General features: G+C 43.2%; 2 protein-coding genes across 8 annotated transcripts in view; one reads left to right on the forward strand and one right to left on the reverse strand.

Moving 5' to 3' along the window:
* Positions 1 to 10,098: 10,098 nt before the first annotated feature.
* On the forward strand, positions 10,099 to 36,552 carry calcoco1a (calcium binding and coiled-coil domain 1a). Of its 2 annotated transcripts, none has more exons than XM_066672041.1 (15): positions 10,099 to 10,268; positions 14,650 to 14,793; positions 16,252 to 16,354; positions 17,584 to 17,786; positions 20,734 to 20,946; positions 21,143 to 21,291; positions 21,508 to 21,577; positions 22,554 to 22,709; positions 23,664 to 23,918; positions 26,140 to 26,265; positions 27,451 to 27,546; positions 27,850 to 27,934; positions 30,131 to 30,375; positions 31,649 to 31,740; positions 34,091 to 36,552. In XM_066672041.1, exons 2-15 carry the CDS (start codon positions 14,662 to 14,664, stop codon positions 34,116 to 34,118), a joined length of 1,953 nt encoding a protein of 650 aa, XP_066528138.1. In that variant the 5' UTR covers positions 10,099 to 10,268; positions 14,650 to 14,661; the 3' UTR covers positions 34,119 to 36,552. The 2 variants fall into 2 exon arrangements, with proteins under 2 accessions (XP_066528138.1, XP_066528136.1); XM_066672039.1 differs by lacking the exon at positions 10,099 to 10,268 and adding an exon at positions 13,920 to 14,022.
* An 11,222-nt stretch (positions 36,553 to 47,774) lies between these two features.
* The window catches only part of rarga (retinoic acid receptor gamma a), an 86,505-nt gene continuing 64,279 nt past the window's right edge, over positions 47,775 to 70,000 (reverse strand). For all 6 annotated transcript variants that reach the window (XM_066670595.1, XM_066670598.1, XM_066670597.1 and 3 more), the window contains 7 exons: positions 60,421 to 60,569; positions 58,029 to 58,170; positions 55,505 to 55,668; positions 54,382 to 54,558; positions 53,937 to 54,141; positions 53,337 to 53,495; positions 47,775 to 51,238 (listed from right to left, as the gene is read on the reverse strand). In XM_066670595.1, the coding sequence (XP_066526692.1) occupies positions 50,886 to 51,238; positions 53,337 to 53,495; positions 53,937 to 54,141; positions 54,382 to 54,558; positions 55,505 to 55,668; positions 58,029 to 58,170; positions 60,421 to 60,569 (1,349 nt within the window). In that variant the 3' untranslated portion in view covers positions 47,775 to 50,885. The remainder of the gene's footprint in view (positions 51,239 to 53,336; positions 53,496 to 53,936; positions 54,142 to 54,381; positions 54,559 to 55,504; positions 55,669 to 58,028; positions 58,171 to 60,420; positions 60,570 to 70,000) is intronic.

Here is a 70,000-nt window from a genome sequence, read left to right on the forward strand (position 1 = left end):
AAATAACAAAAAAAAAAACAAACGGTTTTTCCTGTAAACACAACACCACCTGCAATGGTTTTAGATCAATTTTGTGTGGACGGGAGGCCAAAATGCAAGAAGAACTACTGGCTTTAAAAACATCTGGATAAGTGTAGACAGGTCCTCGGTGACTGTAGGCCTCCAGATCAAATACAGCTCTTAAAAATCAGTCATTGCTGAGGGCGATGTGGTTTCTGTTGCTTCACTGCACCGTGAAAGAATAAATTGTGTGACATTTCAAAACTTTGAATAACTGTGACGAGAAAGACAGAGGTGCTGAATAAAGCAGAGAAGTGGAGCTGATGAATTTATCGATAAATTATTACAGAAATAATTAATGGAAGTTGCTTACTGAGCAGTGTAACGTTGTGGACAAGTTCAGTCAGAGACAGGCTGTGCTCATTTCATTATGGACTATTACTTTCTGCTTTGACAGATGGCTTTCTGGACATTCAAAACAACTGTGCAAAACAAAAGCACTTGTCAGCTTAGCAATCTGCGCTGGCACCATCTTCGTTATGCAGGTGCTTGGCAAAAGGCAGGCTCACTTGATGAACATCCAGAGCTTTAGTCAATTGTGAAATTAATTTTTGCACTATTTCTTCCCTGAGTTGAAATTTTTTCCACTTGAACAAACAATCATAGCCTTAAAAAACGGAGCTGTCTCGCCAAGTCAAGAACACATGCTCACTCTGCAAATGGCAGAGGCAATGAGCCTATGCTAGTGACAATTCCGACTCCCCGTCCTCCCCGAAGTCTCGGCATGTATGCATGCACTGATTGCTCTTTATCACGAGGTTCGAACTGTCCCGTTGATTGTGGTTGGAGTGGTGAGAGCATTAGTGTCCTATAAACCTGCTGAAATGTAGACCGTTAGCATTTGCAGAAGCTCTGCAACCACCATCCCTTCCCCACTCCCCTTTCTGGAACGGTAAGGTGCTAATCCCAAGGCAGTGTGGTGGCTTGTTTATCTACAGAGTTCAGTTTAATTGCTCGGCAGCTCTTTGATTGCCCCGGCATAGCATGGGGAGCCCAGAGGAGCCGTGGTGGAGGTGACAGGTCCTGATCTAGAGCCCAACGTGCCGCTCTGATAAGGCAGGGGCTTCCACTTTACTGTCCCCAGCACGCCGACACACACCAGGCCCGCTAGTAAAAGGAATGCCCCAACTTGCTAGTAAAAGAGGGGGAGGAGAGAACGAGAGAGACAGGGAGCAAAGGAGAGAGAGGCAGTGGGGGATGGGTCCTGGATGGTCTTCTAGGGTGGGGCAAGAGCCAAGGGAGGAGAAGAATGTCACACTCTCAGAAATAAACTCCCAGTATCCTTCTCAGGGATCAATCTCTGCTACTGCAATTCTCTATCCGCTCCTGTATCTCTTTAAAAACGGATGCCCGATTCCAATCACGGCCGCAGTAAAGCAACCCTTGTAAAATACCACAGCGCAACAGCACAACCTCAGGCTTTCCCCCCCGTACGAGATGCCTGTTGGACCACTTTGCTTTGAAATATGGCACGGTCTTGGCTGAGGCAGCATTAAAGCCGAGGATGGCCCCCTTGTCCGCCCAGGAGAGACATTCCGCTGCCATAACAGAGGATTTGTATGGACGCTGGCATGCCTCCGTGCCCTCCCGAGGCCGAGCCTCACTGCCAAGCTTCATTACAGCGCACGGAAAGCTTTCCCCCCAAAACTGCACACATGTTTGTGTTTGCGTGTAAGCGAGACAAGTCCCTGGCAAGAGGATGTACCCTGCCATGCGTCACCACTAGGCTCAGTCCAGGCACAGCGGCCGATCAGATGGACGATCAAACACTAATCATTCCCTCACGGCCCATTCCGAGTAAAGCTGTCATTAATTTTGCGGAATTACATCAAATCGGAGACATTCTTTATGCGGCCCACGGCCTACCGACAGTTATACGACGGGTACTGCTGCGCTAAGCAGATGGGGCAGCTTGGCCCTGCATACTAAATACTCTCGGCCCCCTCTCTGTACCCCTCCTTCCCTCCCTCCCTTTTCCTCCTCTCTTTCCTATCCTCTCTTGTCATTTGCGCCCTCAGCTTTCTTGCCTCACTCTTTGTCTTCTCTCCTTCCAGCGTCTTTCACTTTTTATCTATCCCCGCTCCCCGCCCCTGTCCACCCACCCCCATTCTACCCTCCGCCCCTTGTTCTCTTATCAGGGCTATCTCACTGTTGCAAATGATTCAATATGGCATGTTGTTATAGGAATAACCTGATATGGGAATTTGTCGGCCAATGCAGACATCCGATATTTTTACTCTACATGTTTCTGATACAAAAGCTGATCCATAAACAATTCTGGAGAAAATAACATCTTTACTTTATACTATAGAATTGTGTTATAGATGCTGGATTATTTCTGTGAGGATTTGATGGCAATCAGCCACAAGGACTCAACTGATATCAGGAACTGATGTTGGACGATTAGTTCTGGATCACATCATCCGCTCCAGCTCACCACAAAGGTATTGGATGGTGCTCCATTAGTTCTGAAAACTCACTTCCACTGTTCCACAGCCCATTGCTTAGAAGCTTTCACTTTGCCTTGAGCATGCTTGGTGCCCCTAAGCTCATGTGCACCTGCTCAAAAGTGTCCCATTTCATGCTTAGCTGTTTCATACAGATAATACAATATGCAAGTCTACACAGTTAAATGGAATTAATAAATGGAATAAATGCCCCACTGAATACTGGTTTAAAGCATTGGCCAAATTTCAGCATCTGTCATATGCCAGAAATTTAAGCAAAAATCTGCCAATAACAATATGATTCCGATCAGACGAGTCTTCAGTGAGAGCTGCATTGCAGAGTACTCTGGACTGTATGATTTTTTATGGGTGAAAATTAGCATAATATGCGCTATATTTAGCTTGTTTTAGCAAGAAGCACCACAACACTTGCAACTGACATCAGATCACTTTCTAAAAAGTGAACTAAAAGATAACTCAAATTTTATGTATTTGATAAAATCTGCACAATATTCAGTGGGTTGTTAAAACTGATTAGTTGTTTGTTAGCTCTTCATTTTAGAACTATTTTTATTTTCAATATTGGAATTGAATATTCATCCATCCATTATCTGTAACCCTTTTCCAGTTCAGGGTCACGGTGGGTCCAGAGCCTACCTGGAATTATTGGGCACAAGGCAGGAATACACACTGGAGGGAGTGCCAGTCCTTCACAGGGCAACACACACACACATTCACTCACACACTTTTGAGTCGCCAATCCACCTACCAACGTGTGTTTTTGGACTGTGGGAGGAAACCGGAGCCCCCGGAGGAAACCCACGCAGACACAGGGAGAACACACCACACTCCTCACAGACAGTCACCCGGAGGAAACCCACGCAGACACAGGGAGAACACACCACACTCCTCACAGACAGTCACCCGGAGGAAACCCACGCAGACACAGGAAGAACACACCACACTCCTCACAGACAGTCACCCGGAGGAAACCCACGCAGACACAGGGAGAACACACCACACTCCTCACAGACAGTCACCCGGAGGAAACCCACGTAGACACAGGCAGAACACACCACACTCCTCACAGACAGTCACCCAGAGGAAACCCACGCAGACACATGGAGAACACACAGCACTCCTCACAGACAGTCACCCGGAGGAAACCCATGCAGACACAGGGAGAACACACCACACTCCTCACAGACAGTCACCCGGAGGAAACCCATGCAGACACAGGGAGAACACACCAAACTCCTCACAGACAGTCACCCAGAGCAGGACTCGAACCCACAACCTCCAGGCCCCTGGAGCTGTGTGACTGCAACACTACCTGCTGCACCACTGTGCTGCCCAATGGAATTGGATATCCCCCATTAATTAGGGGATCTAAAGTCTACCAGCCTACAAACTTAATAACAAAATATCCAAGATAGTCAGTTGTTTGTGAGCTGCCTAAGTCAGAAAACAAAACAGGATCTAAACAAACAATACTGACTTTGGTCTGAGACTTTAGAATTGTCCCACCTCCACATCTGAATATCTGCAATCACAGCCCTGGACCCATGTTTATGTGAGGGTATAATATGAGTGTGATGATGTTTAATAGAGTAAACAAACACAGCGAGTGTGGAGAAAGTATTTATTAAATATGGTCAGATTAAGTGTAGATAAAAGAAAACAAAGCAAGAATAGCTAAAAGTGACAGCTTCTGCTCATCAGTCCTGAGCACTTATGCTGAAACGAGCTGTGGCTTGTTCTGATTTAAAGGAACAGGTGCTGAAACCTGGTCTTTCCAAATTGGGCTGTTTACACATTGTGATAAATGCTGCTGTGGTGTTTGATCCTTGGGGTATTTTGTCTGAAGCATGTCGGACGAGAAGAGAGAACTGCATTTACCCACAATTACAGATGTTCCCTTTAAACCCTGTATCGGAAAACATAACAATAAGAAGGACATGATGTCACCTGCCAAGCTTAAGCTCCTATGCTGGTGTGGAAATTCTTTTTTTATGTGGAGACACATTTTACACCTCCTTTTTTCTGTTTAGCCACAGAGCATCAAGCAGAGGCTCAGTAAACAAAGACATCGTCGTACCTTCAAACAGTGGGACAGCCAAGATGACTCAGTCTTGGCCACTCTTTCATCTTGTCTTGCACGATATACTTAAATCATGTTTGACATGCCACACTGACAAATATATAGAGCATGTACTCAACCCACACATCACTTAGGTGTCCTGACAGTTTCTGTGCATCAGTCATCAATCAGCCATATGAAATCAATACCAGAGATTGGCAATGTTATCATGGATCGTGCTTTTTCACCTACTGTAGACAGATGTTCAGTTGCACAGATCCAGCTTGTATAACCTCCATCGATAAACAGGAAATGAAAGGATGCTTTGGGGCAGCTGCCCATGAGCATAAATTAACCACCATGTTCAGTGTGGGTTAAAAAAGCCCTGCAGCACTGAGCTCTGGAGCAGCAGAATGTGTTCCCCATCCAATAATTATGATGAGTTGGAGTGGTTTTTCTGATGCAGAGCTATTCATTCGACATCATTGCCTGACCTCAGTAATGTCCGCATGGCTTAAAGCCATAAAATCTTAATACAAAATGTTCCTACATTTAGTGTAAAGCTTTCCCAGAAAAGTAGCGTTTACCGCACTCTTTACACTCTACATAATACTTTCTTTCAGAAGAAATATTGGCTGAGAAGGGGTCCAGATCATTTTGACCATGGAGTGTATTGTGACATGATAAGACCCTAGTGATATGTTATCATGAATCCATTTAGCAGAGCTAGCACTGCTTCACATAAGCGTGCACAGTTGCTAAAAATTGTTAATACCAGCACTGACGGAGTTAAACTGGTCACAGGCATGTCATTTATTGTTATATTGGTCTCTGATGTTGATTGTAGGTGTTAGGTTGGTTTTATTATGTGCCATCTGTGAGAGTTTTTAGCTCTGCAGGAGACTGTACACCTATAATGGTGTACAAGAACAGGCTAATTCCTTTGGCTAAGCTAGCAGACACCTTAGCATACCACTCACCATCTGAAAGGTTTTAGCTCTACAGCAGACATGGTGCTATTAACCACCTGAGGGATCCTTTGAATTTAATTTGTGAACAGAAAATGTAATACGTCTTCAAAAGTGTCTGCTGCATGTTAATCATGTTTCATAAATGTGACATAAGCATCGTATCTTGTTTATTTTTTCTTCAACATTACCATTGATGATATACTAACCCAGCATTTTAAAGTCACTACTAATTAAATATTATTTTGAACTAATAAACTTAAAGATAAGGATTAGCCTTTATACAGAGTTTGCTATTTGTTGCTAACATAGATTTAGCATTAAAATAATAACTGATAGCACATGAAGATTTAACCAAATAAATCCTGTTGGACATATGTAGTTTATGTAAGATACTGGTGGGTGGGTGTTTAGGGGGTGGGTATGTTGTTGTATGTACTTTTCAAGCCTGATCTCTCCCTATAATCTAAAATAATCCTAATATAAATACCTATCATTAACCTATGAACAACAATTAATTGATGTTGTGCGGTTTATATTATCTTAAGCACATTCTTAAGGTAAAGGGAACAGGATCATTGTTGCATGGGGGACCACCATGCCTGAATAAAAATGAACAACCTAATTACATGGGAATGTGAGTACAATGGCTTACACTGTGGTCTAACCATAGCACTGGCAAGCTATTCTGTGCTCTGGTTTATGTCTGGCTTATAGCCTTGCAGAATGTGGCCCTTACCCTGCTCCAAAACACCTACCCCCAAAGACATTGTTAACTAGATGATGGGCCAATTTTGTGCTATTACTATGGCTCTCCAGAACTTAAAAACTTGTACAGATTTGCCAAACATGTTACGGTGATGTTTAGTTAGTGGAGATTTTCTGTACCCTGGAGAGATCAAAGAAAAATAGAAAGAAAATAAATGTTGTACTTCCAGAGCTATGGTAATAGATCTAGCCATTTTTATATTTGTGTGGATTTTTCTGCTTATTGTTTATTGTGCATTTCAAATGAATATGGTGTATATATCACATTTATATATATTCTCCTGACCACACCATGCATTTTTGATAATATATAGCCTAGTTGTCAGTAGTTGTGTTATGGAAACAAACAGTGAAACACAAGGAGGTGTTTGGTGGCAAGAAATTTGGTATCAGAAATTAGGTATTTTGAAAATTATAAATATTTATAATATATTTTATAATTAAATTCCAGAAATAGCATGTTTCATTTTAAGGACATCTATTTAATGTGTATTGCACTGTTGCTGCCCAGTCTTTTATTGCCAACCTATACCCCAACATGACAACTCATTATTTGTGTATCCTTCTGTGTTTAATTCTATAAATATTGTAGAATAGTGGAATACATTTGTTATTGGATTCAAAACACTACATTATGATCACTTCCAAAAATAGAATCAAATATGTCCCTAATTAAGGTATCATGAAGCAATATAAAGATGTCAGTCTACTACAACTAAAAAAATCACTATCCCGGAGGTTGGAAAGCAACCAAAACAAGACATTAGGCCCCTGAGCAGGTCTGTAATTATATGGCAAAATGGAATCCCAACACAGGTTGTAACTCTGGACATTGCCAATTCCCTTTATTGATCTTGAAAAGAGTAAAAAACAACCCACAGGTAACAAGAGGGAGGGAAACCGGGAGTGCTCCCAGGAGAAACATGGGCCTGAGGGCAGTTCGTCATCCAAGAAGGTCGAGAACGCTGCCATCAATCAAGCCCTGAGCCCATCCCCCAATTCTGCTCAGCCTTCCAGCACCTTCCATCATAGTCCCAGTCCCTCTCTCTCTGTCTGTTAAAACCATCTCAGTGCCTTTATTAGGCTGCCTCATTTACTGCCTGCATACAATTAGAGGCCGGCAGGGCAGCCATCTTGTCTGCAGTGGCCACTGTGTGTGTTGGTTTGCAGTGCATGGTCCGGTAGCCTTGATCCCATCCCACAGGCAGGAGGTTTGAGGTGTTTAGCTTGTAATAAAACATCAGGGAGACCCCTGGCATTATGAGGACAATTAGGAGTTGTAGAGGATATAAAAACTTTTGTGGACACTATTTGAAGGTCTGAAAAATAGAAGCTAAAATGTCCACTTCTACGCTGTAATCTTTACTCTGGGAGGGTGAGTGTTAAATCAACACTTATATTTTAATTAGCCTATATATCACTCTGACTTATGACCTCTCGGTAGCGGAGGACCTCAGCTTGTAGCGTGCCAAATTCAACAAGCTTCTTCTCTCCAGTATAACCGTTCATCCATTCCACTCACTCACTGAATATGAAAGATAATATGGCTGAGTAGTATTTTACTGCAACCCAGAGTATTAGCTTTACCTCGGCCGTGTAGCCTATAAACATCTCGTTATGCAATTACAGCTTGGAATGTTTTCAAGCCCTTATTACGAAGGTTCAATACACTTTAGAAATATAAAACCGCATGCAATATAACTGATTAAAGGAAATGGTATTGTTCAATTAAACAAAAGAATACAATGGAATTCAGTGCTATATAACTCAGTTTATTTGAATAGATGGCCAACCACAGTTCATGGGCAGGGATGTCTTTTGACCATCAAATCTGTGCTATAAAGCGGAATATGAGAGATCACAGTTAGCAGTCCAAAGATCATCACACTGCCAACCTCTGCATTCATAAAAATTCCTTTCCTCGGTGGTGGCGCTTTAGTAAAGATGCACTGCCACCTGGTGTTCAGGACTGATTTTTCTTATGAATTGAAGGTGCGTACTGCCAGCCCAACAGCTCAGTTGGTGACACATTCCCATCAGAAGGGAAAAGGGGAAAGAAATAAACTAATTTTAACCTGAACTGCTTGGGGGAGGCAAACGGTTGGAGGAATGAAAGTAAAATTAGACCTCCATCTGCTGTTGCTTCACTAGCACAAATGGCAGTTTCAGGTTTCCCCGAGAGTCAGCATTTAGTAAGTAGGGCAGTGTTTACAACAAGGTGCTTCACTACAGTCAGAGCAAATACACACTACCGACAGACAGTGGCCAATCACGGTCTCTCAAGAATTGCAAATGATGCTGAAAAATCCACAACAGCTCGAGGCTGAGCTACGGTAGCTCAGGGGGGTGAACTGAGTAAGCAGGATTTCTCAGTTACTCTGACAGTGTAAGCTGAATTCCAGGGCTAAGGCATGTGCCCATAAAAATGTATGATGCCTAACCGTTAATTTTGGTTTACGATATGAACGTTTAATTATTTGTTTTCAAACATTTTTTTTCTCAGACCTTGTAAACTATAACATCACGTCTGTAGGGAGAATACTGCACCTTTAATCATGAATATGCTCAGCCAGAAACTTCAGTAAAAATGTGTAGGAACATCAAATAAAGCTCGGAATCACGTGTGTGACAGTGGGACCTTACTAAACCCGCGCTAGTACTGTGTAGTCTGCACACTGGACTGTTCTATAATAATGTCCTATATTAGCAAATGTAAGACACATTGGTCAAAGATTTCGTGTGGACAACTGCTCATCCAACATTCACCTGAAGGATGTCAGTATGGAGCTTGTCTCTGGTTCTGGATCAGAAAGACACACCAACCTATCTCAAACTGTTTAGACCCTCATGCAGCTGCTTCCTGATGTCCTAGTCTATTGTAATGCTCATCTATGAAGATTTTACAAGATGTGCTTTGCAAATTTATATCTACATTCCCTTATTGTGGTGCCAGACCAACTGGGAAATCCCCATTTGAGAAAACAGCATGTACACATTTTCCTTACAGCTAAAATAATATTAATAAATAAAAAGATAAGATTGAACCAATGTAAATATTGTCTCTTTGCCCATCCTATGTTTCCTTGCTCTGTTGGAGACGTTGTTAGCTTTGTTAACATTGCAGCATTGTGCTAGAAGATGAATCATGAATGCAATTAGCCATCAAAGCTAAAGATTTCATCTTTGAAACTGCATGTGTTCCAAAATGGTCTCAAACATGTCAGCTCAGACAGCCAAGATTTCTTGTTTCATAAACCTAAGGAGCCAATCAAATCACTGTACAGGATTATGTCAAGTTTCATGTCAGCAGTAGAGGGATTACTGGAGGCAGTGACTATTTGCATATTTAGGTACTGAATGAAGCCAGTTGTAAGGCAACGTTGGATTTTTTTTAACAACTTCTACCTCTGTTATTCTGATAAACAGAGATGAGTGTGTATAGGTTTCATCGAACTTTAAATATTTCCTTTAAAACACAGAACTTTCATCCTTCAAGTTGCCATTATGTGCTTTTTAGGCTGCTTGGTTTGACGTAAATCTTTCGGATTGGTCCAAACTGGATGGAAACAAAAGCTCCGCCAATTAGAACAGAGCTCGTGAAGCCGTTGCTGAGTATGCACCAATCAGAGCGGCTCCCGCATGACGCCCGGCGTTGCTGACTGAACTCTGCTGTTCTTCCACGCGTTTGGGAAGTGTAGTCTTCTGACAGCGAGTTTGTGTCGGCACCGGAGGAGGGAGGCATACATTTCCCACAATTCAGCGGAACATTCCTCACAGCCATGCTTCTGTTTTTGTTATTGTTGTTAAAGGCTTGAGGCATTGCTACAGACGAATAGGGAATTTAGGGGAATTAAACGAAAATTTTATTTTTGTCGATGAATTTAGTGGTTGTTAACCGCTAGTAACTGGACAGAAAGGAGCGTGTAGCCGCGAAAAGTTAAGCAGGTGAGTTATTTGATGTTAAACAGATGCGTAGTTGCTGAAGAAAGTCTAAGGGCACGTTGTCACGCAAACAGAGTTAATGACGACAGATGAAACGGTCGAGCTTCCCATTAAAACTGCACCACGTTAATATCTGCCAGTTAGTTCAAGCGCTGTTGTGTATTGCCGTTGCTCGATGTTGGTTGTTTGTGTGTGGGTTTTATCGGTATATCAGTGGACACGATGTAGTCATTAGTGGTCAAGTGTTCTGCTTTCGGGCCTTTATTGCTTCTGCATCTGGCAGCTGTGTGAAGAATGTAGTTTGTTTCTTTATAAAGGGCCCCCCTTAGAAGACAGAGGTATCTAGAGTCTTTCTTAAATTCGGACCGCAGTGTATGTACAAATGAGTGTTGTTTGATAATCAATCAAGTGTATATGCATGTATATATTCAGCCATAACATTAAAAACACCCGTTCTCTGCAGATAATGTCCATTTTATCAGCCCCAATGTCACTGACAAGCTGGTGGTGGTGTTAGTGTGTGTTGTGCAGATCCGTGTGGATCAGACACAGCAGTACGGCTGGACGTGCAGACAGTAGCACGTCTGCGGCTGCAGTTGGTGTTGGCCGTCCTCTAGTCCTTCATCAGTGGACGCAGGACGCCACCCACAGGACGCTGTTGGCAGGGTATTATTGGTTGGTGCACTATTCTTAGTCCAGCAGTGACAGTGAGGGGTTTAAAAACTCCAGTAGCACTGCTGTGTCTGATCCACTTATGCCAGCACAACACAAATGAACACATCACCACCACCACCATGTCAGTGTCACTTCAAAATTTTATTTTAAAATTGTATATTTTCAGCACGTCGTTTCCAAGGTTCTTTTTTTGCAAAGCTGGAGTTTCACAAGACTCTTACTATAGGGTGACCAGATCTGATATGGTGAAAAAGAGGTAACTGAACCTATGTGTGCTTTTAGGTCATTTACATCTTTATTTGCTACACAAAACATGGGAATTTCTTTTTTAATTCATCCGAGAACTTACATTTACGTTTCGGCATAGCGGCTCGAGATGAGGGTAGGTACATGAGCTTTGCCTGAGGTAAACGAGGACTACTGACGTGCAGACTGAACAATTAAATGTTTACAGAGAAGGTTATCGACCAATAACGGTAGCTCTACAGTCAGACCGTCCAATCAGAAGATTCTAGGCTACTTCACCACGCCCCCTTCTCACTCAAGCGAACCAATCGGAGTAGGGAAGGGCGGGACTAGTTTGTGAACGAAATTTCTCGAAGTTCTATGTAAGCGCTAGAAAAACAAAATATTGGATATTTTTTAAGTCTAAAAAAGAGGACATGTTCGGGTAAAAGAGGACGTCTGGTCACCCTACTTAATAGAAATAACCTATTCCACTTTAAAACGATGCAGCTGTTTATTTCTGTTACATTTAAGGTGGTATGGAAATTTTAAAAAAGGACCTAGTCTTGTTCTCGTGTCTGGGTCTGGCTTGTAACCCACTCACTCACAGAAACTGCTACACAAGGGGATGCTATGTCCTTATTACATTATTGTTGTAGTCATTTAAATCCGTAAAATCAAATGTGTATCTGTTAATTTGTGCTTGAGCTGAATTGTATCTCCAGTTGTAGAATGAGTCTCCAACCTTGTTGGAGATTTAGCAGCTTTAGAAGTCCTGCTTTATGGAAAAACAACATCCTTGTTATCTTTTTGTTTTTGTGGGTTTATTTGTAATTTAATAGCCGTTCAGTAAAATCTAGAGGAGCTTAGGTAAAGGATTGTATTTTTGCCAAGGTTTTTATTAACTGTGTAAGCCTTGTTAATTCAAGAAAGTGTTCTCGGTTCTAGTAATACAATACGCTTCGTTTCCTATTGCTAATTAAAGCCTGTTGTATTGTATTGCTTCCAGTGTGACACCTGTTGCTATGCACGCAAGCAACACATTTATGTATTAGGCTCAAACTCAAAAAAAGCTCAAATCTAGTACAGAGTTAAATACAGTACACAAATAACAGTGTGGCACTGTCTTTATCTCCTCATTTATACATATATAATCTATTACAATTCTAGTTATATTTATTGTTTTGACTTTATATGGTTTTAATATGTAGCCTAATCCACAATAGCTAGTGTTTAGCTTTTAAATCATAATAAAATGCCTTTTTATAGAGTTTTATAGAGTTGTTTAGAATTATTTATAGACTAAAGGCATATTTACTAATTTTGGAATTAGCTTTTGGGCCATTTTTGAGGTATTCTACACTAATTTGGCAGTTCTGTGATTAGTTGTGTTGAAATGTAGATGTGAATCCACACCTGAAGGTGTTGTTGCTTAAGTAAAGAGATGTCAGTGTTTACTACCCACTTGTGGTAGCAGTCTACCTTTGTTTTGAAGCTTGGTCTTAGGCCAATGTTGAAGTAATGGCTTTGTTTACTTGGAAGCTAAAGCACATTGAGAGGAAGGCCCAGGAGATTACAGGGGTTGGCAAAAAAAGAAAAAAAAAAGAAAGCATGAATAAAAAGATAAAAATATGGCTTCAGTTGTTTAGACGCTGGAGCCAACTGTCACTCCTGATCTTTAAACTACTTCACACAGCTCTCACACAGTCGTGTTCCAGCACTCCATCAGATAATTTGTAGTTTGCTGAAGCGTCCTGTGATTTATGGTTTTGATGCACATTTGATCACCGAGGTGTTTCACACGTCAGGTTTGTCTTCGTTATTCACCCTCAGGCGTGTTCTCTCTTCATTTTCTTTGTCCTAGTCATTCGGAGATGAACTTTCACCTTGTTTGAAAACGTTTTTTTAGCGAATCGGTGTTGTTAATCCTTATTAAAGTCCTGATCAATTAATATTTGCATAAAGGCCTCTTGGTATAGTCTCCCTACTGATGAGGCCACAACAGCTACTACATTTAATAACAATAGTATTTCTAATAATGATTATTATAATATTAATGCAACACCTCATTTCCCATGTCTCAATGTCTCTCGTATGTCAATTAAACCAAAAGGTCTGTCTCTGTTTCTGTCAGTGTGGCCCTAAAAGGCAAATCACTTGTTTCTTTTAAAGTGCAGTATTAACGTAGTTGTTTTTCAGAACTTGTGTATTATATGTGCAGTCCACTCTGTTCTTTGTTAATAACAATGGGCTATATATATCTGGTTGTGTACATATTTAGTCTTTTCTATGTTTAGTTAGGGTGTTTACAGAGAAGGTTCTCGACCAATAACGGTAGCTCTACAGTCAGACCGTCCAATCAGAAGATTTTAGGCTCCTTCACCATGCCCCCTTCACACTCAAGCGAACCAATCGGAGTAGGGGAGGGCGGGACTAGTTTGTGAACGAAACTTCTCGAAGTTCTATGTAAGCTCTAGAAAAACAAAATCCCGGACATTTTTTAAGTCTAAAAATGAGGACATGTCCAGGTAAAAGAGGACGCCTGGTCACCCTAGTTTAGTACAGTGATCTTTTCGCGGGGGATGCGTTCAAAGACCACCCACGAAAAACAAAAAAAAAGCGAAGTAGAGGAAAGATATCTATATTTTTTATATATGTATTTAACGAGTATTTAGACTTTTAAAACCCTCCCTGTGCTGTTAACAACCCGCCCTTCGCATTAAACAGTCATTCTATAATGTTTTTCAGCTGGAACTACGTGTGATATCCCACCAGTTTCTTTAATAGAGTCATTCCTGAGCTGTGATTTAGCGTCAGTAAATTTCACTCGGATGTGGACATGAACAATACACGTACTGTACGTAAGAAACACTTGTAAATGATATTGTCACCTACAGGTCCAGTCTAATACATGTAAATAATAAAAAAGCCCCCTTGAAAAAACCCGCGAAGTAGCGAATCCGTGAAAGATGAACCGCGAAGTAGCGAGAGATTACTGTATTCTTGTTCTAATTAATGTTACATTTATTACACTCTATTTATTTCTACGTAATAATTTATTTTGTGGTTCTATACGTTTTATACATTTTGTATTGTACCATCCCACTTACTTAGGAAGAAGGTGAATGTTTCTCTGTGTTTATAGTAATTCATAACTCATCTAAAGGTACTGGTCGTAAAATGTGCACTCCTGCTACAATGTGGACACACTCAAATAATTTGTAAACAAGTGAACACTTGCCCTACATCTATTTCTGTAACATACTGCGGGGAAAGTTTGAAAACAAATATTTGAATCTATTATGTTTCAGTTTTCCCTCAGTATGTTACAAGTTAGCAAATAAACCCCAGTTGTACCCTTCAAAGGTTCAATGCTTCAAATACACAAATGAACATGTAAATGTACTGAGCAGGTGATATTTGCATAATATGTCCAAAAAACAAGAGTAGAAAATAGAATAAGAAGAGCCGTTCTGTCTTTCAGGACTCTTTGGCGATGGAGAAGGCCTGGAAGGTGGAGTTTCGAAACGTGGGCAGCAGCTACTTCCCTCAGAGCCGAGTGGAATGTCACTACAGTATCAGTTCTCAGCACAGCTGGGCCAGCAATGACTGGATTGGCCTTTTTAAGGTGGACACGACTGCTTCAATCATTATAACATTCATCACCTTATCTTTTATCTTTTCTGTGACCATCTTTCGGTTGTCAATATACAGTAATGTGCAGTATAGGAGTTTACAATAGCTTATGCATTCATAGTTACAATGTAGTATGAAATGTAGTATGCATGCTTACAATATAGTATGCATATTTCACATATAGTAAGCATGTTTTTAAAAGTAGTAAGCGTATTTAAAAATGTTACAACAAACAATAATAAATTGTAAATAATAATTTAATCATGTGTAATGTAATAATTTAATAATAATATATATGTATTTTTATAACAACTACAAATAATTTAGAAAGGTAATGATTAAATACAACTCCCAGAATTCAAAACAGAGTGCAGTAGTGTACTACAGCTTAAAGGCTAAGCACCAGCGATATGAAAGTGTCAAACAAATAAATACAGTGGAATTTGAGTTCCTAACTTGTGTTTATTGATAGTCAGAAAATATGTTACTTCTTACTAATTGAAGGAATAAGGTTTAAAAGACTGTTGGTCCCCCCCCCCAACGGTGTTGGGAAACTCTAATAGGCGTCTTGCCTGTGACGTAGATGGTGGACAACAACTCTAGAAGTTACACTTAATTTAATACAAAATGACAAAAAGGTGTGTTGTTTTTGGCTGCAATCATTCAATGTACAGTGGGACATCTGTGAACAAATGGCCCAAAGATCCCAAAATATCCAGAAAATGGACTAAATTTGTCAACTTTAAACGGGCACTTTGGAAAGGACCATCCACTCACTCCGTTATCTGTAGCTCATTTTACTGGCGCTTTTCCAACAATATGGGCATGTAAGGACACCAACGAAAGGTGTTCAAGAGCCTCTGTAACATGGAGGTAAACAGGGTAAGGACACTCACTTCGCCTGTTTTAGTTGGTGTTAGTTAACGTTAGTTTGACTCGCTAAACTCGGTGTCTCAGATTATACTCGGCTACGTAGCTGCATTACGGAGGTTTATAGTGTCGGATGAATTCGAGTTCGACTTCCATCACATTTACAAGAATAACTGTACCTCTAAATTTGAGTTTAGCTTATTGCTAGGCTATTGTCATGAATAATGTTGGTTATTTAGCTAGATACTGTCATAACAGTCAGTCATAACGGTGTTTTACCGCGGCGTTGTTCAGCTGTTGTCCACCAGTGACGTCACGGTTGCGTTCAAGAATTTCCGTAGCGAGCTCGGGTTTTTCCGTCAATTTAATAAAATTGTCAGTTTTAAAGCAAATTAAGCTGCTATTTTCATTTTAATTCATACTTATATATGTCAGTAACTACAATAATGTGAAATATTCATGGAGGTCCATTAAGTGGTGCTTAGCTTTTAAGATGTTATTATGTTATTGGAAACGTTGGGCTGTAAATTACTGTAAAGTTTACAGCAGTTGTTTTACTGTGTTCTTTATGTTTGGCCAGGTGGGCTGGTCTTCTGTAAGGGACTACCATACGTTTGTATGGGCTCTGGCTCCATCCAGTTACACAGAAGGGACCGAAGTCAACTGCTGCGTCCACTTCCAAGGTTCTTCTCATCTCTGAGCTCCCTTTGCCTTTAATTTTCCAGGGTCCAGCAGTGCCGTTGTCATAAACATCCATTTTGTATTAGTTAGATTAGCTTTACTGATACAGGGCAAAGACCAAGAAGCAAACTCAACATTCATTGGCCTAAGTCCATTCATTTGGACTAAGGGTAAACTACTGGGTATTTAATATATTGCCAAACTGAGGCTTTAAATGAAGCTAACATCATCCACCTGTCATTGGCCTCACCTTATTGAATGAGACGGAGTAAGACTGAGTGAGAAATGCTTAGATTAGGCTGTTAGAATACAGTGTGAGCTAAAAAGGGTTCTGGGCTGTGCGCGTGTGAGTGTCAACATATCTCTAAGGATCTTAACATGCCTGGTCCAGAATGGCGGTGTTGAAAAGAGGGGTTGAGTAATGACGACGGCAGACAATGGCACAAAGAGCCAAGTGACTGAATGCTTCAGAGGACACAGCAAAACTGCCTCAGCCACTGACCGAGCTTGATGAGGTCATCGTTGAGCTCAGTAGCGTCTGATTGGCTGTTGATTGCTGGAGAATTGGAAAGAGAATCAGTGTGTGTTTATATTTAGTTGGTGCAGATCTGATAATTGAAGATCTTTATGAAAAGGCACCAGAGCGTGTCCTCGATCTATTCCTCACCAGTTCCACAGGTTAGCTTGGACTCCCCCAATCATACACTATGCCCCCAACCAGGGAGGGGGAGGGCGAGCACAGACGTCCTCTCTGAGACATGCGGCACCAGTGGACACCTCAACATGCTCACAGGAGAATGCTAACTGTTCTCCTGCTGTTCTGCACGGGCAAGAATTTGCTTGTGATGAAGAGAGAGGGAAGGACTCCCAGTCTCCGGCGACTGAGGCTCTTTCTAAATGTTTATGTACAAAGATTTAATTGCAAAAGGTCAAAAGTAAGGAAACAGTAAGAAAAAAAATCACGTTTAACACACTGTCAAAACACTGACTTTCTTTTTCTTTTCCATCTTTTCCTTCCTACTTTTTCCTCTATTCCTTCCTTTATTCCTCCCTTTTTATTGCCTCTATCCTTACTTCCCATACCCCTTCCTTCCAATCTCCTGTCCCTGTTTCTTTCCTCTGCTGCCCACACTTCCTTTCATCTTCCCTTCCTCCCTACATTCTTTCATTCCCATCCTCCCCTTGCTCCTATCCTTCTTTACATTCTGCGTCCCTGTCCTCTCTCTCGCAGCCTGTTATCTGCCAGGATCCGGGTCTGATCAGTATCAGTTTGTGTATGTGGACGGTAAAGGTGAGGTGTGCTCTCACAGCTCTGCCTTCACCTTCACTGCCCCTGAGCCTCTGCAGGAGCTGGTCACTCTGGAGCAGGGAGAGGGGGGCGGTGAGGAGGGGGAGGACATGCTGTTGGTCATCCCCAAAGCTGAGCTACTGCAGGTGAGGACCAAACAAACTCGCGCACACTCATTGACATTGTATTATTTATAATAGTCTAGGAACTCGCGTAACTGTTGGTTTAAGTCTTATTTAAAAATCAGATTCCTTGAATAATACAATAGTTTTGTAATGTAGAAAAGGTCTAGCTTTTTCACTCTTATTCCAGGTGCTCCGGTTTCCTCCCACAGTCCAAAAACACGTTGGTAGGTGGATTGGTGACTCCAAAGTGTCCGTAGGTGTGAGTGTGTGAGTGAATGTGTGAGTGTGTGTTGCCCTGTGAAGGACTGGCGCCCCCTCCAGGGTGTATTCCCACATTGTGCCCAATGATTCCAGGTAGGCTCTGGACCCACCGCGACCCTGAACTGGATAAGGGTTACAGATAATGGATGAATGAATGAATATTAGAAAGGGAAAAGAAATCCCAGATCAGCCTCACCCATAACACAATATGAAAAGATGACATTTAAAACTGAACTTAAAGTGAGTCTGAATGCGAGTCAGAGGAGCGGAGAATGTGTTCTGGGGAGTATAAATGAAGCACACTGCTTAAATAGGAGGCCATCAAGAATTTTACAAACCATCACTAGTTTATATTGCACCCGGTACTGTACTGGAAGCCAGTAAAGAGGCTTCAGACTTGGACTGATGTGCTCCCAAGGTCCTTTATGGGTCAGAACCCAAATTTAAAACCCGAGTTGAAGAGGAGAGAGTGTAACCCAGGTTAGGAACTGGAGTGTATTCACCCTTCTTAACGATAGCTGGAGGTGCAAGTAACATACCCATAGACTTGTTACCTTTATTTCCTAAAACAAGAAGAATATCACTGGAGTTATTATTGAATACGAAAAGCAGAGGCACTTATAGAAGAAAGAACCTTTACACTGAGGAAGCAGAAGTGCAGATCTGTTTTTTCCTGCAGGACAGAGCGGCTCTAATGGATGAAATACCTGGTCATTGGGTACTGTTCGGACAGCGAGCCGTTACATAAAATATTTTCACAGTACACTTTCCGAAAGTGGTGGGGACAAAATCAGTCATTTCAGAAACAGTGGGAACAGCATCCCCAGGGTAGATTAAGCCTGTGCCTGGAACATTGCCTAGAGAATCACATTCCCTCCACCAGCAGCTTATGAGGCAATGGGTTATAATGTTTTGGCTCAACTGTGCGTTTGCTTATATTGGGCTTGCTTCCTGCCAATAAGCTCCCGCCATCCAAGCCCAATTTACGTTTACCACAGCTGTTCAAATTTATAAGAGGGGATTTGATTGGCTGAGAATATGATTGCCAGCGCAGGCTAATGCCCACTTCAGCTTATTTTATACACATGCGGCGGATAAACAAAGACAACTGCTCGTGTCTTCTAGATACAGCCTCGTGTAGCAGAGTTTGACGTAGGAGGTTGAGCATCGCCTGAGGAACATAGAGCGCTCATTGTGAAGCCTCCCGGGTTGTGTAATTGTGCACAAATCTACACAATTGTGCTGGACATCACTGCTATCACATGGAGCTACTTTGATTGAAATTGGCCTAGACTGACCTTTCCAGTAGACCACAGAGACATCAGAGCTTCTGTGCTTCAATTCCCTGCAGCTCCACATATTTTGATGTAGTTGACAGCGGGAAACAAATCGGCGCCTGCTTCTTTAAGCCCGTAGTGTATATCGGCAAAAGAGGACAAGGCATGACTTTCCCACTACCTTAAGGCATGACCCGCCATTAACCTTAATAGCTTTATTCATAGCCCTTTCATAGAGCTGTTGCTCACACAACAGGCTTTGTTTGTATTTCTTTATTCCGTGTTAATTTATCTGACATAATAATTTCTGCAGACTTAGCTGCTGGGTACAAAACAAACTCAAATGCCCCGGCAGAAAAGATCACAGTCCATTAATACCATTAAAAGTTTGTAGCATCTACATAGAAGAGCACTGACCAAACCATGGGTTCCAGTCACGTATGGCCACCATATTTGAATAGCATTTCTGGTTTCAGAGGGATCTGAAAATCCTCTCCTGAGTCTCACAACACTCTGAAGCACAGAAGCCCACCATCTCTCGGTGTCAGGAGGAGTAAAGTATCGCCCAGTGATGTATAATGAGTAGAAGAAATAAAATATGTTATACTCTGTTAGCCATATTAGCATTTTTGTCATAGGATTTACTGAAAGGCTGTTAGCACGTTATTTCCCTCATGTTTTGTTCCAGTGTGCACAATGCTCCAAGAATAAGTCACATATTTTCCCCTTGTTTACAGGGTTAATAATCTGATCCCTCGGTCCCAGTGCTCTGAAAGTATAACTCAAAGTTCACATCTCCTTGTCAGATCAGTGTGTAATTATTCAATCAAATATTATTGATTTTATTATCTGTGATGTGCACTATGTAGTGAGTATGGTTCTATCTGGGACATAGCCCTAGCTTCTCTACTGACTGACACAGAAGAACAGAGCTCTATTTAAAAACATGGATTAATGGGTCAGGATCCATACTTGTATTTATTTCATTTTAACATCTAAATGAGGAATAAAAAAATGTTTAAAAAAAAAAACATTGCAAAAGTCAGTTTTTATGTGATTTGTTTGTTTGAGTAATGAGTTGGTCTGCTATACTGCTATACGTCTCTTGCAGCCAAAGGGTAGAATAGGATGAAACCATTCTTTGTTGTGATGGAGCACCATACATAGCCTTTTGGAACTGACTGAGTGTATTTTTCTAGAATGTAGCCCCAATTATTTAAGGCATTTAATGGCTTGGACATCTGGTTCCTATCACCACCACTGTGAACAATTCAGACTCTGTGTTTCTCTACAACAGAGCATTTCTCATCAATCTCAGTGAAATCTGTTACTTAACTCTGAATTATTCAGTCAGGCAGAGGTTTTCAAAATTAAGTAAAAAACACTGCTTGGTCTTAATCTCTCCTTTTCCTTTGTCATATGTTGGTCAGAGCCGACTGGAGGAGTGTTTGGAGGAGAGGGCCGGGCTGCGTCAGGCTCTGGAGGCAGCTGAAATAAGCCTCAGTCGGGAACGAGAACGCGGGGACAAGGTCAAAGAGACCTGGGAGAAGAAGCAAAGAGAGCTGGAGCGAGAGATCGCCGACCTGCAGGACGAGCTCAAGCAGGCCACAGAGCAAGTGCAGAAGATGAAGAAGAAGCAGGAGGTAAAGGATATTAGGGCTGCAGTTATTAGAACACAGACTTGGTGTAAAGCAACAAAGGCTAATTGATTGCAAATGTTGCCCCCTTGTGGAGGATCATCAGCCTGCTAAATGTGAGTGAGAGCGGGAGCATTGAGCCTTTTTGTGTCTGACTCTTTTTCCCTCTCTGACTCCTGACACCTCTCTCTCTCTCTCTCAGGGGATGGAGGCTCTAGCCGAGGCTCTGCAGGAAGAGAAGCAGGCTCTCCTAATTAAGAAAGCTTCTGGCGAGGAGAGGATCAGTCAGCTGGAAGAGGACATCAGAGTGCTGACACAGAGAGGCCTGGAGAGAGAGACAGACTTGGAAAGGTCAGATTGGTTAATACTGGAGATAAACCATGCTTGAAAATATATAAACACTTTCCAACATTTTTTACATTTCTTTTTTTAGTTGTCAATTGCCAGAAATACGTTCCCTAAAATGGCTGATTGGCTGATTTCCAAATTCAGGTCTGTGTCTGCTGTTGTCCTTTTTTTATGCATGTGCCAGTTCTTTCTGAAGGGGAATGTTGTCTCCCTCTGCAGGATGAAAGAGCGTGCAAAGAAAGCAACAGCTCAGAAGAAGGAAGAGGAGAGTGAACGCAAGGACCTTAAGGTATGATGCATGATGTAATATCTAAATATTGCAACTGTTGAGTGTGTGTGTGTTGGTGGGGGTTAGGTTTAGGGCAGGGTTCACTACTCACTGTCCGTTCTCTCAGCTCTACTGACCATACAGACCACTCACTGTCCAACACCGTGGCACACCCACCTCGTCGGTCCACCTTGTAGATGTAGAGTCATTGACAGTAGCTCATCTGTTGCTGCACAGTTTGTGTTTGTGTCGCTTTCTAGTCCTTCATCTGTGGACCTAGGGTGCTGTTGACTGGATGTTTTTGGTTGGTGGATCATTCTCAGTCCAGCAGTGACACTGAGCGTTTGGAAAACTCCAGCAGCACTGCTGTGTCTGATCCACTCGTACCAGCACAACACACACTAACACACCACCACCGTTTCAGTGTCACTGCAGCTCTGAGAGTGATCAGAATCATCTTAATCAAACCTGCACTGTGGTGGAAGTGGTAGAGGTTTCTCCCTCTTTGCTGCAGTAACAGCGTATAGTCCTCTGAGAAGGCTTTACATTAGAGTTTGGATCCCCCCCCCCCTGTAATTATTTGAGGCCTTTCAACCATAAAAGCATCAATGAGGTCAGGTACTGCTGTTGGATGATTAGTTCTGGAGCACAGGCACTGCTATAACTCATTTCAGAGGTGTTATCAGGAGCCCCTTCTCTTCAGAGGATGCAGTTCCGCTTCTCTACAGCCCAGTACTGGTGAGATTTATATCATGACCTTAGACTTGTGAAGCTGCCGTGGAGCATTCTATTCTTCTCATCAGTGCTTTTTCTTTGGAAATGACATGAGCTGTGTGTGTACAGTCCACAGCCTGTGTTTACAGCGGTTACATGTTAAAATAGAAGAGGTGTCCACAAACTTTTGGAACATGTTACTGATGTAAGTAGTAGTGAGATGTAAAATTGCGAGGGTAGGGAAGTTACTGTGGTGTGAACATGTTGTGTTTTGTTGTTTTAGCTGAAGCTGGAGCAAACGGAAAAAGAGCTGCACAGTCTGTCTGCAGAATTCCAGAGTCTGCGGAGCTCGCTCGCCCAGAGAGACACTCATGCCCTGCAGCTGCGAGACACCATCACCACACTCACACACAAACTCAACAATGCACACAGGAAGGAGGTGTGTTTTTCTCTCTCTTTCTCACAGATTTTTACTTCTATTTGAAGCAAGAAAGGAGCTTGATTTAGTTGGTTTCCTAATGAGGCAGATTTGTTATAAGTTTTTTTGTCTGTGTTTAAATAATTTTTAAAAACTTGAAAGAACCATTGAATCATTGGCTAGAACACTCCATTTCTTTTTCTTCACGTTATTATACATCCATTATAAAGCTATTTCCAACACGGCCACCACAGTATAAACTGTGGAATTTAATTTTACTGGACATTAAATGGATAGTTTTGCTCAGTATTTTATGTGTGTATTGCATTTATCTGTAACCCATATCCAGTTGAGGGTCACGGTGGGTCCAGAGCCTACCTGGAATCATTGGGCGCAAGGCAGGAATACACCCTGGAGGGGGCAGCAGTCCCTCACAGGGCAACACACACACTCACATTCACTTACACACTCACACCTACGGACACTTTTTTGAGTCGCCAATCCACCTACCAACGTGTGTTTTTGGACTGTGGGAGGAAACCGGAGGAAACCCACGCAGACACAGGGAGAACACACCACACTCCTCACAGACAGTCGCCCAGAGGAAACCCACGCAGACACAGGGAGAACACACCACACTCCTCACAGACAGTCACCCGGAGGAAACCCACGCAGGCACAGGGAGAACACACCACACTCCTCACAGACAGTCACCCGGAGGAAACCCACGCAGACACAGGGAGAACACACCACACTCCTCACAGACAGTCACCCGGAGCGGGAATCGAACCCACGACTTCCAGGTCCCTGGAGCTGTGTGACCGCGACACCTACCTGCTGCACCACCATGCCGCCCTAGAGCCTTTCACAAACTCACAGATGTTTTACCTTCAGGAAAAGGCCAAGTATCAGCAGGATCAATACAGAATATATGTCCTGGTATTCTTTGTGAGTGTCTGTGTGTGTGTTTTGCAGGCTGCCAATGAGTCGGCTCTGTCAGACCTGCGGGGAATACAGGAGCGACTGGCTGCTAGTGAGCGCTGTGTGGAGACTCTGAGGGCCGAGCTGAGGGAGCTGGGGGCTCAGCGAGACGGGGCTCAGGCCGAGCTACACCAGGCCAGGCTGCAGGCAGCACAGCTCACCTTGCAACTCGCAGACAGCAGCTTGGCTCTGAGAGAGGGCCGGGCGAGTTGGGCCCAGGAGAGGGAGAGCCTGCAGGCCAGCGCTGAGGTCAGCACAGCCCCACATTTGAAAACTGTTTTTTTTAACAGGAACCTATTGTGTGTAGGATCTCTGTTGTATGCAGTATGTTGTGATATGTTTAAGGTTGTTCCCTCAGTCATGAACCGGATGTGTAAGTGTATACACTTAATCAATTTTAAACAAGGCTGCCCCCTTGTGGGTGACTCACTAAGTCACCATCTTGTGTGTGTGTGTGTTGCACTTCATTGTTAGTTGCAAAGACATTACTTTTTTAGAATTACTAAAATGAGTAATTTGACACAAGGTGTTTCTATATGAATATATTCATAGTTATCAGTAAGATAACAGTTATTAATAACATTCTTACAGAATGTAATCAGCAGTCTCAGTTTTGAAACAACACCCACTGACTCATAGGTTCAACCGTAAATCACATTGAATCTTTTTCAAATCAGATTTTCAAAGCATTTTTGTAAAAAAAAATATTGGAAAATGAAAAAGCTGCGAAACTTCTTAATCCAGGTTCTTGTCTCTCATTTAAGAGAAAATAAAACGTTTATATTAAGGATTAAGAGATGAAGAATAGTGTTATGTTGTTCATGATGATACTATGAAGGTGTATAAATGTAGATATGGAAATATTGAACTCATTATGCGAGCGCTCCTCTGTTTCTCTTTGGAGATCACGCGTTTGTGAGAGACCCGGCAAATTTAGCCTTAAAGTGAAAGAAATATCAGTTCATGTTTTGATATGCTTCTTTATGGCATAAATTGGGCAGCAGGTAGTGTCACAGTCACACAGCTCCAGGGACCTGAAGTCCCGCTCCGGGTGACTGTCTGTGAGGAGTGTGGGGTGTTCTCCCTGTGTCTGTATGGGTTTCCTCCGGGTGACTGTCTGTGAGGAGTGTGGTGTGTTCTCTCTGTGTCTGCGTGGGTTTCCTCCGGGTGACTGTCTGTGAGGAGTGTGGTGTGTTCTCCCCGTGTCCGTAGGTGTGAGTGTGTGAGTGAATGTGTGAGTGTGTGTCACCCTGTGACAGGGTGTATTCCCACCTTGCGCCCAATGATTCCAGGTAGGCTCCAGACCCACCGTGACCCTGAACTGGATAAGCGCTTACAGACAATGAATGAATGAAAAGTCTTTAAATAACACTCTGTTTTTAACACAGAATATTAACGAATAAAGAAAAGGTAATTGTGTGATGTAGCACTACAGCAAAACACCAATCTGATTCCTTCAATTCCAAGAAAATAAGAAGTACTTTGAGTGAAACAGACTTATTGTTATCGAGCCTGAATCACCTTTAGCACACATCCATCAGTTTTGGAGCGTATTCTGTTCAGACTGATGTCAGATATAGGTCACATTATACAGACAGCAGAACAGAGACACCTGATTTGGACCACTTTTATCTGCTGTGTGAATGTAGCCTAAGAATATGAAGAGGTACTGAGAGTAGCTTTTAAATGACTGCATTTTTTAAAATGTATTTATATTTTTGTTCCTTATGGGTTTGAAATAACCGCGTTGGTTCCATAATGGTATTGAATTAGACCCTGTGAATAACACTTCTGCATAAATGTATAAATAAATGTATAAGTTCCAAATGACCAAACTAAGGATCATAAATAAATATCTATGTTCCACACCATGTCTTTAAAATAGGCGCTACCTCAACTTTTCGAGCAGGTCGGTGGCTTTTTATCTCTGACTGATATACTTTAATAGCCCATAATCTTTTAGCTTTATCTGTTAACATGTTCAAAATGCAGCGGTAGTGGTCTCCCTTGCTTTTTCAGGCAAAGCCAATGATCTCAGTGTTTTTATTAGCTCGCATTGATAATGTTTACAAGCCTACGTCGTTAAAAGTTTTTATCTTTAGCCGAGGAGCTAATGTCAGAGCACAAAATAAAAGAGCCAAGTAGAGTGATTATTTGTGACAAACTGTTTATTTTATTTATTTATTTTGGTCATATTTTTAGTGTTTTAGTGTATTTGCATAGCCCATAGAAGTTCCATCCGTCAGCTAGGTTCACACAGTGCCACCTCCTCTGGAGGTCGAGGGCAGGATTATGACTCTAGCTCAACACGCTTGGAGGAGAGCACTACCTAACTGTCAACACAGAGAGTTAAGGGTTGAGTGAGCACCACACTGCGCCCCTCTAATGCTGTGGGAAGCTGGACCCTGGGCACATGGATTTTCTAGTTGAGGGTCAGCGAGGTGATGATTGTGTTTGTGTGGGTGAACAGATGAACAGGGTGCGTCTGGAGAGGCTGAATGATGAGATCCAGCAGAAGGAAGAGCTGTTGCAGGAGGAGAGAATGGAGAGACAGAAGGCTGAGGTGGAGCTGGGACGAGAGAAAGACTGCAACCGGGTGAGTGTGAGCACGTGTCCCACACCTTGTCTCTTAAAGCACACGTCTGGAGCACTCGTGTGAAGAATAAAGCGTGAAATTGAGGAGGAGGGCAGCGTTACTGATGACAGATGCGTGACCCCGACCACATGTAAATGCTCCGTGGAGATCTTTAAAAACTGCTTTGCATTTTCATCTCAGTTTTATTTTCTTAAAAACACCTCCGTCATCGGATTCAATTTAATTACTTTGCATAGGTTTGGTCAGTAACGTGAAGCACATGCCGCCATGCACACTCCACAACTTTGCACTGCGTATTTCACACAGTACATGTGCTCACCATGTTCCTTTTGGATCAAATGATGATGAATTACCACCACCTACTGGACTGGTGTGCTAGTGTAAGCCTTTTCAAACGCTGCCAGACCTTTTTTAATGTACAGTGGCATGTATTGAATCAAACCGAACCGAGGGAATCGTGGTTTCAGCAGAGAAGATGCAAAGTTAACGCCTTAATAACAGGTTAACATTGTACAGCTGAATACTGTGTACACATTTTCCAGTTTGGGCCATTCTGAAATTAGTCTTGTGTGCACCAATTGGTACCACATCCTCGTGTGCATTCTGTTGGTGTATGTTGATTTAGAAGAAACAAACACTGCTGAGGACAGTGCTTGTGGGAGAACTGTGGAATAATCAATGAGCAGCAAACTAACAAAAGAAATTGGAAGCTTCAGTTCCCCTCAAAAAGAAGGTATTAAGCAAATTGACAGCATGTGTGCTACAGTAGTTTAGGAGCTGGAGCTTCAAGGCACTGCTGCTCTCACTGGGTGATGATGGATATTGGACAGTTCGTTCCTCTCGTTTTAACTTCATTCAGCTTTATTTATGGAGCACTTCTCATATCTATATTAGTGTTTAACATTAAAATAGTGAGGTTAAACATGACGTTACAGCTTTTGGTAACGTAATAAAAAAGATAAACTGTTTTATAAAAACAAAGACATAATAGGAAAAATATGAAAGATATTTTAAATGAAAAATGTTCTGGGTGTGTGTTATTTTTTTCAAAATATATTTTTGAATGGTCACAAGATGGGAACCATAATAACAGTCACAGCTATAATGACTTTCAAAATAATGCTACAGCCTTCATTTTCAGAGATAAACATGTGGGTGAGTCTCTCTGTGTGGGTTAATGCTCAGGTGCAGCTGAGTGAGACTCGGAGGGAGCTCCAGGAGCTGAAGGCCAGTCTCAGAGTGGCTCAGAAAGAAAAGGAGCACCTGCAGACTGAGAAACAGGTAAATACTCATCCCATACACTAAACACATCCACTCCTCCACACAGCACACAGAGAATTCACTTACTGGTGCGATTAGTACGTATACTCAGTTCCGTTATCATATTTCTAATAAAATAAAAGGGAAAAAAAATAATTATGTATATATTCATAGACTTCAGCCATTCAGTCACAGACAGCATCAGTTCTGGTCTCTGTCTCTGAGGTTAGAGAACTGAAAGTGTTAGAAGCTCTTTAATGTCACATGCACCTCCTTGACCTTGTGTGTATATTTGTGTGTGTGTGTGTGTGTGTGTGTGTGTAGGAGGTGATTGAGTACATCCGGCAGCTGGAGCAGAGGCTGGAGGCGCTGAGTGAATCCAAATGGAGCGCGACTGCACTGCTGCAGAGTGAGTAACTCCTCACACTTTTCTATTTCCACTGTCAGAAACATGATGCTGCACAGCCTCAAACAGACTGTTTCTAATCACAGCCACAGAGCACTGCCTCAGAACTGGACTGTACAACGTCTTATAGATCACTCTTAAACAACGCAGGACCGTCCAGAGTCACCGGTGTCCTGGGAGTACAGACTGCAGTTTGGGCCAGTGTTAATTCAGTAATCTCTGAGTAAACAAGTGCACATCCTGTCCACAAGCCCTAGTTGCTGTTGATTTCGCTGAACTAAACATGTTGGAATATATAGAATATGTCTCTTAGTATGTTTGTATGAAAAATGGTTTACCTTGAAATAACTTTTAAAACACTAAGCATAAGGTGAGGAGTTAAATGTGTTTAAATAATATAGACGACCTAAAGCCATAACCTCTAGAGATAACCCCACTTCAGCTAATTCACAATTCCTGTTTATCAGCTGAATTCAACTATAAAAATATAGCAAAACCAATGCCATATTGGGGTGGCACAGTGGCGCAGCAGGTAAGTGTCGCAGTCACACAGCTCCAGAAGCTTGGAGGTTGTGAGTTCGATTCCTGTTCCGGGTGACTGTCTGTGAGGAGTGTGGTGTGTTCTCCCTGTGTCTGCGTGGGTTTCCTCCGGGTGACTGTCTGTGAGGAGTGTGGTGTGTTCTCCCTGTGTCTGCGTGGGTTTCCTCCGGGTGACTGTCTGTGAGGAGTGTGGTGTGTTCTCCCTGTGTCTGCGTGGGTTTCCTCCGGGTGACTGTCTGTGAGCAGTGTGGTGTGTTCTCCCTGTGTCTGCGTGGGTTTCCTCCGGGTGACTGTCTGTGAGGAGTGTGGTGTGTTCTCTCTGTGTCTGCGTGGGTTTCCTCCGGGTGACTGTCTGTGAGGAGTGTGGTGTGTTCTCTCTGTGTCTGCGTGGGTTTCCTCTGGGTGCTCCGGTTTCCACCCACAGTCCAAAAACACACGTTGGTAGGTGGATTGGCATCTCAAAAGTGTCCGTACGTGTGTGTGAATGTGTGTCTGTGTTGCCCTGTGAAGGACTGGCGCCCCCTCAAGGGTGTATTCCTGACTTGCGCCCAATGATTCCAGGTAGGCTCTGGACCCACCGCAACCCTGAACTGGATAAGGGTTACAGATAATGAATGAATACCATATTTTTTTGTTTTATTTTTTTTCCCAGTATTATCTTAGCATGTGAACAGAAAATGTGGAATTGGCAGAAAATTGCCGTATTTACATGTGTTCCACGTATATAATATTTGTATTTATTATCTTATTTAATATCAACAAATATTACATTTGACCAGAGCTAAATCACAAATTGAATCTAATATTTACTTAATTAAGGCCCCTCTTCTGCCTTTAATTAAACCAATATAACACATCTGTGTTTATCAAATTGACAAATTAAATCATTATTTCCAAATCAAAAACCAAAATCACTCCACCCCGGAATACTGGAGATTAGTGGGCAACACAGCTTCATTCTGAACAGAAGACTAGTGTTCAAGTCCCAGCTGGGCAAGCACCCAATTTTACACCAGTTAAGAGTCCCTGGGCAAGACTCCAAACACTACATTAGCCTCCCTCTGTAACAGGATTAAACTGTAAGTCGCTCTGGATAACAGTGTCCGCTAATGCTATAAATGTTAATGAGCTTGCCTGCAAAGCCCCACCCCTCGACCTGATGGGGTTGGTTCCGTAGGTTTGTGATGTAGGAGACCATGGCTGTCTGAATCTGCCCATTTGTTTAGAACACTGCTGTTTCACACTTGATACGTCTGCGGATGTATAAACACCACCAAGCAGGCATTTTGATTACCACTGGGTGGCATCTTTAATGTCAACCTGAATTCAGCTTTGACTGTTTCAGACCACATCAACAATGATTTGTCACATTTATGTTCAATTTTAAAGATAACATTCTTCTTGTACTTGGTGATGTCCATCCATCACAAATGTAAAATAAATTCAAATACTTATCTCGTGATTTTCTGATGTATTAAAATGTGCAGTGTGTGTTCAGTGCAGGGGAAGTGTCAAGTTATTTTCACTTGGAAAATTAACAACATGTTGTTTAGCCAGGGACATTTGGCCACATTGTTTGCATACATCTGTATATCTCCAACCAGGCAGTGAATCCCTCATGGCTCTCTGTGTTTGTGCGTGTGTGTGTTCGGCCTGCAGGCCGTCCAGACAGTCCTCTTTCGGACTCGGAGGATGAGAATCCAGAGGCTCTCCAGGGCTCCTCCAGGGCTCTGAGCCACTACGGCCTGTGTGAACAGCCCCAGACTGACCTCTTGCTGCCTGCAACGCCTCCTCCCTCCCCCCGACATCTCCACACCTCTCACACAGTGGTCATCAGCCAGCCAGCCCCTCTGTGCTCCCCACACCAGCCCAGCAACGACACGCACGCGCACAGTTCTGAGTCGGTGAGTACTCCTTCATCCTGCAGTATCACAGCGTAGGGCTGAAGGATATGGACATGAAATTCAGTGGTCAGACTCCCGGGGCTTGATTGTGTGACCCTCCATCACTCTACCTGATGCTTCTCATTGCAGGGGTTTAGCTGCAAGCGTGTTGAGGTGTTCTCCTGCAAGCGTGTTGAGGTGTTGCTATTCCAGAGTTTGATCAACTGAAACAGACATTTAATAAGACTGTCAAAGTGAATACAGTGAATGATTTTAAACCCCATTAAACAGAACTCATCCTACTCTTGCAGGGCAGCATGTTTTTGCTGACAATTTCCACAACATGGTCAGAAAAGCATATTGTGACATAATGTGACAGTTTATCACAGTGACAATAAATGTCATATTCCCACACGTAGTCATAATTTTTTATGACATTATTTGTTATTTACTGTAGCCTCTCAGTTGCAAATTAAAGCCTGCATTGAAGCATATTTTCAAGATAAGAACATGAATTTTTACATCCGAAATGTTTACTTTACCGGAGAAGAGAGCAATTCGTAATTCATAAATTTAAATACACGTTCTTGCAGACAGAATATAGTCAGAGAAACAGTGGACCATCCCTATTGGCCATTATTGTGTTCTCCCTGTGTCTGTGTGGGTTTCCTCCGGGTGACTGTCTGTGAGGAGTGTGGTGTGTTCTCCCTGTGTCTGCGTGGGTTTCCTCTGGGTGACTGTCTGTGAGGAGTGTGGTGTGTTCTCCCTGTGTCTGCGTGGGTTTCCTCTGGGTGACTGTCTGTGAGGAGTGTGGTGTGTTCTCCCTGTGTTTGCGTGGGTTTCCTCTGGGTGACTGTCTGTGAGGAGTGTGGTGTGTTCTCCCGGTGTCTGCATGGGTTTCCTCTGGGTGACTGTCTGTGAGGAGTGTGGTGTGTTCTCCCTGTGTCTGCGTGGGTTTCCTCCGGGTGACTGTCTGTGAGGAGTTGGTGTGTTCTCTCTGTGTCTGCGTGGGTTTCCTCCGGGTTGGTAGGTGGATTGGCGATTCAAAAGTGTCCGTAGGTGTGAATGTGTGTGTCTGTGTTGCTCTGTGAAGGACTGGCGCCCCCTCCAGGGTGTATTCCCGCCTTGCGCCCTATGATTCCAGGTAGGCTCTGAACCCACCGCGACCCTGAACTGGATAAGGGTTACAGATAATGAATGAATGTTCATCCATTAACTGGCAGTATTGTTGACTTTTGGTTTAGGCTATGTTTTATGTTTGTGTGTGTGTGTGTGTGTGTGTGTTTTAATATAGGAAGAGGAGTATGAGGTTGCTCATTCAGGAGGAAACAGCTCCGGAGAAGAGACAGCCCTCCTCCTGCCTGACCACAAAGACAATGCTCTCGGGTACCCACAAAAGCTCTCTCACCCATGCAAACACACACCCACCCATAAACCCCCTGTCACGCTGTCACAGTCCGATTCCCTGTCACCTGTCCACGTCATGTTTGTGCTCTCTGTCCACGTCACTGTCAAGTACACGCTGCCCTCACAAGTCCTCTGTAAACTTTGACTGTCCCACACACACCCAAACCCCCTAAGGAAAAGATTTACAATGTGACAGGCTGAATATGGCAGTGAGATGGAAGTTTTGAATACCACCTCATAAAATTAGTGAGGGAGCTGGCTGAGGGAGAGAGAGAGAGATATGGATAAAGAGAGGAAGACGGAGAGTGAGAAAGAAGGTGTAGGAGAGTGAGCGGAGGATGAAGGGAGTGTCATGATGGGAGGACAGAAGGACAGATAAGTTGACAGCCAGCCGTAGCAATGATTTACCGAAAGGGTAGGCAGAGCTCAGCGGCCAATTTTCAGCATCATTAAAACCATCTCTCTCCCACTTCATTCACTCACTCACTCTCTCCCTCTCTCTCACACTCGTCCTCTCCCATTCCGTTCTTTCCTCTTCTCTCCTTTTAAAATGTTACATACATTGCTGTTGGTCCAGGAATCCAGTGGAGATTCAGGTGGGTTCTTGTGGCTAAGCCCCGCCTTCTTTGACAGACCAAACATCCAACAAGGGCGTCTTTACACTTGACACCTAAATAACCTATGCCTTTCATGAGTAGTGATATAAACTTTCATAAAAATCCATAAAGGCGTATTCCAGGAAGCGGCATTTGTCATAACACTTTATAGGGTGAAACTGTCCAAGGCACATTTATGGCAACAACAGCTTGACGGAGAAAGCCTTTATAGATGTTTATGTAGGTCTGTGTCAGTCATCATGGAAGACTTAGGTAGATGCCATAGCCTCATGTATGAAGATCTACAGAAGAGATTCATTAGCACCGTTGTTCTTGGATCAAGGGGCATCCAAAATAGTCACCTTCTAGTCGTGTATTAACTAGTGTTTTTTTTTAATTACCCGTCCAATATTTAAATGTTAGCCGATATTACAACCAATAACTTGGCGTCCATTTTGTGTTTATAAGCGCTCAGTACACACACACACTCACAGCAGGTTAAGACTTAGACTTGACTTTATTATTAAATGACAGAAAGATACTCTCAAACACCACAGTGCAGGAGCCGTTCTTTTTATAAAACACATGAAAATAGATATAGAATCATTCTGCGTTAGAATATATTGCTGAAACACGATGATAAACGATTAAAAACACTCGCTCCGTCGGAGCCACTTTATGCCGCTCTCTCCCTCGCGCTTCAAAACAAACGCGGTGCTGCACTAATTAGCGCCCCTCTGGAAACCGCTCATGCGGAACTAGCCGTAAATCTTTCATTAAAAATATAAATGAACAACTAACAAATACTGTAAACTAGATGAAATAAAAACATTTTAAATATAAAATTAACAAGTAGACAAATGTACAAATACTGGCTTGTCCTTTAAAAACGTCTGATAAAAAGAATTATCTTGGCTTTAATCCAATATGAATTAGCTTTATTTATAAAAAGATACCATTATTGGTTATTAATGTTGTTATCGGTTATATAAAAATTTGCACCCCTAGTATTACCGGCAAAATGATGGATGACAAAGATTAAACTGAGTTTTGGTGCTGTTTTCTTAGTTTGAAGAAGCCTGCAGATCATTTGTACCAGCTGCTGTTGATTAAGGGAGTAGGGAGCTAATAGCATACTGCACCCTACTCCCTACATACAGAGTATGCCATATTTTCTAGTGAACTGATTTAGAAGTCGTGTGACATCAGCGTTGTTTCCTTTCTCAGTTTGACCGCCATTTTCTCCTTTTAGCCCGCAGTCACCTCACAATGTAGCTTTACAAATTCTGATCTTGATCAGATATGCTCTGGAGGATCAGAGACATGGACAGTAGTTTGAAAATTGTAAGATGCCTAAATTTAAAAATGACATGTGCTAATCACTCCTCTTAAACAGAGCTTCTCCAAAGTAAACTTATTTCAAAACACTGAGAGGGGGGGGGGGGTGACTACTGATGTGCAGACTGACCAATTAAATGTTTACAGAGAAGGTTATCGACCAATAACGGTAGCTCTACACTCAGACCGTCCAATCAGAAGATTTTAGGCTACTTCACCACGCCCCCTTTTACGGTGTTTAAAATAAATTCAAGTGGAGTGTTAGGAGTCTTGCCCAATGACTGTTGATGTAGATGCTCTGTAGAGCGTATAAATGGCTTTGAAATTGAACCATACTCTAGCCATATTCTGTGTATGTGCTGATAACGGTCTCCTTTATTTCCTCTTCTCTTTAGTGACCTGGCAGAGAGCCTCATGTGGTGAGGAGTGGAACTGCAGGAGGTGTTACCTTCTCACCCTCCACTACATACTGACAAGCTGTCTGAATATGCAATTTGCTTTACACTTTATATGCACTTTCTGTATGCACAAGTTACTAGCCCAGTCAGTCTCGCCCGCCTTTTACCTGCACAAATCCATGACACATATCAAGGGACAAGCTTCAAGGAGAGTGTACGACGGTGTGTTCGGTGTTCGGTGTGTGGCACGTGTGTTTGTGTGCCCCTTTGTAACTATGTGGTTGTGTACATTTTAGATGTGTTATTAAGTTAGTGCCTGGTTTTGAATTCTGCTTTACATCACTACCATGAGGCTTGTATATTTCTGTGGGTTGTTAACAAAGATATTGCAATAATTTTAAGCACATTAACCTAGGTTTGAGAGTGTAGATTTTTTTCTTCTTGTGTCAGTAATATTTTATTGTGGTGTTGATAAATAAGAACAGCCACCTAAGCAGGTTGTGTGATGATTAAGTGTTGGGGCAAAAATCGCAAGAATGTATTAATGAATGGCAGTTCAGGTTGAGCCTGAGGTGATGATGATGATGGTGATGTTGTGGAAGGTGTAGGAAGAGTCTGGTGTGGCACTTTAGATTCCTGCAATCTTGCCGTTACTTTCCTAATATAAGATTCACCTTCTTTTATGCAATACTTTATTCTATGTTCTGTGACAGTCATGAGGCATGGACTTCATGTACAGTCCTGTGTCTAAAGGACAGCACTCGTGCTCAAAAGACTTTGGTTATAGTGAGTGAACACATCTTAAATGTGGCATTTTTTTCTGCGTATGATTGAAGAAGAAGAAGAGATAATATATTAATCCCCTTGGGGCAATTGAGACCCTACATTAACCCATTCGTGGGAGTGAACACACACACACTAATAAGCATTTTTGCACACTGACACACCCACACACACTAGGGGCAATGAGCACATGGCCAGTTGGGGGTCAGGTGCCTTGCTCAAAGGCATTTTAGCCATTGATGCGGAGTCCTCAATCCCATTTTTTTATTTGGTCCCAAGCCCCATTCTCTCTCAGCTTTTAATCATTATTATTATTATTATATTTTATATATATTTGCCAAATTATCTCCCCAATTATTAGTCGCCAGTTCCACCCTGCACCCCAGCCTCAAGGGGATGAAGGCGAACACATGCTGCGTCCCAGACACACGAGGCCATTGTTTTAACATGCTGGAGGAGAATGCAAACTGTCAAGCTATGTCACATCAGCAGACAGACGCCTGCACTACTCAGCACAATGAACAATGATGGGGGAGCGGGGCTGGTCCTACTCACAGAGAGAGAGAGAGAGCATATGATTATAAATGGCTGCCATTGATATTTTTTTCTTATTATAGGAATATTTATAAGATAAGCATTAGACAGTGGAATTGTCTGTATTCGGAGAGAGCAGCACGTTTCTTCTGCGGACGGATCTATTTAATTGGGGGGGGGGGGGACCTGATATTGGAGGAAAACAGCGCTCCAGTTCGTGTCGGAATGCCCAGCTGTTCTGACGGACACAGAACAGATTCTAAAGCATCTTTGTTATTGATGATTTTATGAAACACCTTTTGGCCTCCCGTTTAGCCTCAGTGAAGCTAGCTAACAGGATACAGCACACCACCAGTCCCTTTCATTCTGTTAGGATAGAACTACGGAGGCAGTTGAAGAGGGTTAACGCTGCGTATCCTACTCTGCTTTACTGATTTGACATTAATGCGGTTAACTCTAACCTCTGCTTACTTTTAAAGACATGTATCTATGGCTTTTTATACTGGACGACTCATCTAATGGTTATTACACATTTTACTGTAAGGGTTTGGGGTTTACTCCCACACTGTCCCGTCTGTTACATCCTGGTGGAACATTCTGTAGCCAGCTTTTAAAGTAATAAACCTTACTTCCGTCCCGCATATTAGTGCAGTGAGGGTACGGACCTTAACTGCATGCAGATTTATAAACAGATGAGGTCTCCTAGTGTTAACTGCATAAACTTAGCCTAGAGGTGAGTTCTTATGTGTGTTATCCAAGCACCTGACCTGCCCGAGTTGGATTAAATGGTCAGCATCCTGTCTACAAAAGCACCACAGGATCTACTAGATGTTATGAACGCTTGTCATCTCGTGGTGGTCTGTAGTGTGCCATGTTCGGTTACGTGTTCGCAGCACCAAGAGACACCAAGCTTTAATCGTATCTAGAACCTCTCCGAGGTTCCAGAGTGGAGGTCTTCTCTTCAGGGCAGCTGTGTTCATGGCAATAAGTCCCTCACTTTTTTTTTATGATTATTATTTCCATTTCATGTTCTCGGTTTGTGTTTGCTCTTTTTTCTGCAGTTAATCTTATATTCACTTATGAAGTATGTATTTTCTAGACTGCAGTACTGTAAGGGTTTGGGTTGGGTTTCAATAATAAAATGCTGTTAATGTAACCATGTGTTTTCCGGTCATTATTGGAGTCAGTCTTTTAAATTGTGGAATAAATAGCAAAAAATGCATTATTTAACAGTATACAGTGCATAACACAAACAGAGAAATCTTGCAGTTATCTACCATTAACTACAGGTGTCTTAATCCAGATTCACACCCCTTTTAGTTTACTCCACCTCCTGATGCACAGTGGTGTTATCAGAAGTCTTACGTGTTATTTGCCAAATAGTGAATCCACATCCGTCTACACTGTTATACCTCAGATCTTGCAGAATTCTGACCTTACTTTGTGGACGACTACTGGCGTGCAGACTGACCAATTAAATGTTTACAGAGAAGGTTATCGACCAATAACGGTAGCTCTACAGTCAGACCGTCCAATCAGAAGATTTTAGGCTACTTCACCACGCCCCCTTCTCACTCAAGCGAACCAATCGGAGTAGGGGAGGGCGGGACTAGTTTGTGAACGAAACTTCTCGAAGTTCAATGTAAGCTCTAGAAAAACAAAATCCCGGACGTTTGTGAAATTCCGCCCGGACATTTTTTGAAGTCTAAAAAAGAGGACATGTCCGGGTAAAAGAGGACGTCTGGTCACCCTACGCAAACGAAAAGTTTAGAAATCTGTACTCGCCACTATTCAGTGAATAGTAAACAGTAATCTCATTTGAAAATCAAAACTAACAGCTATCAAACTACTATAGGTTTAGCAAACTGTGCTATCAGTGTCATAGCATGAATGTCTATGAAAGATTTTTACAATTTAAATAACAGGGAAGCCTTGCATTAAAGAAATTTTTGTTTTCCACACACAGGTTTTATTTCAGGTTCACTCTTCTGATGCATTAGGTCCCTGCAGGTTGTTGATTAAGTTTGTTAAATTCTTTTAGATTTTCATGAACTGCAGTAAATCCTGAAGAACTTTCCCCCTGACAGTGTTTCACAAACAGATCAATACACGATGTAGATCTGCACTTGGAGTCGATGGTTTGATCATGATCCAATCTGTCCCTGCTTAGATCTGAGAGTATATATCTGGCCACTGTTAAGCTGAGTATAGTTTATGTATCTGTCGATATTGATTGATTGCTTTGTAAAGCCATAGACATTGTTTATAAATTGAGGGGTACTTTCATCACTCAAAACACTGAAATTATTTTCTTTGTTATGTTTTTCTGTTTTCAGAGATGAACTTAATTCTACATTTTAAATAATAAATGAATTTAGAAATTGATGCCTGTTTGCATCATTCATTATCTGTTACCGCTTATTCAGTTCAAGGTCATAGTACCCAGGATCATTAGGCCAAGGCAGGAACTCACCCTGGAGGGGGCGCCAGCCCTTCAAAGGGCGACACACATTCACAGACACTTTTGAATCGCCTATCCACCTACCAACGTGTTTTTGGACCGTGGGAGGAAACCAGAGCACCCAGGAGAACCCACATGGACACGGAGAGAACGAAACCTCCTCACAGTCACTCGGAGCAGGACATCGAACACGCAACCTCCAGGTCCCTGGAGCTGTGTGACTGCGACACCTACCTAATGTGCCACCATGCTGCCCCATGGCAGCATATGTCTCTCCAAAATGTCAAAATACATTTCAGAACACCCATTCTGGGAGCACTCATGACTTGCTAACAATCTGGACAGTCCTTTTTCATTGTTGGCACGTGGAATCCAACATCCGTATTTCCCAAAAACAAGCTGAAATGTGGACTTTTCAACCTAAAACACATATTTCCATTGTCTTGGTCCATCTCAGGTGACTCTAGGCCCAGAGGTTTTGCAAGTTTTTCTGTATAATATGAATAGAGTAGAACCCCGGAAATTGACCGTTTCTGAAGTCGACATAATCAGAAGTTGACGCCAAATGTCAAGAGAATTTTGACTCTGAGGTCAACCTTAAAACTCGGAACCCGACGCGACCCACGTGACATTTGTAAACAAACCCTGCTGGTGTTGAGCTTAACTGACGCTACATGGCGGCACGGTGGCTTAGTGGTGAGCACGTTCGCCTCTCAGCGCTGGGATCTTGAGTCCCATTTGGGTGGAGTTTCCATGTTCTCCCTGTGTCTGCGTGGGTTTCCTCCGGTTTCCTCCCACAGTCCAAAAACATGGAGGGTAGGTCAATTGGCTTCTCTAATGTCCTGGTGTGTGAGTGAATGAGTGTGTATGTGAATTAATGTCCTGGTGTGTGAATGAATGTGTGTGAGCCCAGATATGGATTGGTGCTGTGTCCTGGCTGCCGCTTCTCGCCAGTGTGTGGATAGAGTGTTTTGAGCAGTGTGGATTGTAAAGTATCCTTGGGTGTCTAGAAATGCGCTATATAAGTGTAACGATAGTTAGACCCACGTGACTTTTGTAAACAAACGCCGCTTTTGTTGAGCTTAACTGACGCTAATTGGGATCAGTTTACGGCAAGAGGACGTCTGGTCACCCTACCAGAGCAAAAATAATTAAAAACCGATAAAAAGGGAAGAGTAAGAAAACACCGGTTGCGTGGAGTGGGCGGCAACAGGCTGTGACGCAATCACTCTTAACTAGAGCGTCTCAAATCTGCGCCGTTAGGACAGACGACCGTTAGAACACCGTCTACGTAAACAGCTGCCTACATCGTCACTGCCTAGGATTTGGGACTTTGAACTGACAGAAAAATCTCTCACAAAGTGGTGAACCACACCTTATGCTTGCAGAGCCATCCACTGGTGAATGCTCGTTATACACTCATTCATGATGCACCAGTCAAACGGTTCATTCTGGAACCTTCCAGAACAGTGTTCCTTGTATTCAGGCTTCTTTTCCCAACATTTATGAGTGCGTTGCAGGAGTTACTTACTATTGTATTTTTATTTATAAAATAAAACTGTCAGTGAAAACAATGTTTTTTATTGCATTTTTAGAATGTGTCCCAAATTTTCTGGAGATATTTGTAGTCAAAGCGGTAAAGATTTGGATGAGGAGCACATTTTTAAACTCGTGTTGATTTGCTATTGGTTCAGAAATCACATCTACCCCAAAACCAAGATTTCAACCAAATAACAAAGCGTTTCCCAGGAAGCAGTAAACAAAAATCTGAATCAGAATCAAGCTTCATTGGTCATGTTTGCTCACACAGTCGCTCACAGTGCACATTGACTGACAAAATTTCACAGCAGTACAAAATAAAAAAGTACCAAAAGATACTACAACAAAATACTCACATACACAGTCATATCTGTAAACTTTACATTGTGCATGTTTATTTCAATACCACCGCCACAAACTGGTGAACAAAGCCCCCTTTATGATAAACGAGGAGTCAAATATAAGTGTATAATATATATTTAGCAGTAAAGCTAATCATTTACGTTGTTAAAATAACAGCACCATTTGAGACCGGGAGTCCCAGACAGAACAGCGGCCCTTGCTCACACTGGGTGGGTAAGATGGCCCTCCTTCACCCTAACGGTTTAGCCAAGGATCTATTCCACGTGTCACGACTGGACAGCTGCCCTGGTGTTGTCCTGCTTTGTCTCTTAACCACTTTCTCACTGACCTTCACCCCATTTTCTCTGTCTCTCTCTCCCCATTCTCCTCCTTTCTTCCTCTGTATTCTCTCCATTCCCCTTTGCGCAAGCTGACAGGGGCTAATTATAAAATCAATGGAGCCGGGCTGCCTGCTTTATGGCCTCCTCTAAAACCTTAACAGGGAAATCACTGTAGGATTGATGACTCCCTCACTCTTTATCTCTTTTAATTAGAAATGTAAAAGATATGAAGAGCCAGGGGCCAGAGCGGTGCGACCAGGTTTTTACGACTTTTTAACCCCCCCTCCTTCTCCTCCCCGCTCACCCCACTTCATTCCCCCCACCCAGTTAAGGGATGACGCAGCTCCTCTTCTAGCACCTTTACCACCAGAGGCCTCCAAGTTGACCTCAGCAATGTCCACCCATTTTGTATAAGATTCACAACATGCACGGACATTTTGGGAACTGACTTCTGAAACCGTAGTTCCACCAATGTGTCTGAAAAACATTGTATCTGTAGTAAAATGACATTTAAGGCATTGTTTGTGGTTATTAACTTGACTGATATTTTGTTTATATCTTCAAAAGCTAAGTAAGTAAGCTAAAGTAAGCTAAGCAAAGGCTAAGTAAGAGTTGGTGTTTTGGGTCCTCATGTGCTCCCCCTACAGTTGCAGAGCATAATGCACTTTTACAGCACGGTCCTGAAATCAAGGGCAAGTTCCCACCCTCCTCCAAAAATTACATAGTGCAGTTTCTGCAGTGCTGAGCACAGGGAAGCAACAACAGAGCCTCTGTTCTCCCCGTTGCAGGTCAATGAAGCGCCACGTTGATTTTGAAGTTGTAATTTCAAGGTGAAAATACTACCTAGAGTTACTTTAACACTCATCTCATTTGACAAGGGGTTCACTATTTAAAAGGAATTTAAGGGCCAAAGAAACGTTTTGAACTCTTTGTCATATTCCATAAAATATACTTGATCAGTTTCTGCAGTGTATCCAGAACCCAAGGTTTTCCAGGAGAACATCACGGTGAGCATCACATTTCTTCCACATTCTTTCCATCATGCCTCCTGGAGTCATCTGTTCTCCAGGTAAGTGTTGCACATGCCCACAGCTGTCCAGATGATGTTAAAGAAAATGGTGCTCAGACCTGGCATCCTTCTTCCACTGCAGCACCATCCAGTCCTGATACTCACAGCCCAGTGTAAGAGCTTTTGTTGGTGAACAGCTAGCATTGAGTTGTCCTTCTTCGTACCACTTATGGTAGGTCCTAAGCCCTGCATATTTGGAACACCCCAAAAGACCAGCCGTCTTGGAGGTTGCTCTGACAAAAACATTATGGCCATCACACTTTGGCACGTGATGGACTGTCTGTGATCCTCACACCACTCACTCAGCAGGTGCAAACAGATCATCAGAATATCCGGTGTGCGGTTATTTCTGGAATGCTGAGGTCTTCCCACATTACTCCTCGCACTGGCTCTGAAAGGCCAAAAAAAAAAAAAAAACAAGGCCTGTCCCTTTAAATCCCTCAAACCCCCCCCCCCCCCCCCCCCGTTCCCATAGCAACTCCTCATCGGGCAGAATATACGAGGCCATTTAGAGGCTGCCTGTAAACCAGAGTATAATGTATGGACCTTGTTTTAATCCCAGTCCTACTTTATTGATTTCTCTTTAATGAAGTTTAATTATAGCAATCATTTAATTAATTGTACCATATCCCGCTTTATCACTGCTCTTAATCTTGGAATAAAAATAACTGTATATTGTAGGCCTTGGGCTTGCAGGTCTGTTTGTGTATACTAATGAGACAAAGCACATTAAAGTCTATGCGCTAGTATTTTTTCCCACTTTTTTTTTTTTGGACCCTTTTTTTAAGCAAAGGCTTTCTGTGACTCAGTAGAAATGTTTCTTCAAAGATTTTAGGATCCGTCAACATCCAGTCTCTTGGTCAAACTCTGTAAAATTAGAGTGGCACTTTATTGGACAGACCACTGTAGATGCTCTAAAGATACTTGCCGTTAACGTACATTCAGCTCATTACGTTTAACATGCACTTTAATCGTCCCTAACTGTAGCCCCGGGCCTAATCTAACCCTCTAATCCTAACCCTCATCCTGGTCCTAATACTCACCCTTGTGCTGATCTTCACTCACGTCCAATCACAATCCTGGTTCAAACACTCACACCCATACCCATGGTCCTTAACCCCCACTGTGGTCTCCTAACTGTAGCCCTGGACCTAATCTAATCTAGACTGTGACGGAAAAGGCTCCATAAACCCTCGTTAGTATGGTGCTATAGTGAGGCACTATGTAGTTCACTAAGAAACCAAGTGAGTTCGGACATTCCCACTGTCCTTTGCTTATTAACATAGTAACTTAGAAACTTGCAATGCATTTTGGTCTACGTTCAACTCATGTAGTGAACTACGACTTTCACTATAAGTTAAAAGCACATCATGGAATATAGTCGTGTATAGCATTTTTAGATATTGCTCCATGCCCAGTGCATTTCGCCATATGGACATTCCAAAAATCCAACTGTTGTGAGCTGACACTGATAACCCAGTAAACAATTAGCCGTTGATTCAACGTTGAAATAACGTAATGACTGCCGTCTAATCAACGTTCTCTTAAGGTTGAAAATGAAAGCTGAAAGCTGACGTCCAAACGCAGACATTGAAAAGACGACTATTAGACGTATTTTGGACGTCCATTGACGTTATTAATTGGTCCCGAAATAAATTACTTGTATAAAACGCGTTTTGGACGTCCACTGATGTTATCGATTGGTCACCACTTAACTGACTTATTAAGATGGATTTTGGACGTCCACTGACGTTTAAAATATGTCCTTGACGGACAGACTACTTTTAGACCTATTTTGAACGTGCAGGGACGTTCCTTGTTTACTGGGAAGCAATGAACTGACTGGCATCCTCACCAACACGAGCCCAACAAACCTGCACCGTGGAGGCTGAGGTGACTCTCTAATGTCCCAAAGAATATAAAGTGCTTTGGCTGTCTAGAAAAGAACTACAGGGGGTCCTCGACTTACGACGTTGGTCCGTCCCTACGTCGCGTCGTAAACTGATTTTCGGAACATACGTACATACTGTACGTAAATAACATACTGTAAGCACTTATCCTATCCTCACACCTATCGTACTCGGTCCCGAGCCGCGTGACCGTGTATTCTTCCGCCGCGCACCACACACCAAACACGAAGTTCACGTTACGACGTTTACGACGCCAAACCACTTAAGTCGAAACAAGGCTTTATACAGTAAATGGGAGATGTGTCGTAAACACGAAACATCGTAACTCTGGACTGAAGTAACCCGAGGACCTTCTGTATATAAATGTAACCTAGTAGCTAAGTTACTCTTGCAGTAGTAGCTACTGTTTACGTTACAGTTTAAGCATTAAACGGGACATGTTATTTCAAGGGAGTGGGAGATTGAAGGGTTTTGGAACTTGATACTCATTGAAATGTCTTGTTTATTAAAACAACAAACAAAAGTAAGCAAATAAAAGTGGACATGTTATTGAAAAATCATTTATTCAGTTCGAGTGCACATTAATCTGGCGCCCCTGGCAACCCGCAAACTATGAAACTATGAAATAATACTGTCTGAAACAGGGGCTAAAACCAGTCATGATTTTGTGCTGCGTCTTACACAGAATTGTCCCGCCTCCTCATCTGTGTCTGTCCAATCACAGTGCTGGATCTGATTTGAGATGTCACCAGACAGCGAAGGAGGTTTAAACTAGCCTTTGTCTTTTCACACAGTGGCATAGTTAGAAACTTTACAGCCGTCCTAAAGCAGGTCTAACAGTGGCACTGTGTGAGAGCAAGAAGACGAGGTTAAACAGAGCAAAGCAAAAACATCAAGAGCAGAGAAATAAGTGATTAAATATTGTGAAAATGAAAACAGAAGAAAGAACTGAGTGAAAATGACTAGAAAACAGCTTCTGGTCCTCGCTCCTCACTCCTGAGCTCTTGTGCTGAATTGATCTGTGGCTCGTTTTTATTTAAAGCAAGAAGCGCCGAAACCGGTCCTTCTGCCCTTGTGGTAAAGTGTGTCATAGATGTTTCATGAATCTTTCATATTTTATCCCATTTCCCCTCTCACACATTGTTCCACCAACCTGGGAAGATGACACAAACAAACGCTTCCTCCAAGACGTGAATCCTCCCACGTTCTTAACCCACTGCTGCTAGTACAACACCGCTGGATTGCTCAACACACTGCAGGAGAATGCTAACTGTCCAGATGTGCTATGCTAGCTAACAGATGTCTGTCCTGGCTAGCATCAAGACACAAACTACAGCTTGTAAAGAATGAAGCAGCAAGTGTTCCTAATTAACCATGAAAGAATGAACGTATCACTTCAGCGCTGGCAACACTTCACTGCCTCGCGGTGCAGCACAGAACAGTTTTTGACAGTCCTTAATGGACAACATATGATGTCTAACACCATAAAACCCAGAGTTAATACTCCTATATCGACCCCACCCTCTAAATATCAACATTGTGCCTATTCTCTCAGCTACACTGACCATGCCGGAGCGCTTTGTAGCTGTACAGTTACAGATTATAGTCCTTCTGTTGCTCTTCATACTTATTTTGACCCCCTCAGAGCAGGTGTGATGTGGGTGGTGGGCCATTCTCAGCGCTGTAGTGACACTGACGTGGTGGTACTGTGTTAGCGTGTGTTGCGCTAGTGCGAGTGGATCAGACACAGCAGTGCTGCTAGAGTTTTAAACTCAGTGTCTACTCTGTGAGACACTCCTACCTCATTGGTCCACCTTGTAGTTGTACAGTCAGAGACAGTAGCTCACAGCTAGTCGCTGCACAGTTTGTGTTGGTCATCCTCTAGTCCTTCATCAGTGGACAAAAGACACTGTTGGCTGGACACATTTTTGGTTGGTGGACTATACTCAGTCCTACACTTACACCAGCAGAAAAAGTGTACTCCCCAGTTTATATATATATATATATATATATATATATATATATATATGTGTGTGTGTATTAGCATTAGCATTAGCATTATTACTAAAAAATAAAACAGATTTTGGACAAAGGCTGTAGTGTAGAATGTATACATTTTTAAAACTATATAAACACTGCCGATATATGATTTCACAGTATCTTTCCATCAAAGCTGATTTCCATGCAGATTTAAGTGTGTGTGTGTGTGTGTGCGCGTGCCTGGTTATTGATTATTATGAAGAGCTGTGTGGACTACAGTAGCCTTTGTTTGTCTGCACAATCCTTTAAGATTAATGAGAGTGTCTGAGACTCAGCCATTAGTCTTGCTCCCATCTGCATTCATGCATAATGAGAGCTAATGCTCCTGGACTCTGGAAAAAAAAAAGCTCAGTCCTGCAGCACTTGGCGTAGTGCAGCTTTTTCTATGGAACATGATCGCCCCCTACTGGACATGTTGCCCTTATCACTGTGATCTACATGGGGCTTTGTAAATCAGCTCTGTTTGCTGGCCGCCCGGTGGCTTTTGGGTAAAAGGCTTTTTCACGGGAATAAAGACGCCTGGTGGTGTTTGCCGTGATTCAAAGGGGAACTGATTGTTGTGAATGTTCAGGATTCGGTGGCTGAGCTTAGAGCAGTGGAAGAGCGTTCTCTGGAGGGATGGAGCACCATTCAACACATCTGGGATGAGTTTGAGTGGGGTTTGTGAACTCATCACCCAACAATAGTCCCTGACTTTATGAATGTATGTGTGGCTGAATGCCATCAAATCCTCACAGCAGTGTTTCAACATCAAAATACAGGCCTTCCTAGTAGAGTCAGTGTCATTACTGAGGCAAAGGAGGATGAACTCCTTTTTAAATCCCATTGGTGAGCTTCATTTCAGAAGAAATGAAGGATGAGCAGATGTGCATGTGATTGTAATTCATGAAGGCGCCTGAATGTCATTACTGCCACATTCATGTTCTGTAGAGTATCTGGAGTAGAATAAAAACGTGGAGTGGATGGAAGCTGCTATGGACCGGGGCCTTTGTTTCAATCTCTTTAACACAGGACCTGGGCATTGTGCTTTATCATGTTGCTCCACACAGCTCCAGGGTTCTAGCCTCTGCCTCGTGTCACTGCCTGTGAGGAGATTGGTGTGTTTTCACTGTGTCTGTTTGGGTTTCCTACAGTGAATGAATGAATAGAGGGAGTTCTGACTAGCCAGAGGCATTAATGTACATCAAGTGACTAATATTATTAGGCAGAATATAAGCAGTTTTTCCAGATTTCTCCAGACTAAAAGAAGCAGTAAAATAAAAAAGAACTATCCAGGTGAAAGGCTGCATTCCAGGGAAATGTATCAAGAGTGAGCCTGCTTCCACCACATTAAATAATAATAATAATAATAAATGTATTACACCAGTTTTATTTTCTCATTAATATTCATTCATTCATTATCTGTAACCCTTATCCAACTCAGGGTCACAGTGGGTCCAGAGCCTACCTGGAATCATTGGGCGCAAGGCAGGAATACACCCTGGAGGGGGCGCCAGTCCTTCACAGGGCAACACACACTCACACATTCACTCACACACTCACACCTACGGACACTTTTTGAGTCACCAACCACCTACCAACGTATGTTTTTTGGACTGTGCACCCGGAGGAAACCCACGCACACACGAAGAACACACCACACTCCTCACAGTCACCCGGAGGAAACCCACAAAGACGCGGAGAACACACCACACTCCTCACAGACAGTCACCCGGAGGAAACCCACACAGACACAGGGAGAACACACCACACTCCTCACAGACAGACACCCGGAGGAAACCCACACAGACACAGGGAGAACACACCACACTACTCACAGACAGTCACCCGGAGGAAACCCACACAGACACAGAGAGAACACACCACACTCCTCACAGACAGTCACCCGGAGGAAACCCACACAGACACAGGGAGAACACACCACGCTCTTCACAGACAGTCACCCGGAGTGGGAATCGAACCTCTCATCCATATGTTTTAGATTAATATTTTGAGACACTAAGTCAACATAATGCTCAGCTAGATCAGACTGTGTCTAATCCAGTGCTTAATCCAGGTACAGGAACCATGATTTAAGGCTCCTGTCTAACAACTTGTTGTCTCTTTGTACACACTGGATAATTATCTTACAGATTACATGTTATTATGGTGCTTTTTTTAAATTTACTAGTAGATTTCATTTTGGTTTGGAACAAAAATACTGGAGAAACAACTTGTAAACACAGAGGGTGTAAATCTAGTCCCAGGCTCTAGTCTCATTTCAGTGGAAATCTGGCTTCCGGTGTAGTGCAGGGCTCGTCTGGACCCCCGTCTGCGTAAACTGGTCCTTAATGTAGCATAATATACACTGAACAGTCATAATTTTATGACCACTTCCTAGTTTCTGCACTCATCGTGTTGTGCCTGTGTGGGTGGATCAGACACATCAGTGCTGCTGGAGTTTTTAACTGTCACCTCAGTATCATTGCTGGCGTTGACCACTAGAGGTTGAACAACACAAAGTCTTCAGCAACAGATCAGCTACTGTCTCTCATCAGTGAGTGGACAGTGTTTAAAAACTCAAAGCAGCACTGCTGTGTCTGATCCACTCGTGCGTTTGTGTCTGCGCCGTGTCACGACTCCATGAATGAAGTAAATACAATGTAAAAGGAACAGTCTCACAAAGAGTCCTTTTATTGTGCCTCTGAATGCTTATATGGCTTTACTTTATATAACAGAGCTGGTTGAACATGAACAGAGGATTGAGAAAACCTCAGCCACATCGAGAAGAAAAAAAAAAAAACAAGAGCAACAGGAGACGCGTACATCTCAAACATTCTGTTTGCAACACAGCAACGTGTTGCTGAAGGGTGCAACACTGCAGAAGGCGCCCAGGAGAGAGGTTACGCTGTGTGTTTGTGTGTGTGTGTGTGTTTGTTTCAGATCCCAGTGTTTCCCAAGATACACTAACGAACCCACGAAACCGTGCAGGTGTTTTTTTTGCTGCACACTGCTTTCCTTTACTGCGCCCAATGAAGTCCATCATTTCCACATGAATCAAATCCATTACGTCAACACAGTTACTGCCAAAGGTAAGTCAAGTGAAGGACAGACATGTGCTAGTGTCATACATTTTATCCATGTGGAAATGTACAGTGTAGCAGCTCTTCAGTTTTACGACTCGCTCGGTGAAAACATAGCGGGAATCTATGTATTCAAGCACCGCCCTAACTCTCAGAGATCACAACACGGTCCAGTTCTGAGGAATGTGCACTTGGAAGTGCAAGGTAACGTACGTAAAGACCGCTCCAATTTCAAACTGGGTTCAACCGGATGTTTCTGTAGCTTTCATTTGTGGGCGGAGCTGTACCAGAGTTCTGGATTTGTATGGATGTGGGTCACCACGTTGGGGCTAGTGATGAAGGTATGCGTGTGGGTGTGTCCGTGTGTGTACGCAGGAGCGTGAGAAGTGTGTATGTGTGAGAGCTCACATTCTCAGTGTTGGCAGCACCACACGAACGACATTCATCGGATGACCTAATACACTACAGGCGGCTCGGTACAAACAACCAAACAACCTCAAGATCCCAGAGACGACCCCGACAGCTGGTTTCTGTATTGCGTCGACTGAGAAAACGGTGTCAGCTCAATCAAACACAGACAGTCACCTGATGACATGCTGTGGACTTTTTTTTTTTTTTTGACAGTTGAACTGATTAAAAAACAAAACAAAACAAAAGACGGCGTCTTTCCTATAATGAAGAGAGCACATAAAAGTTTACAATGGCTTCGACCAGTCTGTAGAGGCCTCTGCGTTCGAAGTCGGACGTCTAACATAACTGAGCTGACATAATTCAAAACCACTCATAAATATTGCTGTTTTTTTCATAGCATGCCTGCAGGCAGCTAGTGTTTGGTCCTCACCGAAATGCCCTGAGTCAGAGTTTTCCAAGTTCTATATATACTATTATATATATATATATTTATATATACGTATATAAAGAGTTCTGTTAACATGCAGGATATGTGCTTTCCAAGGTGTGGAAGTAAAGATGTGGCTAAGCGTGAGTCGCTAAGTGCGCCCCAATCTCAGCTAAGCTTAATTCCCTGATCTGAAGGACGCTGTCTTGCTCAGCTGGATTTCCCCAGGCTCTGCAACGATAAGAAAACCAGTCAGCACCAAGCTAGCCGTGGTTTACGATAGCGTGATTGAAGTGCTACATATATACGGCCAATAGCAGACCACCCCCTGAGCGCTCTGAAGGAACAGCGTGAAACAATCAGTAAAACCGACTCGTCCATGCTCCGCCCACTAATGCACTTTCACTGTTACACTTGGGGGCGGGGCCATCCAGTCAGAGCCTTGATTAACTAAACGAGAGGTCAATATAAGAGTGCAGGTTTAAAGGAAGAGGGTTGGTAACTAGTGCTTTTATTTTCAGCCAGGATGTGTCTTGCGGTACTTGCCAAGTATACCGCCATTATAACAAGAACAGGAAGTGTGATGTTATGAAGCCTCTGGCTACAGCCCGTTAATAGCTTCAAGTATCTGGTGAGAGCAATGGTGAAAGATCAAGTGAGGCCAAAGTCCCTAGAAAGTTAGGAGATGATTCAATAATAATGGACAATTGCTTTAGGATCTCACAAAAACGTATGAGACCGTTGTGCGCTACAATTCCTCATCAGGTCGGATGGGACTTTGCCACCCCTCTGTAAAGCCTTCAACAGCTGCTGTACAAGAATGTTTCTGTGGGAGGAGCATGGAAAGGTGAGACTGTAACTGAGAGTTTTCCTCTCTAGAGTCTGGCGTTCGAGCTTGAACTCACTCTCCCCACTTTCCAAGCTGAATGCTTTGGCACTAAACACACTATGCTATTGGCAGGAAAAGATGCTGTGTATGTTTTTTTTTTCCACGACCAGAACTAATACCCATAAATGCCAATCCTGAAAAAGATACGGATCAGTCACCTGGGGGAGTGATTTGAAGAGATGTCGCTATTGAGCTGATTATCATCGACGTCTACAATGAGCCAAAGTGCCCAGGAACCGGGTCAAATGACCGGCTAGAGGCTCTAGTAGAGGTCTGCCAGTTTTAGTCATTGGATTATCTCTCTCGGTTTCTCCTCGGGTAAAGCGATCCAAGAACAATACATAGCTGAAGAAATAGTATACAAAGACAAAAAAATATATATAAAGGTATATATAGATATGTATGGGCTTATTCATAAAATGTAAAAGTTAAGAGAACTATATCAAGGCTGAAATAAAATGGTCAAAACAATATTCAAATGCAATGAATCAAGAACAACATCGACAACAACAACAACAAAAAAAACAATAGCTTTTTTCTTTTCTATTCTTCCTTGCAGTGTTGTGGAGAAATGTGACTCTGAACCCGTTGACGGTTGACTGTTTCATGTTGGCTTCTGAAGGTTTGGCTGCTCCTTTTTGTTTTTCAATACAAACGCGATAGTATAAAAAAGCGACAGCTGTTTTGTCTCGACAGTCAGTTGTTTAAGTCTCGCGTCTTCCCTCTTTGCCCTTTTGAAGACAGTTCCTGAGAAGAGGCGTGCATCTTTGATGTCCTTTGACTGAGTGGGTCTCTCATCGCCGACCATGAGGCCTGAGTTAGAGGCGGCTGAAGGCTGATAAGGCTCTACGTTCGCCCCCTGTAACGAGGGCCGATTGCTGCGATTGGAGGGGGGCGGGTCCAAAGGGGGACAGGGTTATGGTACTGAAGGGAAGCTGTAGGGTTGAGGTGTGTGTAGGTATTGTGTATGAACAGAAAGCCTGCTCACTGGGCTCTGCCCCCATGGCTCTTTCTGGACATGTCCTGGACGCTGGGTTCCTGACCCCCCCAGGCCTCTCCGTCACTGTCCGTTCCCCTCTCCTCCTCCACGTCGTCATCATCGTCGTCCTCCTCCTCCGGCGACGGCTCGCTGCCGTTTTCGTTAGCCCAGCTGTCGTCCTCTTCCTCTCGCTCCGTCTTCATGGTCAGGGGAGGGGCCGGAGGGGCAGGGGCTTCTGCTTTGCTCTCGGCACATTCCGGCTGCTCTTCGAACGCCTCGGGATTCTCCAGCATCTCCCGGATGAGAGGAGGCATGGGGCCAGGAATCTCCATCTTCAGGGTGACCGCCCTCTCCGCTCCTGGAACAAACCCAGTTAAAGCCATTTCAGTTTACAGATGTTCCAATCCCATCTGCAGTGCCAGTACTAAACCCAGTCAGGGCATAGATCAGGTATATATTAGCCTTACTCATCCCGATCTAGTTCCAGTTCCTTTTTTAGGGCCACTGCAGATTGTATACCCACTAGAAATGCATCATTTTACTGGAGCTGAGGCCAATGTTAAGACCAGGGCTGGAAAATAATTCGATATCAATGTATATCGCAATATAAAACGTTTCAATAACAATTCTACGATTTATCAACACAGTATTTCAATAAACATTATTTACAGCATCTATCTTTCTGTTTGTTTTTCAGTGGATTGTATACTGTTCATTATAATACATCAAATCAATCGACCAAAAGTAAGAACTATATTGTGTAATATATATTTAGACCGACCTCCATTTACTTTAAAGTGCACCCATTGTAAACACAGTTTGTACACTCCCCAAATAAAAGTGTGTATTGAAAAGGGATGCTCTGCATATGATTTTAAGCCGTGTCTGGGGCAAACAGGGTTGGAGCAGTGGAAATATAATCTCTGGAGCGATGAGATCAAGTGTAAAGCACTTCCCAGAAAGAGCAGAGACTATTACACCCCTGAGTTCAGAGATATCTTGTGCTGAACTGGTGTTTCAAATACGTTTAATTATCAGATATTATATGTTCACTGGAAGCTATCATCTACAGAAATGCAAGTGTAGTACTTGCTGATAAATAGTCTAATAGTGAAATGACTCAGATACAGAATCAAGGCAAAAAAAAGCCTCTGTTGGGCTTTTAATAAACTGTGAAGAATGATCTAATAAATTAGAGTAGATTACATTTTCCAGAGACTGTGCAGTGGCATTGTTGTAATGAAGGGGTGGAGGTGGAGGAAACATGCCAACACCCTCCCACACAGCATTATATACAGCTTCTGAAATTTACTGCTGCTTTATACAAAGCAGTGCTCATATGCCCCTCCCTTGAGGTTGCACTACCATGTAACTATGGTTGTTATTCTGGAACATTTTTGAGAAACCAAGCCCAGCACAATGAGCTGCTTCAGCTAACTACTGAGCTATCTACTGCCCCATCAGATGATATGCTCAGACGATAACAGAAAATAAACCCGAGAGCGTAGCAGAGGACTCATCCGTTTATGAAATGAATGAATCTGAGCTGCTGATATGATTCATAATAAAACGGCTTCCAGTGAATTGTATTTAAAAACGTAACCTTCTTAATTAATGCAGTTTTGAAAAGTGATTAACTTAACTATAAACTATATTAAGAATAAATCGAACATTAAAACGCTCAGAAAAGATGTAAGATGACGTGTATAAAGCTATTGCATAATTAAAATTATATCTAAATAATGACTGATTTCAATAATATGATATCAGTAAATATGTGGGACCTACTCGGGTTTTGTAGGAATTGTTCTCAATAAAGAATTACGAAAGGAACACCAAAGTAAGATTAGAGTTCTTTGCTCCTGGGCCTCTCCCAAGTGTAATTCAAATTTTCTGAAACTGTACTGAAATCAGTGCAGTGTGGGGAGGTTCCTACCCTCCTCTAAAATGTATATCGTTCAGTTTCTGCCGTGCTGAGCCCAGAGTAGCAATGAGAGAGGCTCTTTTCTTCCTGTTACAGGTCTGAGAACTATCACAATGATTTTGAAGCTGTAATTTTAATGTAAAAAAATTACATAGTGTTCCTTTAAATAAAGCGTATGAAAACTGCTTAATTTATCATATTTATGTTTCACATCGTGATGCATTCACAGTCCATATGTAGAAGCAAAGTGGAAAAACGTTAACACTTTTAATGCCTTCTTTTATGTGACGTCGCAATAAACAACAATTTTTAGCCTGTTTTTACAATAACAGATTGAATCATATGTTTTTGACATGTCACCAAACAAACAGAAATGAACATTAGGGGAAAAAAAACATGGAATATATGAGTAATGTAAGGTATGGGCTCTTTAAATCTAAAACGTGAATGGCTTTGATTTGGTTTTAAGGGTTATGCAGTTTTGGCACTCTGGGGACCAGGCTGTGGGACTGAAAGCTGTGTGGGGACTGACCTTTGGTGCTGATGCCCCGGAGGTCAGTAATTTTCATCAGCATACGGGGGAACATGTGGGGCTTGTTGGGCCGGCGGCGGCGGGCGTAGATCTTCAGGGCCTCCAGCAGAGGCTCCTGCAGACGATCCACACGCTGAGGCTCCTCTAGATCCATGCGATCTGCGCACACACACACACAAACGCAAACATACACACTTATGAAATCTTCACAGAACATAACAATTAATAGGAATTGGTAAAAGAAGTCAAATGTATGGACTTATTAATGACAAAAATGCAGATACTTTTATCCCCGACCATGACAATATATCTAACATGTACATCCGTTTTTAAAGCCCTAATTGTCTTTGATCTGTTATTACTCTATTAATGCTGAAATATACGTTTTAGATTGTGCTATTATTAATATTTCATTCTGTTTTTAACTTTCCTGAGATGCTGTGTTCTTCTGCCAATTGTCTAATGAAAATAAGTCAATCACTACATACAACATACACATATGTAGTATGTTGTACATTCAGACTACATACAGGTCTGAATACAATTTGTTCAGACCAGTAGAGGGCAGCAATGACACAACAGAAGTACGAGGTGCAGTACCTCCACAGATGAGACAGATAGCGCTCAGGAGGCCTGTCTCAGTATCGTCCATCTCCAGCGGCAGCAGCTGACCAGCGAAGGCGAACACCAGGTCAGTGAGAGGGCCGAAGCCTGCATTGTGCATCTGTGTGCGGTTCAGAGTGAGTCCATCTGAGAATGTCATGGTGTCCTGCTCTGGCGTGTACCGCGTGCAGATCCGCAGCATCTTGTTTTACATAAAAACAAATGACATTTGTAAATGACTATGTGCATATTTTAGCACCGTCGTGTTACTACAACACACATTTGCTGTAAAAAATAATAAGGAAAACAAGGAAAACGTGAGGAAAAAACAAAAGTCACTTTAGCAGGGGTGCTCAAACTTTTGCATATGACTGTAGTTGCTTTGTCTTTCATTACAGTAAAACGCTACATATGTGGGTTAAACTGTGGAATGGGAGAGTACCAGGATGTCCAGGCACGCTGATTTAAGAAGAGTGATCTGGTCAGCAATGGTGAGGGTGGTGAAGCCGGGGAGGCGCTTGGCAAATTCCACAATCTTGATGATGCACTTGGTGGAGAGCTCACTAAATTTATCCCACAATCCCAGATCCAGCTGCACACGGTGATCTGAGCTGGAATTCTGAGAGGGAGAGAGAGAGAGAGAGAGAGAAAGAGAGAGGCTGAGTGAGGCACGTTCAAAAGCCCAAGAGATATATTTGTATGCACGTCACATAAGCTGCAATACAGTTTAATTTAGACCCATGATAAGGACTGCTATATTTGGGGCTTCAGTCCTAATACTACTGCATGCCCAGAGCTACGAAGCTTATCTCACTGCACTCCATCAAAAATACTCAGTTCTAGTTAGAGATAGCACAGTATACTTTCTTTTTTTGATACTGACAGTGTCTTCTGACACAATACCATTCTGTTTAGCGACCTCAAGGGGAAGCTGGGCCAGGACTACTTCACAAGATTTTCCCCTACCCCAAATGTAGCAGATCAGCCAAGACCTGTTTTCTGTACAAAATGTTCTTCCTTTATTCTACACTAGTGTTCCAAGGCAAATGTGGCCCCAAAAGTAATTCTAGTGCAGTCCTTTAAAAACATTCTAAAAACCCACAAAATTACAGATGTTAAGTCCGGTACACTATTAGTGTGATATATATATTGCTAGCTGTTGTTTTGCTAGCAAATGTCTGCCTGTGGCTACTGCTAATAATTCTGTGATATTTAGTTTTGCTAGGTTTGAAACACTAGCTGCTAGCGGTTCTCATGCTAACACATTGCTAAGCTAATTGCATTAGAAGCAATGTTGTGGTTGTTTGTTTGTGGACAGCTAGTTTTTTCTCCTTTTTTTTAAGTTCATATTCCAGCATTTTCTGGACGTCCAGTCTGTAGTATCTACATTCACACTGACTGAAAGAGGAAACTGTTTTGCACTAGGACTCTTCTTAGTGCGCTTAGCTTAGTGGAGAACTGATCCCCAGTCTGCCACAATTAGGTCAGTGACACTACCCACTAGTTTGGTTATGTGTGTTATGTCAGAGTGCATATGTGGCTGTGTTGTGCAGGGTTTAACCTACCGTGGTGTATTTTCCCAGCTGGCACAGTGAGGGGCAGGTCTCCTGGTGGGCTTTGCTCACTTTGTTCACCAGCTCCTCCAGTTCTCCACTCAGCTCATAGCATTCCACCGGCACCACCTCCTCCTTCACATCCTTCTTCTTCTTATTGCGGTCGTTCCGCACAGCTGAGGGTCATACGGACAGACAAGTCAGCACCTCTGCCATGAATCTAGGCCACCATTGGCCAAGCTATGATCATAGCGGCTGGAAACACTCTCTGGTGACTCTTTGCAAGCCAGAGAAATGTCTTAACGCTACTCATTTTGGCACACAATCTAGTTTACTCAATTTTCCCCTTACCCGAAAAGAAGCTGACAAGCCAAGACATGTTTTCTGTCCAAGGTCTGCTTCTTTAGCTCTAAACTAGCACGCTAAGGCTAATGTGGAAGTAAAGTAATCAAAGTTTGTACCCTGCATGTTAGCATTATGACTGGGCACATCACACATTGGCCACAAGCTGCACAAAGCTGTTAATTAAGTATATTGACTTACTTTTGTGGTTTCTGACACTTAGCAAGCGCTTATAGCAATATGTGTCTGCTCTGAGGTCATCTTGACAATGACTACAGGCAGAAACGACTAGGGGCATATAACTCAGAATAGGGAGTGATATAAATGTGAAACAAACATTAACTTTTTAAAAATATTTGAAAATGTGGTTAAAAATCCCATCTGCATTTCAGCTGGTTGTGGGGCTTTATTTGCAGATATTGAAGGGTAGTAACTTCACCACAAAGAGACGCCATGTTGTGTGTGCCAAGTCTTCCTTTATGTTTTCTAACACCTGAACCGTCTCCTTTGCCACCATGTCTTCATTCATTCATTATCTGTTACCCTTATCCAGTTCAGGGTCGCAGTGGGTCCAGAGCCTACCTGGAATCATTGGTCGCAAGGTGGGAATACAACCTTCACAGGGCAACACACACTCACACATTCACACCTACGGACACTTTTTTGAGTCACCAATCCACCTACCAACGTGTGTTTCTGGACTGTGGGAGGAAACCGGAGCACCCGGAGAAAACCCACGCAGACACAGGGAGAACACACCACACTCCTCACAGACAGTCACCCGGAGCGGGAATCGAACCCACAACCTCCACCGTGCCGCCCCCCACCATGTCTTAAAATGTTTTATTCAGAACCTAATTTCTATACATTCCAAATAAAAATAAAAAATTTAAAAAAAGAAATGACCTGATTAGACAGAGATCAACATTTTCATGAATTAGCACATCACCAATTTTTAGATGGGCCAGTTTATGGGGATCTGAAGTCTCACCAAACTAGCTGATGTGGGATCAGTGCCCAATCTTGCAGCTGAAATGGACAGTTTAACTGGAAACAAATCTGAGAATAGCTTGTCGTGATATACGTCGGACCCAAAGGATCACATCTCCACATTGCCAGGCATGTCCTTCTCTACCCCCACCTCCCTCTCCGCCCTCCCTTTCTTTCCTTCCTCTCAGGATATCCAGTAATAGCAAAGGCACAATGTGATCCCGGTCTCGACACACATCCCGCACATATAAACACACACATACATGTCCCCGCGGACACATAGAGGGCCAATGTGCCACTCTCCTGGTGAGATCACTGCCGTGACCCTGGCAAGTGAACAAACACACGGCCAGCTCGCAGCCTTTTAACTTGGCTCTATTGTCTTTGGCATGACACAAATCTGTTAATGCCAGGGTCATAAAGATGCTTTAGGAAGGGCTACCAATGAAGAAATATATATAATCGCACCAACTGCTGACTGATTGATGGCAGCAGGGAGGGACTCACTTCTGCATTTTGAAAAAGTGAGAAGTGTTTGAATAATGGCACCAGTGACCAGGCTGACATTTCCCTGCTTTCTTCTGAAGCCGAAACAAGTTCATTTTAAAAGACTGATGCACAGTGCCCAACAGCTACAGACCAGTAGCAGAATAAGAGTGCGATCATGCTTCAACACACATCAACCCACCAATCATCACGCCTCCCTGAGCCTACAAACATGCACCTGTTTCTTATTGTGGTAAGCAGCAAAAACCAAAGTGGTATCTGCAATGCTCCAGTGGTTGCCTCATGTCACAAGTGCTCTATATAAAACGCTACATCGATTATAGTAGAGGACTGGTTTGCATCAATCAACAGACGTTTTCCTGCCACCGTGTGGAAGCATCATCATTGGCATTGTTTTTGTCCTTGTATTTTATGGGTTTTAGTGTATAGTGTATATTTGGAGAGGAGCCAGGAACTGTAATAATAAAAAGGCCAGAAGTGTGTTCTCTGCAGAGGTTGTGTGTGAGAAGGTCAACTGACCACAGAATAAAGTTGACACGAGTGTTCCAAATACAACAGCACAGTTGCCCAACTCTTGTGCTGCGTATCTGTTGTGGATCTGTGCTTCAGTCACCATGGCTCTGTGTCAGTATGTATGTGTCAGTAAGTTTCTATGGGCACCGTGCCAGGGAGCCCACATGCCAGCCACTCGCCTCACCTTCCTTGGACATGCCAACCTCGAAGCACTTCTGCAAGCGGCAGTATTGGCAGCGGTTGCGTGTGACCTTGTTGATCTGGCAGTTCTTGTCGCGGTGGCAGGTGTACACCATGTTCTTCTGGATGCTGCGCCGAAAGAAGCCCTGTGGCCATGCGAGAGAGAGAGAGAGAGAGAGAAAGAAAGAGAGAGAGAGAGCACTTTAGCAACAGACTCTTTCTTATCTACACACCTTGTCTCTTTTTAGCAATCACCTCATGTACACGAGGACAGCTGTTGCCTTGTCACTTTACCTCTGTCCACACCTCCTGAAACAAAACCTTCTCAAGCAGTCTTAAGATTCACTATACATCCAAAAGTCTGTAGAAAAACCTTCTCTTAAAGGAGTCTAAATTCCTCCTTTAAGATGCACCCATTGGGAAACTGTGACATCTGTACACACAGCTTGTACAACTACTACTAAAATGGGACACAGTGGAAGCTGTCACTTTACAAAGTCAGTAAAAGAGGCCCTGGGCCATGAAGCTCTCTCCAGTACCTTAGTGATCAGTTTGACTGGTGTTTGTGATTCAGAACTAATCACCCAACACTAGCAGCTGGCTTCATACGGACACTTTTTGAGTTGCCAATCCACCTACCAACGTGTGTTTTTGGACTGTGGGAGGAAACCAGAGCACCCGGAGGAAACCCACGCAGACACAGGGAGAACACACCACACTCCTCACAGACAGTCACCCGGAGGAAACCCACGCAGACACAGGGAGAACACACCACACTCCTCACAGACAGTCACCCGGAGGAAACCCACACGGACACAGGGAGAACACGCCACACTCCTCACAGACAGTCACCTGGCGTAAACCCACGCAGACACAGGGAGAACACACCACACTCCTCACAGACAGTCACCCGGAGGAAACCCACGCAGACACAGGGAGAACACACCACACTCCTCACAGACAGTCACCCGGAGGAAACCCACACGGACACAGGGAGAACACGCCACACTCCTCACAGACGGTCACCCGGAGGAAACCCACGCAGACACAGGGAGAACACACCACACTCCTCACAGACAGTCACCTGGAGGAAACCCACGCGGACACAGGGAGAACACGCCACACTCCTCACAGACGGTCACCCGGAGGAAACCCACGCAGACACAGGGAGAACACACCACACTCCTCACAGACGGTCACCCGGAGGAAACCCACACAGACACAGGGAGAACACACCACACTCCTCACAGACAGTCACCCGGAGCGGGACTCGAACCCACAACCTCCAGGTCCCTTTTAAGGTACAGCAGTGGTGTTAAAGTCCAGTCGTGTTCCCTAAAGGTACATTACATTCTCTTCTCCAGAAAGAGAGAAGGGAATAACTGCAAAATAAAAGGCCATAATATAAGTTCGGAACATATTAAAATCAACTTTGAAATTTGTTTTTCTGAGAGCATAGTGCATCATTAATACTACACATACTTATCAACCAAAGTCCTCCAGGAACGGAACTGGACACCCTTGCTCTACATTACTTCCAGTTTTCATGGTTCTGATACTTTTTATTGGACACTGTTTTTGAACTCTACTTTTTCTTGCTGGAAGCTTCACATTGTAGCTGTATTCTGGCGTTTGATATCCAGGAAATCAGTATTTGGACTGGTAACACTCCAGAGGAATGTGCACACAAGTATTTCTATTGGGTCAGCCTTTTCCCTCACACTGGTGCCAGACCAACCCAGACAGAGCGGCTACATTCACTTCGTAGAATTTAAGTGGCATAAATGTATTTTTGCTTAAATCTGACACAGACTTGATATCTTTATTTACATATTGCTGAGGCTGCATCAAAACGTCAACTGTACTTTAACACGGCTGCCAGTTGTTTTTTATTAGATAAGATTTGCATGACTTTGCTGCTCATTGATGATCCAGAGCTCTCCCATAAACACTGTCCACTGTAGTCTACTGAGGTTTCCTCCAGCACTAACGGCCCTCATATTATTAGTATAATTGGCAGCAATGAGGTGCTTTGCTTATTTAAGACTGACTGAGAAACTCAAGTAGAGAGAAACAGATTTCATCATCATCAAGAGAGCCAACAATAAACCTTCTTGCCAGAGAAATTATGAGTTTGAACAAGAGGGCTACAGCGACAGTCAAAATAACATACACTAGCCTATCCTATCACGCTGTAGGTTGGAATGGTCAAACCGCAACGTGGTGAAGGAATTAGTATCACTTTAACATATCTCCGCTGCCTGGAAAATAATCTCAAAACATTATGTTAAACTTAAGGGTTTCTTAGTTTTATTATGACAGCACAATATGATGTGTGTATATCTGTAGGTGTATGTATCCATCTTAAAGAGTTCTAAAGTCCTAAGAGACCATACCTTGCAGCCTTCACATGAGCTGACCCCATAGTGGTAGCCTGAGGACTTGTCCTGGCACACGAAGCATGGCTTGTAGACGCGAGGTGGTGGGGGTGGAGAGGGAGAACTGGGAACCATCTCCTCCGAGCTGGTGCTCTGGGTCTCCACCGCTACAAAAGAGAAAGACAGAAAAAACATTACTCAAACGTGATCTCGGAATTGGAAAGTGCGGTAGAAAGTTGAATGTGAGAAGCTGATTACTTAGAAAGCAACTCTGAACATCTGCACAAACCCACCCCTCTTTTCAGTTCGCAACGAGTTTGGTTCAAGGAGAAAAAAGCATGAGGCTAGAATTGGTTTTCATTTATTTTAAACAGACCGAAACGCAAGCTAAATTTAGTCCACAGTATCGTAGAGTGCCCTCTAAGGTAGTAGCTGGATTTCTGCCTAGTCTTGGTTATTGCCACATCTGGGTGATAATGTCAAATATACATCTGCTTGCTCATTGAGTTCCCACACTCATACTCTGCAACTGTCAAACCGTTCTCATCTGATCCTGCACTAGCCCTCCACTGCTGGGAGATCCCTGAGCACTTCCCATACATTCGATACGAAAGAAGATGGCGGGTACTGGTTTGTGTGTTAAAATATAGCTTCAAATTTGGCTCCAACATGGCTCCTACTCATGTCTTTATCGAGGAGTACATGACTTGCACCTACTCAGGTCCATTTGAGATTATTCATAGTGTGAGCCAAGTGTGTGATGACTTAGCGCTTTGCACCATGCTAACTGTTGTAATAGCTTCCACTACGCATTAGCAAAGTGTTGGCAAACCTAGCCTCTCAAAGATTTGGAGTAAGAGAACAACATTTGAACAGTAGGTTCGATCTCAAAGAGGTGTTTGCTCCTCTACGTCTCCATTTAGTGTAAATGGTGACAGATTGGTGGGGGTTAAGTGGGGGTGACATGTCTGTAGAATTCATTTCCCTCACAACACCTCCCCCTGGCCAGCCCTCTCCTCAGGGGGTGGGATTGCAGGAGGATTAGTCTGGCTTGATTGACAGAAAGAGAGAGAGAGAAAACAAACAGTTTAACACTGAGACAGATAAGCAGTAGCTCTGACAGATGTTCTGATAAGACATGAATCTCGGCTCTGCCATAGGCCCGAGTGACAAGCCCCGGGCTTTCCTCATTGTCACCTAGCCGGCTGTCTGGCTCCTGCGCTCCTCAGCTTTATGGGGGTGAATACCTTCATGGCATACTCGGAATTACAAACCCGTTCCCTACAAGTGACACCTGTCTTTCTGAAGACAATAAGACAAAACACTGACTCTCACACCCGCTGAACCCTAGGCTTATTACTCTGATACTCATCTAAGACGTACTGCTGTGTACTGGGTGTGAATTATTTCATAACCGCCTTAAAACTAATATAGAGGAGCTGTGGGTTCACATATTTAAAATTAAATGAGTTAAAGTTCCAATATAGCTACAGAAACAAAAAAACAACAACCCAGTTTTAATTCTGTGAAGGGTCCTGCGGTGAATGGATAGTAATAAGATATTCATGTGTGAAGATTTATTCTAAAATAAGCGCCAAGGCTCTAAACAAATCTGTTTACAAAGTTTTTCAATAAAACCTCGCATTCAAGCCAAGACTCATTTAAGAACCTCTATTTAAACACATACAGTGGTGCTCTAAGGGCATTTTCACACATTAAATTCCAGACCAAGGTTTTGTTACATTGTATACATTCGGTTTGAAGATTTCTGCTTTCACACTGTAATTTAGTATCATACGTCCTGTCGTTCTCAGCCGTGCGTCTGAAAAGACTCATTTCTATTTACCCAGTAAACAATAAACGTCAGTGGACGTCCAAAATACGTCTAATAGTCGTCTTTTCAATGTCTGTGTTTGGACGTCTTTTCAACTTTCATTTTCAACCTTAAGAGAACGTTGATTAGACGGCAGTCATTACGTTATTTCAACGTTGAATCAACGGCTAAATTTTTACTGGGTAATATGTACTTATTTGTGGCTCAGGTCACTATATATATATATATATATATTGTAAGACACGGGCCCATACATTGCTTACTTTTGAAATCCTTTTCCAACATTTTTAGCAGCTCCTAAATCGCATTTCTTGTTCCACCTTTAATGGCCGAACTTGTTGCGCTGGCTGTGTCCCAAATCGCCAACCAGCACAAACCGTTCTACACTACCGAGTGCCCTTCTCATACTTCTGCAGTGTGTTTTTATCCCCTATGTAGTGTGTTAGAGTGAGGTTTGAGATAAAGCAGAAGTAACACATTGGGAATCACAGTTGTTAACGTGTTTGTTTTTGTATAGGGTGACCAGACGTCCTCTTTTACCCGGACATGTCCTCTTTTTTAGACTTAAAAAATGTCCGGGCGGAATTTCACAAACGTCCGGGATTTTGTTTTTCTAGAGCTTACATAGAACTTCGAGAAGTTTCGTTCACAAACTAGTCCCGCCCTTCCCTACTCCGATTGGTTCGCTTGAATGAGAAGGGGGCGTGGTGAAGTAGCCTAAAATCTTCTGATTGGACGGTCTGACTGTAGAGCTACCGTTATTGGTCGATAACCTCTGTAAACATTTAATTGGTCAGTCTGCACGTCAGTAGTCCTTGTTTTCGTCAGGCAAAGCTCATGTACCCACCCTCATCTCGAGCAGCTATGCCGAAACGTAAATGTAAGTTCTCGGATGAATTAAAAAAGAAATTCCCATGTTTTGTGTAGCAAATAAAGGTGTAAAGGACCTAAAAGCACCCATAGATTCAGCTAAGCACACAACGGCAGCGAGGGGCGAGAGCTCATCACCCCCCCCCTCTTTTTCACCATCTCAGATCTGGTCACGCTAGTTTATCCCAATGTCAGTATCAGATATTGTTTTATTGTTAACAGTTAAATATGTATCATCTAATTTCTTTTTTAATTATTATTTATTCAAACAGTTGTCAGTGTTGAGTACTGTCAATCTGACTAAAAAAATAAAGCAGTTCTTCGAAGTGGTGGGGCAAAAAATACATAAATAAACAAAATAATACATAAAATAGTAAATAAATCAATAAATAAAATTACAAACAACTAAATACGTTTAATTTTATATATGTATACCAGAGTAACACAACATAAACATTAGACAGTCGCTGTGTGACAGTGGAGCGAGGCGTTGTGTCCTATTCTCCTTCATGTGAACAACTCTGAACAATAAAATACTGCAAAATATCCTTCAGCAGGTTCTTTGGGGCAATGGGTCTCAAACCCTTCCTTCCTCAGTGCCTCTCCTAATTTTCTTCAATCCCAACCAATGGGAATGAAGCAAAAACGTGGACTATCTTCAACCTGTGGACTGTCTGGTGGGCTGTAAGGACCACTGCTTTAGGAAACCAAACATACTTGGTCTATGGTATGTCTCTAAAAGTTATTTCCGCACCGCTTAGTTTACACTTCCCCTTGAGTTCAGCTACTTCATCTTCATGTCCTAAAATATGAGTCCACGAGCCTCAAACAGGTACCGCGTTTCCCTCAGTGTAATCCACACTAGCACTTTGTTCAACTTTCACCCTTCAGTCACCCTCGAACTGCACCCCCTCCATCCTCTCGCCACCCCCCTGACACACAAACCCTATTTTTCTCTTGTTTCCTGGCCCTAAATTCCTGAGTACGGCCCTGGCGGTTTTTACAGGAGGCCCAAGCTCGTAAGCTTGGCCTATAAAGGTGCTCTTAAGGCCAGAGTGGAGGCCACAGACTGGCTGCTGGGGGCTTTACAGGGGCTCAGTCACCTCGGGCAGCCATTCATACCACCAGCTGTAGCCCTGGCCAGTTTAAAAAAAAAAAAAAAAAAAAAAAAAAAAGGCCCAGTCATAAAAATGAGAAGCGGGGAGGCTCTAAAATTCAAACTTTTTACTGCACTCCCTGCCCCCTAGCCATGGTCAATGGAAAGCACAGAGGCTAGCCTAAACTTAACCTACAAAACCCACACACACACACACACACACACCACAGGGTTCAGCCACAGCACCAGCTTGGCTTTTTACAAGAGCTGGGAGACTTCAAAAAGAAGAAAAGGAGACATAAAAGAGGAATTTGATAGAACCCAGAGAAAAGGGACAGATGAGGGAAGGGGGCAGGGAGAGGCAAAGGCTCTGAGCTTGTAAAGGTCTCCGTTCATGGCCATGGTTACCCCGGGGCCAAGGAGTCAGCTTCTGGGAAATAAACTAAGTAAATATCGGAGATTCTTCAAAAGCCAGTGGACCCCGAATGGTAAAATCAACCTTGGTGTAAACACGACGAACAAACGCTGATACTAAGTGCCAGGTGCCGGTTCTCCAGCGTTAAATACTGAAGCAAAACCGAAACGCAAAAGGGGAACGGACCGTTCAATAACATGTTTCATGTTTCAGTTTACGTATCACACGACACAACTATGTAATGTTTGTTTGTTCCTTTTCTACTCATGGTGTTACAGGAAGGTGAAACATCTCCCAGTCATCCGCAGCAGACACAAGGACTTTCACATGTCTAAGGAGGCACTACGAGGCCTTCACTGGTATCATCCAGCCCCCTTTAGAAGATACGGCTGCTATCAAAACAGCATTGTGCTCTGAACAGCATCAGTATTTTTTTCAGTGTAACAAAAGGAAAGAAAGGCCGCGACTATGGACTGAACCGGGCTTGAACCCGTTTGTTTACGTAGGAATGGAGGCAATATGGTGGCGGCAGGACAGGTGCTGACAACTGCTTTGAAAAGGCCAAACCGTGGGTGGCGTCGAAAAATGGCTGCTGACTGGCACCGTCTGACGGGCTGAGAGAGAGAGAGAGAGAGGGGAAAACAGTATGGGAGGGGCAGAGGGCCAAAAATCCATCAGTGTCCGTCAACAGCCCAAACTGGTTCCTGCCGTAAAAAAGAAAAAGAAAGGCCTTCTCTTACACCTCATTCACACACCCTTTTCAAAGCTCACTCAACACTTCTCCTCGGACACACAATGGGGATGGGCCGTCATCAAATGGACCCCCCACCCCTCTCCCTCTCTCTCTCTCTCTCCCTACACCACACATTTGTGAAAATGCCAGGCTCTCCTTATCAGGGCCTGAGGCTTGGACAGCATTTGCATGACAATCTGCAGGCCGAGCAGCGCTAGCCGCTAGCTGACAGACAGACAGACAGGTTGGGGGTGGGACAACCATGCTGGGGTTGAGGTTGGGGGGGGGGTCAAGTTATCAGTATCCACTGCTCATTTCCTGTTGAGTATCAGTTTACTACTAATCCCCTCTCTCAAAGGCCTTTGTACACAACGTGCTGCAGCTGAAGCGGCCCACGCTAATGCTACTGTCAACCGCATTTGGCACATTTCCCAACCAAAGACACGAAGGGACGAGGAACATAAAGCACATAGACGCACACCTTGGTCACCATTTTATTCATAGATCAAGAACAGCTTTTCCCAAGATGCACTGGGTCAGCATACTCCCCAAAGAGTTAATGTGGTAAAAAAAAAATAGCATGATGCACAGTGTATACAAATATATATATAATGTACGTAAAATGGAGGAACATGACCAACAGGAAGTGCACTGTGGCTACTGGTGCCGCCCTTACTATTGCTCAAATAAATATAGGCCTGCTGCATGTGTGAAAGGCAAAAGCTTGGTGTGTTTCTTATTGCAACACTACTTTTAGCTGAGCAGCATATGATGCATTGGCTGAGGAACAAATATTCTTTCACAATAGAACAGCAGATTTTGTGTACGTGACTGTGGGTGTGATTGAATCTTCAGTGGAACACTGTTCCCAGATCTAGTCTTGGCATGCATGTGAGCGCGTGCAACTGTGTGTGTGTGTGTGTGTGTGTGTGCAGTTGTCTGTGTGGGCACGCATACAGTTAGAGTCTCTCCCCTGTCTCCAGAGCGCCCAATTTGATTTGCAAATATAGTTCTGTACGCGTCTCAATTCCTTTTTAAGTGTTTCAGTGTGCTCAGCCTGTGCTTGTGACCTCACTGCCTCTGCGATTCTCAGCCCAAATTCCCCAGTCCTCGCTCTCAAAAGATGTGGGTCTTGTTTTGAAAAGCAAAGCACCCTGGCTTAAAACTCCCAGCCTCTCGCTCGTGTTCAGCAGACAACGATTCCTCCAAGCTCCTTTTATGCAATCTGTGACACGCTTTGGTCAAACGTCCACAAGGATCAAACCCCACAGCGGCGTTCTCCCCCCCGGTCTAAACAGCCGTGTCCAGAAAGACCAGTTTCAGCGCCGGTTCCTTTAAATGAGAATGAGGCACAGTTCACTTCAGAGCAAGAGACAACCCAGTAAACAAGGAACGTCCCTGGACGTTCAAAATAGGTCTAAACGTAGTCGGTCCGTCAATTACATAATTTAAACGTCAATGGACGTCCAAAATCCATCTTAGTAGTAAGTTAGTTAAGTGGTGACCAATCGATAACGTCAGTGGACGTCCAAAACGCGTTTTATACAAGTAATTTATTTTGGGACAAAATTAATAATGTCAATGGACACGTCCACAATACGTCTAATAGTCGTCTTTTCAATGTCTGTGTTTGGACGTCTTTTCAACTTTCATTTTCAACCTTAAGAGAACGTTGATTAGACGGCAGTCATTATGTTATTTCAACGTTGAATCAACGGCTAAATGTTTACTGGGAAGGGCTAGGAACGGGGAGCGAAAGCTTTGGATTTTAGTTGTTTTCGCTCAGTTGTCTTTCTTCTCCGTTGTTTTCTCTAGATTTTTTTGTTTCAATTTAACCTTGTCTTTGCTTTTTCACATAAACACGCGTCCAGTGCTGTGACTGCAGATATGTGTAGGTAGGACAGTTGATGTTAGAAGCAAGAGTAAAATCAGAAATAGTATTTACATCTCATAATACTGACCTATACAGACAAAAAAATTTAAAAAATTACAACCCCCCCCAGTTTTCTGTGATACAGTAATTTGCAAATGCACTGAAAATATTGTTTTTATAAGAATTTATGCTATTTATGATATTTATTTCATAATAATCATCATGATATGAATAAAAAAGACATGAAACAATAAACACTGAACACAATGAGGCAGTTCTACTCAAACACAATATGTAATAAACTATACTGTACAGACATAAGAGGCCTTAAACAAACATGGCGGACATTGGTATCATTTGTAACACTGCTGACAAAGCACTGCTGTGATGTAATGGAAAGTTCCTATAGAAATCTATAGAAAGAGCAGTGGTTTAAATTAATGACACTACGTGGCCAGGCTGTTAGGGCTGTTAGGCCGCTTTGTGGCGGCGATGGCCAGCGTGGCAGACGGTGCGCAGATTGGGCAGGTCGTCTGGAACAGTGTGATTGATGGGCGGGCTGGCACGGGCAGCATGAGCAGGAGGCCCCTCTCGGAGCAGTGCCCGATGGGCAAGGACACACAGCTTCCTGATGAGGGGACCAGGTGGGGCTCTTTTCTCTCTCTCTCACTCTCTCTTTCGCTCGTTCTCTCTCGCTTATTCGCTCACTCACTGGTTTTTTTTCTGCCCACAGTTTCCTGCCATCTCCAGCGCATGCCTGTCATCACCACACTTCACTATAGCACAACCACGCTTCCTTCCTCCTATCTGCTTCACCCGAATTCTTTGTTTTTTTTCCACTTCTGATTGCAGACTATCTGACAGAGTGGCATTTTCGCTCTTAGTCAACTTAGCGAGGTGTGTCGCAACTCAGGCCGGGATTATAGCAGATACCACGCCCTTGCAAATCTGAATGAGACTCTTTTGAAGTAGTTGCTGGTTTCTGAATGTAATTGTGTGCCCTAATCCCACGCTTAATACCTTTCTGTTTGGTCTGTCTCTGTGGCCCATAGTCTTTGTGTGAATCAAGGAGCTACAATCCAGCGCTCTGGGTTCTGAGGCAGTAGTAGTCCCTGTCAACAGCTGTCTGTGCGTTCATCACCTGACCTCCCTCTCCTTCTTTCTCCCTTCCATCCCTCCTCCCCTGCCCCGGTCTGTTAAGAGGAGTAGCTCTTCCTGTTCCAGTGAAGCCCTCTCTGAAAGGAAGCCCTGTGATAAAATTGGGATTCCAGCCAATAGATGGCTCCATGGGAGAGACGGAGACAGAGAGGGTGGGGGCTTTACATACACCCTACACTGGACAAGACTAGGGAATCAGCTTCGAGGAATTTTCACCCTCATGTTGTAACCAGCGCAAAGGCACAGAAACACACACACACACATATACTGCAAGGCCAGGACTGGCTATCTGGTGTGCATAAAGACCACCCACCTCTCTCAAAATTCTCCAGTGTGTAGTTTTGATTTTGGAACAGATGCTTTCCACAAAAGGTGGTCAGCAGGTGACAGTTCACTGGGATGCCCTCAGAGCTCAGGTTCCTACACTTGGAGTCAACACGGTCTACCCTTGACGATAGCAGTGCACATTCAATGTCTTTCTTCTTTACAGCACGCCATAAACCCTTTCCTGATGAGACATTTGTTCACCAGAGCAGCTCCTCAACACCAATCCTTCAAAGAAACACTGGCAAACTGCTCAAACTCCCCCTCTTTGCCAAACCATCCTAGAACTCTAAAAACAAGAATTCACGTTCCTTCAGAATCACCCTTCACCCATGACCAAGGCCTCACAAGAGCACAACTGTGCCTGGCGGTCAAAGTGACCCTGCCGGTGAGACGCTGGGACCTACCCTGGCAGTACCACCAAAGCAAATCATCGCAACACCGTGGAAGGAGATCAGATCCAAAAAAGACAGATCTCTGGCACTGAGACCAGCACCGTCCGCCAGGCCTCATATGCGCTCATATGAGTCTAGGGGAGACTGTCTCCTCCAATTCCTGTCCACTCCAGTGGCTGGATCACTCTTACATGGTCACAGACGCTTGCTTGCTGATCCGTCTGCAAATGAAGGAGCCAACTGGTCAAGGCTCAGCCTGGTCTAACGTACAAGCTTTGATCCTCAGACTGTTGCTCATCCTAATACACTTCCTTCCTCCATCTGTCTAGCTGCTTGCACTCACCTGCCATCGGAGGGGAGACCCCCTGTTACGTGAGCCCCTGCGTCTCACATGGCCCTGCACAACAGATTTGTGACTGAGGAACTCTTTGTTTGGCTCCTATTGCTTCCTTCCCCAAACAATAGAAACCGCAAAAGTAGAAGTGGCAGGTCGGTTGACGCCTTGGTGCAAAAATACAGCAAACACCAGGGTTCTTTTATATGCTGCTGTCTAAACCAACACTGACTACTGCTGTCATAGTAGATGATATACTGGTAAGGTCTACCAATATAAGAGGGCTCTAGGACACTGGTTTGAAAGAAACATGGTATTTACCAAAAATAATACTGGCAATTGGACGTATAAAAACATACCACAAATATGTAGAGGTACGAAGAGACACTAATAAGCACAAGTGTACAAAAGTAGGCACTGGCCGTCATGTTATTGCCTGTCCTACCAGCTAATTTGTTTGCTCGAGGTTCAGACTATGACTAGCTGAAATGCCCCTTTGTCTGGGCCCAGCTTCCTGCAGCACTCACATGCTTCCAGACTAGGCTTCTGCTTCTACCACTCGGCCA

Source organism: Hoplias malabaricus, chromosome 5 (assembly GCF_029633855.1).
Source record: "Hoplias malabaricus isolate fHopMal1 chromosome 5, fHopMal1.hap1, whole genome shotgun sequence".
Taxonomy (NCBI): domain Eukaryota; kingdom Metazoa; phylum Chordata; class Actinopteri; order Characiformes; family Erythrinidae; genus Hoplias; species Hoplias malabaricus.

Coding starts and splice junctions, on each gene's coding strand:
- calcoco1a (XM_066672039.1), top strand. Junction 26,266..27,450: donor GAGAGAAAGACTGCAACCGG/GTGAGTGTGAGC, acceptor GTTAATGCTCAG/GTGCAGCTGAGTGAGACTCG. Junction 27,547..27,849: donor ACCTGCAGACTGAGAAACAG/GTAAATACTCAT, acceptor GTGTGTGTGTAG/GAGGTGATTGAGTACATCCG.